The sequence below is a fragment of the Harpia harpyja genome, chromosome 13 (assembly GCF_026419915.1).
Source record: "Harpia harpyja isolate bHarHar1 chromosome 13, bHarHar1 primary haplotype, whole genome shotgun sequence".
Taxonomy (NCBI): Eukaryota; Metazoa; Chordata; class Aves; order Accipitriformes; family Accipitridae; genus Harpia; species Harpia harpyja.
The window spans coordinates 16,485,787-16,557,604 of NC_068952.1; the positions used below are offsets into that span (position 1 = coordinate 16,485,787).

Sequence of the window (71,818 nt, forward strand, 5' to 3'; positions counted from 1 at the left end):
TGGGGAGCAGCTCCACAACTGCAGGTTTCAAGGCTCAAATGGATTTGGAGACCGATGGCCCTTGTTAGTATGCTTGGAGAAGTGGAGAATGGGTACAAAATCTAGTGTTAGGTGACACGGGTCCCCTCGCAGCGTGGTCTGGAAGTCAGGCCGGCTACACAACAGGCAAACAGAAGAGGCACTTAAGAGGGGATATTGACCAGTCTGGCCTGTAACCATGGCAAGTGGATTGCTATTTTTTATGGAAGCTGAAGAAATGAAATTGTGTTTGGGTAGATGACAGAGAGTGAAGGAGGGATTAATTGGTGCTAGAAGAGAAGAGACTAGTTCTTGGTACAAGTGAAGACCATTTTGTTGTAGTATGTTGATCAGAGTTGACGTCTCCTGTGTAATACGCCAGCTGAACCCAATAAAAGATTTGGTTTATTTTGCTCTTGATGCCTAGATTTGATAAACCTGGGGCTCCATCCAAATTCTCTGCAAGTACCCTGCCTACCATCAACATGTCTCTCATTTTTCTAACCTGTGATTTCTGGTTACTCCAGACGGTGTAGGTCTTTGAAGTGAGGGGAGGGGTAGTCATCATACCTCAGACCTCACCCATTACTTTGTGAGCTGTCCAAACTCCCATGCTGACCATTTCATGCTCACCACCTCATGCTTCTCAGACAGTGCTGCCTGTACTTCCAAAGCTAGTGCTTGCGGGCAAGAGGAACAGGTGAGTCCTGCTCTGTCCACTGTCTTTGCCCTCTTTATGTCATGTGGCTAAATGGGGAACACTCCACTCATTACCAATCCAGAACCTTTTGTGCTATTCCAGAGTTTTTTGAGCTCCCCTCTTTCTCGAGAAGGTTGTCCACTTCCCTCCTGTGGGAGGATGACTGGAGGGCTTATCGCAGCCTACTCTAAATTGGACATTAAACAGCCACTTCATTTTGAGATCAGTACATTAAGAGAAAACCACTGATGTTGAGAGGAATGGGGTGAGATCCTCACCACAACAAAAGAAAAATATTTAATACAGATCTCATCAAGAATTTTTTTCCCTTCTGTCTCCAGGAAGTTGACCTTTCTTGATTCGATGATTCTGTATTTTCAGATAGAAAATGATTGTTATTGTGAATTCCTCTTAGTTTTGACCACAGCAGGAGTTTTCCGCCTCTAGGTTGCCTTGCTGACTGTATGCAACCTGCCATGGATGTGTATCCAGCCTTGTCCCAGAAGCTCCAGGGATCCTCTCCCTAATACAACATCAGTCATGTGAGGGGAAAATGCTGAAATCCTCTAGGAAAAACAGTGACCAGGAGTGGTCTGTGGCAAACCAATTCATTCAGTCAACAGGCTGCTCCTTGCTTGGGTTGAAATTGCTCCAGGAAAAAAAAGAAAAATACAAGTGACTGGGAGTGCACTAGATGAATTATCCCACGTAAGAACGTTCCCTCACTGCCATCATCCTTCCTGCCTGCTCCGCACACCTGGGGCTAAAAATGTGTTCTCATTTTATACCGCATATGCAATAAACTCATCACTTCAGGGAAGCATTGGACCTGTTTTGCATGTGCAAACTGATTGCAACAGGGCTGTCAAGAAAGAATCCTGACATGGAAAATTAATAATTCATTTTCCTATGTAATCACAAAACTAGATGATGAAAGAGGAACAGTAACTCTATGTGTATTTTATTAGATTGTTTCATAGTGAAATCTTACCTGGAAATTAATTTTAAATTCCTGAGAGCATGCATGAAGTTGGAAAGGTGCCTGAATGGCTCTGAAAAAAAACCATCAAGTTTAATGGTAGTATATCAAATCAAGAAAGGAGCATTTAGTGAGAGCAGTATTTGACATCATCTTTGACATCTTCATTAAGAATCAGAGGGAATACAATACATATCACTGATGCTTTCAAATGATGCTGGGTTATGAAATGTTTCTAAACTGAGAACGAGGCAAAGGAATCCAGAGCGATTAAAATGTGGGCAGAAATGAACAATATGAGATTTGAGGGAAAAAACCATAAAGGTATTTATGAACAAATACTTAATGGACAGTAAAAATCGGGCAAGCTAGTGAATGCCAGGGTGCATATGCCCCTTCACAACATCGCTGTGCCAGTCCACAGTGTGGTAACTGATCTATGTATTTGTTTATATCATAGAGTAGAGTTATAGTAGTTCTCATCATCTCACTCTGCTGCCGCGTTATGTTAAATTCATGACAGTATTATTTGAACAGTAGGAACAAACTGGAGAAACTTCAGGGACAATCGACAGAAGCAATCTGAGATTTAACAGAAAAGAGATATATAGAGTAAGAGTATATATATAAAACTGCATAAAATGTAAGATGTATTTATGGGGATTTATCCTTTGGCTGGGACAAATCAAGGTATGTGCCTTTTCCCTAGTAAAGGCAGAAAACTGTAAAATATCATCCTATATGCATAGAACAGACACCTAGACAGTTCTCAAGACAGTACCAACAAGACTCATAATCCAAACACTTGACACTGTTTCTCCTATAGCTCATTATGCCTTACCCTTATGGGTGCCTAATGTCTAATTTTTGGAGGTGGACTGTTCTGTCACTGATGACTGTGAAAGGTAAAGTACAAGCTTACAACAGGGGACTTTTAATCTGTCAATTCCATACGATAAAGCAAAAGTGGCAAAACAATATTCCCCTTGAGCCCATATTTATTTCCAGGAGGAATAAGTCTATCAGTAGAAAAAAGGAAATGAGCACTTTTTAGAGATCATGTACATCACCTGCATGATTTTTTCATCACAGAGCAAGTAATTGACTTACTGACAGCATTTTGCCAGTGAAACTCTACCATGACCACCATTTCCTTGGCAACATGATTGGCAATTCTGGGAGAACGGGCTCTGATGAAATGCTTACTGTACACCACATTGTGTCCTATCAGATTACAAAACCTGCACTATTACTGTACTGTGATAGAGAATTCTGATGCTAGTGAAAGATAAAATACAGGTTTATGGCTTTGCAGTGTGAGAAAACAAAACTGTTTAATCAAAAGCAGCATTCTTCAGAGGTCACAGGCGATGCCAGCCTTGATGGAGGAGGCTACACTGCACAGGTGAAGGAGGCTAGACTTGGTCCAGGACATGATAAAATGTGTTGGTGACAGTTCCACCTGTCTTTCTCAGATGGTCAGGAAATATATAAATCTCTTTTCCTTGAGAGTTTTAATCTACCAATGAGTCTTAAAAGGAGTTTCAGTTAGTATTGGGTTATCAATAGTTTGGACTTACAGGCTTATTAGCCAGTTCCCTGTCCCAGATTGCTCAGCTGTAAAATGCTTATGTTGCTTTTGCTTAGCTGCTTGTAGATGTACCAGTATCCTGAAGCACACAGGTCAGACTGGGTGCTCCTCGTGCTGGTGTTCACTCTGTAATGGACAGTCAAATTAGCACTCACCTGTTGTAAAGAGTTGGTTGTGGGATACCGTCCCCCCTTTTTTTTAAAGCATTCTCATTTAGATCCGCAGATCTGGTTAAAAAAAGCACTGCACTGGCAAATCCACCATTTCAGCACAATCACAGATAAAAAGCAGCATTGCCTTCCACCACCTATTTCAACTGAATAAAATTTATTTGTTTGTAAATGACAGAAGAAAATAGATTAGATAAATATGAATGTCAGTGATCTGCTTGTATGCAAATCAGCAATTTTATTTTTGGCTTAAAGTACCCAGAGACTAGATACAGTTGCCACAAAGTTAAAAGGCAAAATTAATTGCTATTATGCTGTAAACACTAGGCTATTTTACAGCTCTGCCTGGCTTCTGTCCTCACTGCTTCCTCTCCAGCCTCCCCCAGCCAGTACTGCTGCTCCAGCTGGAAACAGCAGTGCTGGTGGTTTATACCTGAGTGGGAAGCACTGGGACCAGCAACCACAGGTTTCCAAGTCCGTATTTGGAAAATGTTGCGCAAACTCTTCCAACCCACCCAGGAGTAGGGATTTGCAAGAAACGAGGAAACATTAATTACGCAAATGTCTCTTCTTGACACACACAAACAGAAGCAGATTTCGCAGATGAAATGTCAGTGAGTGCTGGTGGCAGTGGGTCCATGGGCTGGCATGGGGTGGATAAACGCCAGCCACCCATTTGCACCTCCGTGTTGCCCTGTCTCAGCTTCGTACTGGGGGCTGCCCGCTGCAGTGCCGCGGCTCTGCCCGCACGCTTGGTCTGCTCCACCGATTGCTGGGTCACTAACTGTGCTGCAGCGCTGACTCGCTGACACCATTTCGTTTCTGTATGACATAACAGAACAGGCCTCGGAGATTCCTTTATAATGCCACAGATAGACATAAACAGATGCTCCAAACAGATGTAATCAAACACAGATGTGATCTGAAGATTCCCAGGCAGGGTCTGGGGTCCAGCCAAACTACACGTAGTGCAGACTGATGGCAAGCTGGAAATGCAGCAAGGGGCTCTCCTTTCCACCCTGCTGATGCTGGCTGAGCAGAGTGAGATAGGTACGAACGTGCACCAGCTGCTGGGGGGCACCTGGGGGCAGCCAGGCTGTGGGATGGGCCCCATCACTCCCCAGGTAGTGCCTGCCCCAGCCCTGTGCTGGCTGCAGGCACTGTTGTCCTTTGGAGGATCTTGTAGCAGATGATTTGGCCAGAGCCAGCTGTTTTCTTTACCAGAGTCTACCCAAACAGCCTGCTCTTCCACAGAGACTGTGTCCACAGAGACCGTGAACCTTTCCTTCTAGTGGGTGGTGAGCGACAAGGGATGGGTGAGTTCTCTGTAACTAGCAGAGGGCAGTAAAGCTGTTCCTACTCATATAAAAACACTTATCTTGGGGCACGTTTATCAAAGGGAGGTTGAGGAGATTGTGGAGTGAGGAAAGCAGGGGAGCTAGTGCCAGAAACGAAGGGTGAGGAGAATGGCTCTTTCTTTCCATGTCACCCCCGTGTCTGGTGCTGCCATTGGGTTTCCACTGATTCCCCGGGTCTCCTTTTCCAGAATGTCCTGGTTCTCTGTCTCACAAAAGAAGACACTCTGCTGGAGGATTATGGGGAAGACAGGTCAGAAGGTGAATAGGGACAAAAAGAAAAATGGTTTTACGAGAGTAGTAGTGCCACCTAGAGCAAGTCCCAAACTGGAGGTGTCTGCTTGGTGGGGGGCAGGGAGTGTTGGACCCATTTCAAGGAAATTTTGACTAAAGAGTTTCCTCATTTAAGATCCTAGAATATGGGGGTGGAAAAAAAATCCTTGAGACATACTTATCTAAGCAAATGCAATGTGCATTTCTATGAGAGAGAAGTAATCACTTCTTAAATTGACTCATGCTATGGGCTTGATCCAAAGTCCATGGAAAAACTCTGACTGACTTCACGGATCCTTGGGGTGTAGGTGGGAACTTTGCCACTGTCTTCAAAAAGAACAGGGTCAGGCTTTTGCTCTTGGCCAAAATAAATGCAAGGAAAAGACACAAATCCTCTTCAAATGCTTTAGAAATAATTTATGATTTGAATTTCTGTAGCTATACAGTTGTTAACAATATTAAACACCCACGAATCTATGTTTTAAAGCATATTGTACCTAAACAGAAATTTTACACATATCTGCTTACATGTTTGTTGTAAAAAAGTCACTTAATAGAAGAAGTAATCATAGAAAGATTGTAGAGATTGAAAGTAACATGTTAAAGAGCATGTTTGAGTCCTTTAGAATTAAGATCAACTGTTTTCTGGTTCATGCAGATGAACACTTTGCTTTTCAGAATAGCCATTTTATTTAGCTTTTCTTACAGAAGTGAGCTGGGTGACAGTAGCTATGATTTCAACAGACAGGGCAGGTGGGGATTTTTTCCAAAGCTTATACTAATAAATTTGAAGACAATATGAAGAATATTAATAGGAAACATAAAACACCATTTGTCAAAGTCCATACTGCCTGCAGAAAAAGAAAGGAGAATTTTAACAACCTTTCTATGTAAAAACATAGTAAGACATTGAAATTGCTGAAAAGTTTTGGAGACGTCTTTTGAAATGGAGGAATCAGTTTAAATTTATATTTAAATTTATATTAATATACAATATATATACAGTAATATTTTTAGAAAGAGGCTGAGATTGAAAAACATACAATGATGTGAACAAAGAAAAAAAATAGATTGAGATTCACAACACTTTCTGAGATTTTTCGACGTTCCGTTTCTTTAACTTTACTTAGATTTTCCACCTCTATAAACAGGTAACACCAACCTAAACTGATTTTGACCCAAGCTGCCCTTGTCGACAAAGCTGTCCTTGGGAAGTACTAACCTTCACCGACTCCAGATTCATTTAGCAATGATTTGAGCATGTGGTTTGCGTTCAAGAATGCCCTGTAAATATAAACAGCTCTTACGACTCGAGTACATTTAATGACAAAAATGTGCTAATGCTGTGCTGACGACATTCGCCCTTGCATTACATTCCTTATAAGGGCGATGCTGCTCGATGCGGCCAGCCGGGCTGCGGGGCGGCCCAGCCGAGCGGCGGGCCCTCCCGCACTCTCCTCGCTGCCCCTCTCGTCTTCGCTCCGAGCAAAATAACCTAAAGCAAAGGTGTGTTTCCCCCCCCAGAGGTGTACGCAGCTCAGAGCCCGCTGCGGAGACGCTCTCCGACGGCGCCTCACCGTTGGTAACACGAAACGCCGGGAAACCTGAGAGCAAACCCATCTCTCCCCCTAAAACTCTTGCTCCTCTGAGCTGCGAAGAGGACGATTTTGGGGGAAAAAAAAAAAAAAGAGAGAGAAAACCCCAGCCCCCCGCCGCCGCGGGACTGAGAAGGGCAGGTCCGCCGGGGCCCCTGCACCCGCCGTGCAGCGACCGGCGACGGGGAGCGGGGGAGACGCAAGGAGCGGCCACGCGTGTGCTGCCGGCCCGGCCCCGCCGCCAGCACTGCGGGGTTTTGCCTTCCCTCGCCCAGCTCACAGGGCAGAGCGAGGTGCGTGTCTGGGCTCCCCGGGGGCGAGGTGGGGGTTTGGGGGTTAGCGGCCGGGGTCCCGCATGGCACCCGGCCCGGAGGCCCGAGCGGGGGCACGGATGGGCTGGTGGGGGACGGAGTGGGGGGCCAGCCCCCGGGCCCGCTGCAAGGAAAGCACCTGCCCCGGCGAGGAAGTGCTTTTAATTAAGCGCAGTAGTGTCCCCCCCCTCGGCCGGGGGGAGGTGAGTCAAGTGCTTTTGCACTCCCGGCCGAGATCTTTTCCTTCAATGACGGCTTTGCCCGAGCTGCTAGATCCCGGGTGAAGTTACGGCAATGGGAGGGTTAAAAAAGCCCCCGGAGCCCCGGCCGCCTAAGGGGCCCCCGCGCCCCCGCCGCCCCAGCGACCCCCGCGGGCCCCGCCGGCAGCGGGCTGCGACAGCGCGGGGCAGCGGGCTGCCCCCAGCGCCCCCAGTCTCCCCCCAGCGCCCCGGTACCGCTTCTCTCTCCAACACATCCCAAAATGACAGAGAGGGGCAAAGGGTTTGCTCCCCTAATTTCACATTTCGGGGGAAAATGCCACTTTTCCCGGCGTAACAGTTCCTTCCCCCACCTCTGCGCCTTCCCTGCTGAAAAACAAAAAATCCCGGCGAGGCCCCTGGGCCGGCCCAACGCAGACGGGCGGCTTTCGGCAAGGCCGCCGCCGCGGCTCTGGGAGGCTGGTGCCCCCTCGGGGGGAGCCCCCCGCCGCCCCCCCCCCCCCCCGCCACTCCGCCGCAGGCGCGCCTCTGGCCCGGGCACGTCGGCGCTCGCCTGGTTGCGGAGCACCGTGGGGGGAGCTCGTGTCTCTGGTGCTGCACCGCAGAGAAGCCGTTTCAGAAGGTGCCCAGGGCATGAAAAGAGGGGGGGGGGGCCTGCCCCAAGCGGGGGCGGGGAGCACCGCAGGCTGCCGGGACCTGCCCCCGCCAACAACAAAATGACACGCGGGGCTTTGTCGGCTCGGTTGTCCCCTCTGAGGCGGCATCTTTCAAGGACTGCAAAGAAAATACTGTCTTGCAGTCCCTGTAATCCACGGTTTTCATTTACTATTATTCAATCAGGATTTATCTCTGTTTTTTTAGGAGGCTACTTTTCCAGGACTGTTACTCGATACTGATCCATTAAATCATTCCAGCTGAGAGATTAAATGTATGATTTGCAACCAGCTGGATTTCTTAAATGGTGTCTTCGCCTCCCTTCAGAGTATGAGCAGACCCGACGAGAAAACACTTTGCTTTGGCATGGAATCGCGCACATTTGCCCAAAGATTACCACACGGAGTTCATTCAATGCCAACAGTATTCTCTTCCTTTCTCTTCACCGGATTAGATTTCCCCCAGCCATAAAATGCCTCCAAAAGCGAGATACCATCGAAATGGCAACGCAGCCAACCGAACGGGTAGGCAGCAGGCTTAAGCCTTCTCTCGCTCTAACGCCGCAGCCCCTCTCTACCTTTCGCAGGGCCGCCCCGGCTCCACCGAGCCCATGCAAGCGGCGGGGCCCCCACGGAGGGGGAGCCGGTGCGCCGCCGGGCGCTTACCGGGGGGCTGGGGTCCCCGGCACTTCAGCCCTCGGGCCCGACCGCAGGGGCATTTTGTGGCCTCGAAGGGCGGTGAGGGTGAAAAGCAGGCAGGGGAGCCTGTGCCGTCCGGACGCTGCTCGCCGTCGTGCTCCTCGACGTCTGCCCCAGCGGGGCTATGCGGAAGGAGAGACTGGCCTCCGCGGGCCCTTACCAGCCGCCGGGCATGCGGGGAGCGCTTTCGGGCAGGCCCTCGCCCCCCCCCCCCCCCCTCCCGCCCCGGCGTCTCAGGCAGGGCCAGGCTCTCCTCGGGGTACAAGCGGCCGCGCCGCCCGTGCGGGGCCCCCGCCGAGGGCCGGGCGGGCGGCAGGAGGTGGGGACGGGCAGTGAGATAGCCAGGTCCTTCCCTCCCCAGGATCGGGAGTTTGTTTCAAATTAATGGTGGCGGCAGCGGTGCCCGGTGAGTGTCGTCAAGGCGGCTTTATTTGCCGTGGCCCGGCACTAGTCGAGGTAATAAATACACCCGATTTAGGGTAATTATGGGAGAGCGACTGGCCGCCCTCCACCTCCGGAGATCCTTCGCGGGGACGGCATCTGGGAGACTGGCAGAAATAACCATCAGATTTCCCAGTAATAACGTCTAGGTGGGAAACACCGTCGCTTTCGCTGTGCCGGTCTCGCCCGAAGAAAAAAAAGAAAAAAAAAAAAAGCCCCTTCTAAGCTAAAAGGGATCTGGGGCTTTTCTCCGACCGAAACCACCCCGCAGAGCTACGGCACCGTGGGGGATCTGCCGCACCTATGGGGGAGAAAGCCCTGACATTTTCTGGGCACACTCGGGGAGACGGAGCCCGGCTCCACACACACCCGCAGCAGAAGAGCCCGGTGTCAGCATCGTCTCTTGCCTGCGACCGCCTCGTTTTCTGCTAAAATGGCGAGTGAGGTGGGATCGCCCAGCTCCGGCCCTTCTAATTTGGGAAGAAAGCGAGGTTGCTGCTCAGGGACGGAGCCTACTCCCACGCATTCCCTCTACGGCCACCCGTGGGGCCCGCGCAGCCAACAGCTCCCTGCCCCACGGCTGGTTTTGTTTGATTCCAAACCGTCCTGACTTCCCCGTTGTTGATGTTTTTGTTAGGTGTGCGCTCAACGCGCTCTTCAGAGCGATGTCCCAAATTGTTTCTTAACTTTTACATGTCCCCTCCCTTCCTCAGCGCCAGCCGCGGCCTCGCTAGTGCTGCGGAGTGCGGATCCTCGCCCCGAGCAGCTGCTGGGCTCATGTGTAAGTGAATATCTCAGGATAAGGAGAGAAACCCACTTGTCCCTGGCCCCGCAGCAGCTTGGGCGCCCCGTCCCCCCGCTCCAGCAGCCCCCTGTGCCCTCCGCTCCTGCTGCCCCGCGGAGGCCGTGCTCCTGCCCTGCTCCTCCGGCTTCGGCAGCGGGGAGCGGGGAGGGCTAGAAGGAGCGAGCTGCGGGGAGCAGAACCCCCGCCTGCCGCGTGTGCCCCGCCGATGGGGAACAGGCAGTTCCCTACGACGGGGCGGCTCCGGCTGTCGCGGCACGGGCAGCTCCCGGCGGCAGGAGCCGGCGGCCGCTTGGTTTCACGGCGCCGGGGTAAATAGACGAGGGGCCCCGGCTCGGCCGTGCTCGGTGGACTGGTCGGGCCTCTCTCAGGGACGCCATTAACTCAGGCTTTGGTGATGCTTTCCCCCCTCTCGCAGCTCTCCGGTGACAACAGGGCGACCACAGTAGCCTATTTCGATTAAACGCATCCCACTGAACCAGAGAGGTTCAGAGTCTCCCCCCCCCCGAGGGGTGCAGGGGGAGATATCTCACTGATGGGTCACTGCCCATGCACCCACGCCGTCTCTTTGTGAAGCAGTGCGTGTGCCCGCGCGGCGTGGGTGCTCCCCGCAGCCCGCTGCCGAGGCGGCCGCGACCCCGGGGCACCTGCCGCCGGGGTTTCCAAATCACCGGGCGAAAGCCGGGCCCGCAGAGGGGACAACAGATGCCGGGAGGTGGGCGCGGACCTGAGGCCGGGGGGGGAGCCCAGCGGCCGCGGTGGAAGGCGAGGAGGGCGATCGAATGTCCGCTCGCAGCCTACCCGCGCTGCCGGCAGCGGGGTCACTGTGTCCGGCTCCGTGGGCAGGGTGGTCGGGGGGGGGGGGGCGGGGCGGGGAGGAAAGGAGGAACGATGATGCCTTTACTGCTAAAATGTTCACGGATCGAGTCTCTGCTCTCTCCCCCGACCCCCAGCACAACTGCATCTAAACCCGCGCTTTGGAACGGCGGGACTGGGGGTAGCTCTGTCCAGACCCCAACTCCAGCACGATTAGAAATCGCTCTTCCAATATGATTCAGTGAACTTTGCTCAACTTTACAGCAAACCGTAGGCTTTATGAATTCTCGCTTTTTAACACTTCAACCCCCCTGTTTTTTGATTCCTCACTTTGCCAGCCAGTCTCGCCTGTGTTGACACCCAGATGCGCTCCTGACAGTCACTTTTCAGACTCAGATGTCCGGCTCACACGCGGTAGTTTTAACTACTGCCTCGGTTTTCACGCTGCAGCCTACTTTTGGAAAGCAGGGCAGCGCAAATGAATATTCCTGATGAAGGCAGCTTTCATCGGGTTCTTTACAAAATCTATTCCCCTTTCCTCCCTCCCACCCCCTAGATACACACGCACCATACCGAGGTTTGCATTTTTCATGGCGGGACAGGCAAGTCTATAAAAGGCATGTTTGTTTTTCCTCGCTGTTTCAAATATGTATTTCCTGGAGGACTTTGCATCTAATGGGGTCATCAGAAGCACATGTGCGATTTTCATCTTTCCAAGTGATTTCTCCTCTCCCCCCCCTTCTCCTGAGCAGCAGTGTTTGCTGATGTAACATTTTACCTGTCTGTTCACCTTAGCTCCCACTAAACCTCTCCGTTTCCTTCCGAGTCCCAGACTCTTGATGAAGTCCCAGTTTGTTTCCGTATGTCTGTTTTTTTAAAGGAGCCCCCCCTTCTTTTTTTCTCTTCTGTTTTTCCTGTAGGACACGGGTTGGGCTGGAAGCAGGAATAGGTCATCTCTCTGCCGCCCAGCAAGCCCAGCTGCCTCCTCGGCAGCCACCGCCTCCCGGTGGCCCGGGGCGCGGAGCGGGACCGGCTCTGCGGCACACCGGGACTCCGGATAAAAGCGAATTTAATATTTAGAGCTGGAGATTGAGCGTTCTCGCCCAAACACGGGAAAAAGAAAAAACAACCCCACCCTAACCAACAACCAAACACCCCCCCTCCCGTTTATTTAAGTGGGAAGGAGATGGACCTTCTTCCCGAGCAAGGAACCTCCTCCTCGGTGCAGGGAGGGGAAGCTTTGAGCCCCGCTCCCCGCAGCAAAATGGGAAGAGGCTGATCACGCAGCCCAGCTCCTAAGTCTAACTATGTATTTTTCCAAACCTCAGAGCTACTCTCCTTCAGACAAAACCCTCACCTTTTCCTTGTGTGCTGAGGCACTGAAAGTTCCCTTCAGTATATTTTTCTTGGCTGTCTGAGCCGCAGCGTTTTGATTCACTAAGCAGAGGAAGTTAAAGAGCTCTGCAGTAAGGGCCAGTGGCCAGTGTTTTCATCGCCATCCCCCTACATTATTTGTCATGCTCAAGTGAGGGTTTGTTCAAGGCAAGAGCCTGCTCATACGGGGCTGCATTTGTTTCTCCTAAAGAAGGCAATAGATTTTGTTTCCGGGTCTGGTAACAGGAGCCCGAGTGCTTTACACAAACATCGCTGGGCAGGCAGGGACACTTCCAAGGCTTTTCATTCCGGGGCTGGAGCAGGCCCCCTCAAACACACATTGAGACTTCAGTTAGGCCCGAACTGCTGAGTCAGGGGTGGGGAGGAGTAGAGGGGAACGTAGCTTTCTCCGGGGTAGCCCGCAATAAATACCCCAAGCAGGCGAGTTCTCTCGTGTAGATTGTATTGAATGTCTGCAAAATGGCTTATATTATCCAAAGGAAAACACAGCCTTTGGTAGATGAGATGCGACTGTGCTTCCCAAAGGGTCCTGTTTACCCACAAGCTCCTGCAAGGGCTTGCAGAGGGAAGGCGTTTAACCAGCAAGCTCCGGCATACGCTCCCGGACTCATAGAAAAGGCTCTTACGCCAATGATCTTGCTCCCTGTCCCCGGTAAAGTGTCATTCATGCTCCCCTTCGGGGACTGTGCCACATCTTCAGTAGCTTGTCGGGATGCTCTGCCCTCGCTTCCATTAGTATTTCCCCTGCAGGGTGACAAGCTGCGCCCTGGCAGGACAGGCAAAATTGCTTTCTCTCTCAAATGTGCAGTTGCTCTCATAAACCTCTTCAGCGCAGCACCAGGACAGTTAACACTCATGTAATAAAGTACAGGGCTGCTCAGCAGAACAAATCTGCTCTAGTACACCGTGAATATTCAGTGCCCTGCTATCTAAAGGAATTATTCCAGTTACAGTTCTGGGGTCCGTAAATGCTGCATTCATTAGGTAATTTGGTAAGGTAAGGTTTTAGTCTGAGGACAAATACTACTTTTATATATATATACATGCATGTGTATGTATATATGTGTAGGTGCGTGTGCGTATACGAGAGAGACAGCAAGCGTGGTTTTTCCCCCAGGTGCCCAAGCTATCGGGGCTCAGCTGTAGGGTTTGCCTGCCGCATCCCGGCCTCAGTGCGGGGATAGCCAGGGGCACTTTCATGGATAAAGCCTGCCGGGTCCGGACCGTCTCTTTATTTATGCCCCGAAACCTGCGCCTGTACCCCGTGAACAACCAACCGTGAGAAGAGATATGCCCCATGTAACGCAATGCTAGTGAATCATAACTAATCTGTTTAAAACCAAGGATTAGTCACATCGGTTTCGGCATATTCCTCTATTGGGAACTTTTTTTGTGCGTGGAAAATCGGGGGGATTTGGGGTAATTTATCAAACATCATTACTAACGCAAGTATGGTCCGATAAAATGAGTCGTAACACGTACGGGTTTTCAGGTTGCATTACACACGCCCTATCATGTGGACTTTAAGCTGTGTGCGCCCTTAATGCTAGATTAACCTGCAGATTTGTCTTTTTCTTACTGCATGATTTCTGATTGTAGCTGTCTTTAATGGACTTTAGCGACTCGCCCTCTCTTCCTTTCTCCGTATATAAGTGATCCTCGCTGCAAGTTACAGGAGTTTTCATCGCCCCTCGCTTTCAAAGGGCCTTTCTCACCCTGTCAGCCTTTCATTTACTTTCCCCGATCGAATTCTGCCTCCTCTGTGCAATATGACCTTTTATTAGCTATGTACACCCCATCCTGTTTTCATCCTGCCTCTTTAAATGTTCCCCGGCTTGGCTTTACTCTTTCTCTATTTTTTTTGTAAAATTTTTTTTTTTCCTCTTTTTTCCTCCAGCGGGCAAAGCCTTAAGGCTTTATTTTGGTTTCGAGGCCATGTTTTACTAACCCAGTCGTTCTGTTTTCCTTCCCAAACTTACTTCTATGTCTAAAAATACAAAATAATTAACTAGCCAATTAATTAATTGTTTGCAATATTGCACCACCGCATGTGTTATTTTACAGGGAGCGGAGATCTTCTGTAGCCCTAGGAAACGATGGTTCCTCTACTTGCGAAATGTTTATTGTCAAAGGATTAGAATTCATAGCCAAAATTATTAGATGCCCTCGACGGAAATAACGGGATCTGCTATTTAGACCCTAACGCGTGTAGGACCACACTGGTACGCTCCCACAGCAGAGGCAACAGCCACATCAGCTCTGCTGCTGAAAAATCACCCCAAAGAGCAGAAACAGAGAAACATAAACCTGAATATACCACATTGCCTCCTCTATAACATTGTACCCCGCTGCACCCCAGCATAACGAGAACACTAGATTTACAACCACGAGTAAGAGAGAGCTTTTTTTCCGAGGCTGATCCTCCCTGTTACCGATATCTGTACCTTCCCTTCTATAGACTTTAACGGGGCCTCAGAGAAATGTGCTTTTAGCGGACACCCACAAATGCACAGAGGCGCTAATCCAGCCCCAGATTATATCAAATTAGGACACTGCCCGCACAAAACTCCCGTTGATTGAAATTTCAGCCAGCGTCTGAAACCTGGACGCGATCTTTGCTGATCTACACATATTTCTATCCCGCTTGAAGCTGTATCGTTTTCTCGGTTTATTTTTCACAAGAAATTCATTTTAGAGGGAAAAAAAAGTATAAAACCCATTGCAAGGTCTGAGGAACATTTTAAACATGATAATATCACATTTGGCTTCTAGCAAAGAGTTGGTAGCGAGGGTGCAAGCTGTAATGAAATCACCCTGAGCTCTTATCTTTTAATGAAGCAAATTTGCAAGCAACTTGCTTGTCTCTTTTGCCACCCTGTGCTTACAGGGGTAAAAAAAAAAAAAAGAAAGAAAGAAAAAGGAGGGGAATAGAGAAATCCCATTCCCGGAATCACTCCCACAGGAGCTGGAAAGGCATTTGCAGTCCAGCCGTGCCGGACCCCGGAGCAGGGTTTGGCCACTCAGCTTGCGCGCCCGCCCCTGGGGCGGCTTTCTGCCGGAGCCAGCGGACACCGGGGCGGACAAGCCCGCGGCTCGCCCGGCCGTGCCCTCGGGGGAACAGGTGGGCGACTTCCTCGCTCCCCTTAGGGTCCGCACCGCCTGTCCTTCCCCGTCCCCTTGCCTCCTCGCTCCCGCAGGGAGCGAACGCCACTTCCCCGGGCCGGGTGGGAGCGGCCCAAGACGTGCCCGGGCTTTGTTCCGCGGGTCACCCCAGAGAGGGCAGGGGTGCGGGGGTGCCGTCTGATGGCCCGGGGGGTCCGGTGGGGGACGAGACCCGCTCGCTTCTGCGGCGGCACGGGGAGGGCCCCGGGGGGAGACCCCCGGGGGCCCCGACACGGCCCGGGTGTCCACCGTCTCCCCCGGGCGAGCGCTGTCAGCCCCGTCCACCGGGCTGCCAGCTCTGCTCCGCTCAGGGCTGAGCCTGAAAACATCCCGTGGGCGAGCGAAGCAACTGCACGCCGAGTTAGATTTCTAAATTTTATTATAAAATAAAAGCAGAAATATTTTCCAAAGAATGTATTCACATAATATAAACAATAAACAAAACTAAGGTGAGTGACTTGCGCTTCATACTGTCGTTTAGGTCTAACCTTGAGCAGCAATTCCTCTTTTTTTTTTTTAAAGCCCACTCCTGCCCTTGTTGCACACTGAGGGGAGAATCTGCCCCTGCCTTCCTCCGGGGCCGGGGCTGGAGCCGGGCCATCACTTCCTTTCCCACTCAGCAAATGGCAAAAGCACCACATGGACAAGGCCAAAGAAGCTGTCTCTGCATAGCATCAGCTACAAGAAGGTTACAGAGTCTGCTTAGAGCGCATGTTGCTGCTATAACTTGACTACAACTTTTGTATTCTTAGTTGAAATTGTACATCGTACACCTGCCACAGATACATAGCTACAATAGAATAACGGGAGCGATATGTAACTTCCAAACAGGCATGGCAAGAGCGGCCTTGCGCTCCCCTTTCTTCCCCACCCCCCGGAAAAAAAAAGATTACAATGTGTCTCTTCCCACACAGACCGGCGGATCAAGTGACACCACGGAAAGATTTGTGAAGTTAAGGCTGGAAAGAGCTGCTACACCGAACCACCTTACAGCCTGCCGTGAAAATCACAGCTCCTGTCCAACAGTCCTTACGTGCCTGAGACCACCTTTAAGCAACCCTTAAGGCTTTTCACAACATCACTGCCCACAGCCGAGTCCAATACCTTCCAAACTGCAGCCAGCCTGCTGCCAAAGGGCACAACACATCCACTAAGGAGTTTGTCATCGCTTTCAAAGTCTCTGGTAAGATTAAGGAAAAAAAAAAGAAAAAAAAAAAAGAGTAAAGGAGGGCTGATGGGAAGAAGGGAGCATGTACACTGTTTTAAGAGCCCAGATCGACCAAGTTGGATGACATAGGGTTGAGGATGGAGTCCTGCAAGCTGTGGTGGTGCATGGGGTCGGCGCTGGGCACGGGGATGGCACTAGGGCCCTGGGGGTGACCCAGACCATGCAGGGGCTGCAGCCCAGGGTTGGAGCTGAGCAGTAGCGCGGGGCTGGAGGAGGTGTGATCCGGGGTCCCTGATGGTGTCTTCTCGTCCTCCGAGCTCCCCAAAACTGTCTTATTCCCGTTCATTGACGCCGAGAGCGGGTTGTGGCTGTTGGAGTTGGAATTCTCGTTGTTTTCCCTATAGGAAACACAAAAGAGGGAGGGAAATCACCGTGTGGTCCCCGCTCTGGGGTGCGCACCGCGGGACCAGGGACAGCAGGGACAGCGGGCGGCGGGGAGCTGGGTCCCAGGGGCGGCGAGCGGAGGGGAATGCAGAAACAGTAGGTTTACAAACTCTGCAAACCTCCAAGGCCCCTTCATCCGGCACAAAGGTCTAAGGTCTGCCGAGCTTGTAAACAGGGTCTCCCACTAGCCCGGCGGAAAGTGTCAGTTTGCCAAAATGTCATTTTCTGCGCCCAAAGCGTTTGCACAGCGTGGGGAGGGAGAGGAGGGAGGATGGGAAGGGAAGGGAGGGAGGAAGGCATTAAAAAAACAAAGGACTTTTTAACTTTAAAACTAGTCCTGGAGCTGAAGAGTAGTTGGGCCGTGATTTCTCCTGGGGAGGACAAAGCACGGCGAGTTGTAGGCAGGATCGCCCTGCACAGCAGCAGCACAGCCTCCCAAGGCTCGCATCAGGCGGGAAGGGCTCTTGCTTAAGTAACTGGATGGGTTTTTTTCCCCTGACCCTGAGCTTAAAGCTCAAAACATAGCCCAATATGGAAGGCAAGGCAAGCAAACAGAGTTAACTTGCTTATTTCCCTGGCCCTCTTGGGAAATGCTCCGCACGCCCGCTGCTACCCCTCTGTCCCTCCTTGGCCCGGGCAGCGGAGGGCGCAGCCTGGGTGGCCCCTCACCCGGCTCTGCGGCAGGGGTAGCTGGCACCACCGGTGCGCCTACCGATAGAGGCAGCCGGCTCGGAAAGGCAGGACATAATTTCAAAATTCATCACTGAATTCAACACCATAAATACCAAGAAATCGCTGGAGGCTGGCCAAGGCCTTGCAGATACATATATATGTTTTGGTTTTTTTTTTGAAAGGTGAGGGGCAAGATGGGGTGGGGGCGGCCGTCCCATCAACACTAACGTGGCTTTTAGACATAGCCCTCGCAGAAATACTTTATAGACACAGCTCTGCCTGTAATACCGAAGGCATTGCAAGTCTAAAAGCTTCTGTGGAAGCTTTGAAACATACTGTCTGGCAGAGGGGGCCCTATCCTGCAGGATTTGGTCGAGAGAAGCGAAGCCATTGCGCTGACGGTTTTTCCTCAATAAGGGCTGCAGGATGTGGCTGGAGACACTTTGTGCCAAAAAAATAAAAATAGACAAGAAAGCTCTGTTTGAGCAAGTTTGCTTGAGCGAATGGCAATCCCATGAACGGTCTGTTTTCCAATGCCTGGAGTGTAATATTAGGTTAAGTGTATTTTTCAATGTCAAAAACCTTATTTGTCTCTGGAGAACTTTAAAATTTGATTCTTTGGGAAAAAAAAAAAGGAATAAGTGTAACCTTCATTTCCTTTGGATATTTGAAGGCGAGTCCCCGCTATCAGCAATAAAAAGGATCTCTAACATCTCATAAAACCAACACTTGCGGGGATTTGAAGGAAAATTAAAGTTCTAGCACCGTTTTGGGAAATGTATGGAGCAAATCCGTGCAGAGCCCGAACCTGCCAGGCTGCACAGCTGCGCGGCCGCGGCACTGGCCATTTCCAAAACACGTTAGGCAGAAACGAAGAAAAGGAGTCTCCTCAGAGGGACGGATCTACGGGAGATTTCTAATTTGTTAATTAACCGTGCAGGCCCTGCGATCAGATCCGTATGGACCCAGCAATTCAGCGAGCTAGTGAGGAGCCACTGTGCAATTAGAGGACGCATTTTGCTTCTTCAAGCCATCTTCCTAAGGCACAGGGACTGCTGACGAAAAAGTCATCCCGAATACCCAAGGGTGTAGGCATTAACCTCTGTCCGGCAGTTAATGGTCCCTTCACCTCATTTAAGGAGAAAAAACACGGTTTCGGAGTCACGCTCGGTGTATGAATATAGGTCTATTAAGGTGCATTCATGAGCACCTTGCTGGGTAGTGAACACGAACCGCAATTTAATGGGGGAGGTATGAGGTTGCTCGCGTCAGTCCCTGTCCGGTTCTCTCTGCCTCGCGCCAGGAGCCGACGTTAGAGGCAATTTTTGCAAACAGCCTTCAGACCCACTCGTTCCCGCTTACCCCCGTCGCCCCACGCCCCGGCTTTCCCTCTCTGCACCGGGGTAACCCCCAAGAACATGCTCCGAGCTGTGCGGGGCGCGGAGCCCTCGACCTCAGCCCCGCCGCCGCCGGCCTCTCCCGGCGGGCCGCGATCCCCGCGAGGCCGGCAGCGGCGGGGACTCCACGCCGGGTTGCGGCGGGGAGGAGGCGGCCGCGCTGCTTAAGCGGGAGTCTCCGCCGGCCGTGGGAAGCGCCTCCGGCCGAAGGGGTTGCCCCGGGGCCGCCGAGGCGGCTGTGCGGGGAGCGGGGTCTCGGCGGGGAAGGGGTCCCGTCCGCCTCTCCCGGGGCTGCTTTTGGCGGACAGACGCCCTCGCCGAGCCCGGGAGCCTCAGGCGCCGGGGGGAGCCGTACCTTTCCTTGGCCTCGGCGGCGCGGTCCCGCTGCCGGCGGTTCTTGAACCAGTTGCTGACCTGGGTGGTGGTGAGGCCGGTGGCCTCGGCCAGCTCCCGCTTCTCGCGTGGGGACGGGTAGGGGTTGTGGGCGTACCACTCGCGGAGGACGCTGCGGCTCTTCTCCTTGAAGCAGTAGCTGGTCTCCTCGCCGTCCCAGATGGAGCGGGGCAGCGGGAACTTGCGGCGCACCCGGTACTTGCCCACCGCCCCTAGGGGTCGCCCCCGCAGCTTCTCCGCCTCGATGTAGTGCGCCTTCAGCCAGAGCTGCTGCAGCTTGGGGTGGTTGTGCGCCGAAAACTGGTGGCTCTCCAGGATCTTGTAGAGCTCGCGGAAGTTGCCCCGGTGGAAGGCCACCACCGCCTTGGCCTTCAGGACGCTCTCGTTCTTGTGGAGGTGCTCGCAGGCAGGGAGGGACCAGAGGAACCGCCCCAGCCGCTCGATGTTGCCGCCTTGCTGGAGCACCTCGCAGACGCAGGCCACTTGCTCTTGGGTGAAGCCAAAAGTCGGGAGCATCGACATGGTGAGCCCTGCCCCGCCGCGCACCCTACGGCCGCATAGAGGGGAGCGGCGCGGGGCGGCGGGCAGCGCCCGGCATGCAGGGCCGGCCCCGGGGCGGCGGCGCCCGGCGGGGCCCGGTCGGGCGTCACGGCCGGGCGCGGGGGGCCGCGGCCATCGGCGGCGCCCGGCCCCGGAGCGGCCGCGGGAGCCGGGCAAAAAAGGCGAAGAGCGAAGAAAAAAAGTCTCGGGAGCCCGAGCGCGGGCGGCTTTCCCCCCCCGGCCGCCTCCTTTTTGTAAGTCCAAGTTGCGAGAGTAACTTCGTGCCTCTTTTGTCTCCTATCTGCAGCGCTCGCAGCGGCCGCGGCTCTCCCACCCCCACCCCCCTCGGCCGCCGGTTTGGGATCTCCCTGCCTCCCCCCCAACCCCCGCCGCCGCAAGATCCCACATAATATAGTGGTAAAGCCCTGCTGCCTCGCTCCTCTCCTTCTCGGAGTTTCCCCCCCCCCCCTTTCTTTCTCTCTCTGTCCCCCCCTTTTTTTAAATAATATTATTCTAAGCTGGCATGAAAAGTGATTATCCGCGCTGTGATTGGTCCGGTTATCTGACCCGGGGACTGCCAGGAGAAGACAATAGTTTTAGTCAAATTATTTGCCATGGTGACGCTGTCAATCAGGGGTAACCCGATCTGTTTTGAGGTGGCTCCCCGGCTGGGTTGACAGATTGCTCAGATCCACTCAGAGGCGGCCCTGCGAGCTGAGATATTAGCTAGCGAGGGAGAAATTTCCGCCGTGATTGACGCTGCAGGCGCCCGTCGGGGGAGAGGGGGAGCGCCGGAGCACGGAGCCCGGGCCCCGGCCTCTCGCCGCAGGGCGTTGCGGCGCGGCGGGACGGAGCCGCCGCCCCGTCCGGGCCCCGCCGCCCCGTCTGGATCCCGCGGCCCCATCCCGGCCCCGCCGCCCCGGACCGCGGGCTCTGCCGTCCCCGGCACCCGCGGCTGCGGTGGGGAGAAAAAACCCGCCTCCGGCCCTTGCAGAAAGTTTCTTTCTAAATGCGTTAGCTTACCCCTCCTCCCCAGCGCCCCGTAACAACTGTTGGAGAGTTTTATAGGGAAGCGGCCTCTCATATACAATAGAGACCCTGTTCCTGACCTGGGATCCCATTACACGCTGATCGTACCTGCCCGGGAGCTAGGTGGAGGCATGGTGATACAGGACTGGGGAAAGATTGCCTCTCCATTAATCGCCGGCCGTGCCCCACCACGCTCCGGTGCGCAGGGCGCTGGCGTTTGTGATGACTGGACGCCGGGCATTTATTTCTACTTGATTTCCTGGAGCGTGTCGGGGTGTTTCATCCAGGAGAGGAAAACGTGTAAAAGTCAGAGACACTTCGCGTGATTAAGCGGACGCTTATCACCCACGCGTGCCCATTACACACCGCGTTAAGTTTACTGACCCTGCGGGGTAGGAACCCGTATCGTTTCCCTTCCTTTTCGGTCTACACTTTTTTTCTGTAGACCGAAAGGCGAGGGAGACAGATTGTGCAAGCTGGAAGGTCGGGGGAGGATGAGCGGGTGAGACGAGCGAGCGGAGGGCGATGCGGTGCCTCCGCGGGAGCGGTCCGCAGGCTGCGCGGGCGGACAGGACCGCCGGAGCGGCGGCGGGCACTGGGGATCGCCCAGGTGAAGGCACTAGGGAGGAGCCTCCCGGCCCCAAACTCAGGGCCGTTTCCATGGCCTTTAATGTTCCCCTTTTGCGCAGAAATAATAATTAATCCCACACGTTCCTTCTACGCCATTTGCAGCCCTGACAGGAGAGATGTCTGCAATTGTGGGCTCCTGCCGCGGTTCCGTTTTAGCCGCCCAGGCGCGTCAGGGATTTAGCGAAGCCACAAGTGACCGGGCTGCGGCTCTCCGCCTCGCAGCCTGACCCTCCGCGGCCGATGGACGGAGCCTCCGTGCCGGCCCGGGCAGGCGTAGCGGCCGCCCAAGGGGACGGCGAAGCCAGGGCGGCGGCGCGCAGCGCGGCGGCTCCCGGCGGCGGCGGCGGCTCCCGGCGAGGAGCCGCGCCAGGACTGTGGCCGGGCGAAATGCGGCGGGGGAGGGAGGCAGGAGGAGGAGGAGGAGGAGGGTGGGGGCAGCGGATCAGCCCGCGTCCAGCTCCCAGCATGTCCGGACGCCCGTGCGTATCCGCCGCGTATGTCCGTATTTTCTCGAGTGCGCTCCGCTTTGGAGCTCTGCTTGTCCTCCTACCTGTCCGGGCTTTTCCCGAGTGCTGCCATAAAGAAGCAGTGGAAAGCAGGCGGCTCCCGCCCTGGATCCCCCGGGGACGCAAAATAGAGGCTTCCTTTCCAGGGCAAGAGAGACACGGCTCAAATTCGTTTAAAACAAATTCTGCGATGTTGGTGACGGGTCCCTAAAGCCCCCTTGCATGATTCTCCTTCCCTCCCTCCCTTTACAAAACGAGCCCTCGGCCGCTTAGTGCCTCGATGCCGGCCGACTTCTGCAGGATTCAAACTGTGCTTGTTTGTAAACGAAAGCATCTCCATCTCAGGGCTTCCTAGCCAACCTAAGCGGCTGGATAGTTCGCAGCCGCAGCTGTAGCGGACGTTCACGGGACGGGAGAACCTATCCACTGCAAACGTTACTCTGAGCAGAAACGGCGAGAGAAGCACAAATCCCCTCTCCCACCCCCGACCTCTGCGCACACACCGTGTGCCTTTCGCGGAGGAGAATATAGCGTCGTTCCGCTCCCTCCCGCGATGGGGACCATGGCAATGGAGAAAAGCGCTAGCGAGGTCTGAGCTGCAACCTCCCCCCCCCCCCCCAACCTCCCCGCTACCGCGCTCGGTCGCCGCACGTTTATTAGGGATATACCTGACTCCGCTTCCTTTCCTTCCATCTCATAACCACAACGGTTGAATCTGAACGGGAGCAGCTGTTCGCCCTAGCAGGAAAGGAGATGTCAAAACCTGTTGCATGGACTTAGATCTGAGAAAGTGTCTTCTTAGCACCCTAAAATGTGAGTATAGAATCTACACGCCAGCCCCTCCGTAGGCGCTTTCACTTTAGGCTGCCTTAGCCAGGCTGCAGCTTGCGTGTAAAGCTAGTTCACTTCCCAGAGCGCTGGGCAGAGGCAGGGCTAGCCCCTTCCCGAGCACCCTATATCAGCTTGCATCCCAGAGCAATTGCAAATTAGTGACATCTGGTTCCAAATTCTGTATAACTGCTTTTAACTTTCGGGAAAGAAAAAAATCTTCCCGTACATGCTAGAAGAGAGAGCAGATACTGGCTGCAAAGCCACGGCACGGGGCGAGTCAAGTTGTAGTGACTTGCGAGGCAATCAGGCGATCGGGCAAGGAGCTTTTTTTGGCATTTGCGAAAGAGCTCATTCCTTGCAATTATATTTCGGAGCAGGAGGCGCGAATCGCCTGCTAACGTTTGCCCCCAGTCCGACGGGAACATTTTGCCTGGCCGCTGCCGGGTCTCTCCGCTCAGTCGCGGTGAAAGGTTTTATCTGGGCCGACCGAAACTTGTGCACGGCCCCGCTGCCGCCCGGCGGAGAAGCCCGGGGCTTCATCCCGGCCCCGGCCCCGGGAGTGACTTTGCCGAGGCCCCACTCGGGAAGCGCCTCACCCCTCCGCGCAGTCATTGCCGCGCGCGAAGCAGCATGCGAGACCGTCAGTGTCAACACAATCATTGTGAAATAGGAGTGAAATAAAAAGTCGTTTTAATCGTAATGCACCTTTTATTAACCGGGGCACAGACTGTCTGAGGGATGGGGCGGAGGTCGGGGTGGGGGGGAAGGCGGGCATGTCGCTTCCAGGAGCCTTTCATTGCCCGTAACTGATTCGTGTCCACGAGTGAGTGCCAAGATCGCGCTGCAGTTACCTGAAAATCTCCTTCTCGGCTGTGCCGTGACCGTCTCCTTGCAGGCAGCAGCCTGTGTGGGAGGCTGCACGCCCGCACCGTTCCCATTAAAGACACGAACCGATTCACCCGCACTCCTGCCCCGCATCTTTCCGCAAGCCCCTACGACCACTGCCTCTGCGGCCCCCCTCACCCGTTCTACAGCGGCGCAAATGCCGCTCGCCGGACTGGGGCGAACCCCCGGCCGGAGAGGCGGGAGGCAGAGGGATTGCTACCCACCTCCCTTCGCCCACTCGCGCAAGGCTGAGGACACGCACGCTCCTGCCAGCCGGCCTCGGCTCCACGCGTGGGAAGGGCAGGGAGACGGAGCCTCTCCGAGGGGCGCTTTTATCGGCAGGAATAGCGAACGAATGATAAACCCGCAATCTTCACTTGCCAGAATGAAACACATCTTCCCCGCAGATGTCCACTACCGTGGCAAGGACTGTAGGGAGAGCAAGCGAATGACAAACAACTCCAAGTTTTCGTTTCTTTCCTTTTTAATTTTTTTTTTTCTTTCTGGGGGGTGGGTGCAGTATGCTTTCCCACTTAAAATCGGTGGGCTTCAACGTGGCCGAAAGCCTGCCACAATTAACCTGCTACTTCCGCTAGCTTTTTAAAATGAATCACAGCGACCTTTGCCAGGATCCTGGGCCTACCTGGCCCCCACCCCCGAACCCGGGGGGCTCAGCGAGTTTCCCGGGGCACCCCGGGCGCACACGTTTCTCCCTGGCGGCACCCGACCCCTTCAGTCGGTTAAAGCTCGCCCGGGATTCACGGAGGCAGTTTGCAACCCGGAACCGGGGGTTGTTCCCCCCGCCCTCCCGTTATTTATTCACGCTTTTATTTATTTTTGCGTTTTGTTTAAAACCCGGGTCCATCCCATCACAGATGGCACTAAGATCCTGCCCCGACTGAAAAAGAAAACACGACGGAGGAAAACACTGCGCGTAACTAAATTAAGGCAAAAAACAATAGCTTGTTGTTCCGTGATTTGGGGCGAAAGGAATAATTCAAAGCTTTTCCTGCGCGCAATGCGCTTTTCCTCAAGGGGACCGGCAAAGGATTTCAGATATGTAGCGGGTAACTCGATTATGCTAACAAACTCCGCTTGAAAGAAAACGTTGTTGGGCTGCGGGGCGGGGAGCGGGGTGCTGTGGGCCGGGGGGGGGCCGAGCCGGGGCGCCGGCGGGAGCGGAGCCTCTGCCCCAAGGAGCGGCCGCGCTCCCCGAGCCCGCAGCTCCGCCTGTCCCCTCCAGCCCGGAGCCGTTTCCCGGCCGGCTGGACCCGAGATGCTCGAGTAATATTTTCGAAGGAGGTGTATTAATTAGGAGATCGGGGGCTGATGCGGCGTGACTGTCTGAGCTGGCCCCGGTGAACTTTTCCGCCCCCCTCCTCCCGGCCGCCCCCCGGTGAAGTGGGACCCCGGGCGCGGCACTGTGTCCCCAGCTCAAGGCGCTGTAACCTCCCGCGCTCCCCACGTAACCCGATAGCCCCCCAACCGGCTAATGCGGCCTGTCATGATTACTTTTCTATTACCCCTTCTCAATCTCGGGCGCGAGATTGAGAGTTTTCACTCACTTCTACGATCAGCACCCTCCCGACCGTCACCCCCAGTATCGATATTTATTTGGGGCGTCCCCTCTCCGCGGCCCACAGCCAGGCTCAGATCCCGCGGAGGGGACAGCCGGCAGGGGGGCGGCTCGGCGGGTTGGGTGGCGAGGGGGGCCCGGGCCGGTACCCACCCGGCCCCCGCGCCGCTGCCGGCTGCGGGGACCGCCTCAGATGCTCCGCGGCACAAGGGGACTCTTTCAGCAGACAGCGTACAGTTTACAGACAAGACAACAACAACAACAAAAGGCACATATGGTTAAAATAAGGAAAGAGCGAGCTTTCTGCCTTAGGGGATTGGCAACAACTAGCCAGAAATGCAGGGCATTGAATCTAAACTTCTGGTGGGCTTCTGCGGGATTGACAACTTAAATCACACTACAAGCATCAATTTGACAATATTTGTAAACTTCTTGTTTCCAAGGATCTTCTTGATCAGAGATAGACCAGGTTGGTATGAGCTTGAGCCACGGAGGTCTTTTTTTTTTCCTCCTCCTTTCCCCTCTTCCGAGTTGATGAATAGCGATCAGGTTTCTTTTAATGGCTGCCCCCTATTCTCACAGCCTCCCACAACTAACCCAAGAGCCTGTTTCCTCGACCTCAGTTAATTCCGCTGATTATTCCAAGATGATGAGGAAAGCACGAAGATTGTCCACTCTTCCTACCGATTCAAGGCATTTTTGTTACCGTCTCCATCCCTGGCTCACGGGGATTTGACGGGGGGAGTATTTTTAGGAACAGGCTGCCCTCCCTTCCCCCCTGCCCTCCCTCCCCAGGCAGCTGACAGCTTCGGGGTCTCAGCCATGGTCTTGCCGCTCCGTGGGTACTCCATCCTCGCCTCGGGGGCGGTGGGGGGGTAAATACAGGCACCCTTCGCGCAGCGGCCCGGGGTGTCTCAGGGCGGGGGCACCCCCGGCATTTCGGGGGCCGCCCAGGTGCCGGTGGCGCAGGTGAGGCCCGCGCGCCCCGCGGCCCCGAGACCCCACGCTCTCGCGGGGGCCGTGGGGGGGGCATCCCTAAGGGGGGGGCGGGCGGGGGTAGACCTCCGGCCGCCTCCTGCAGCGCCAGCGGGAATTTGGACTTCCCCCCCGCCCCGGGAAGGAAAGCGGCTCCCCCGGCCGCGGGTTGGGCTGAGGCCGGCCCCACGGGGCCGGAGGGGGAGATCGTCTCCGAGAAATCTCACTAGAGGGCTCTAATACTCAGCTCCGACGGCTGCGGAGGGAAAACAAGGCTCCGTCCTTAATATCCTTCAGTCTTCCAGATAGACTCGGCCTGGTAAAGTCTCCCCCAGTACTGTCAAAGGTGGTTCGCGGAGGCCATCACCATGACAAAGAAATCCTTTGTGTTCTTAAGAATAGCAACCTCCGACCCTGCCCTACCTGCAAGTCAGCAGAGCTCAGGTCCCCGTCCTGGTGCATAATGGTACAAGAGGGTTTTGGGGGGTCCCACCCTCTTCTCTTTCCATCCCATGGGCAAGAGAAGGAAGCGCAGTCCCTAAAACAACCAAAGCTCCCATTTTACCGTGGGCCCCAGACACAGGTATCCTTGTCAAGAATCAGGGAGCAAGCACTATTTACGCATATGCAGATCCCCCCCCCCCCCCCATAGAAAGAGATTGCATAAGTTCTTCCATGCTCTATGGAGTGTAGCCGGCCCATAAACACATCCATCGTTTAAATTCTGCAAGACTGAGGCAAGCTGAAATGTAATGTGTTAGCAAGTAATACACACAGAGATATTGTCAGACAACACTCACTGATTTAACTGGAATCTGTTCCGGTTGGGGAGTTTTTTCCTTTTAAATAATTGCTATTATTTGCTGTTGGGAGTTAAAAAACCCAAACAAACCAGTATCAATTAAAACCAAAACAATTATTGGTTATAAGGGAAACTTCATAATATTTCAGAATGCATTCAGTTTGGTTTAACTCCCAATAATTTTTGTAATAGATAGGTAAATTGCCTTATTTGCAGAAATTAGGAAGTGCAATTTAGTTTACTTGTCATGTCTTGCAATTCTCTCAGAAGCTTTGCATACAGATCAAAACTACAGGAAAAGCTTTGTGGAAAGCTAGATAGTTTAGATAATTTAACATCAGTTTAAAGCTGATCGACATTCCAGTGGAAAATTTGCTGCTTCTGAACTTGTGACAATGTTCTGTATTTTCCTGTGTGGATTGTTTCAACCTCCTTTTTCCTGGGTTAATTCTTTTTCTGTCCTTTGATGTCTTCTTCCCTTTATTTCATAGGTTCTTGAATCAGCTCAAATAACACAGCGGACCTTTTACTTCCCAGAAAAAACCCTGTAATTTAAACAGACCTGGTATCCCATTTAATTCTTTTTTTTTTTTTAATTTTTGTCATCAGTTTTATCTTCCTTATAAACAAGGACTTTATGACTAGACTAAGATTGACTTTGTTGCTCATTTAAGATGTGGAAAAGGCCAGTCCAGTGAACAATGAATTGGTTTCAGTTAGTTAAGCCACTTCAGCAGGCAAGACTGAGGCTCTATACCTTACTGGTTAAGAAACAATCTGCTACTGGGGTACCATACCCCACATCCTATTTCCTCCAATAGCCTAGTCACTTGTGCATGGTAAGGTGCATGAAGGGCACATCATCTCCACTAGAAGTAGATGCTAATGGCAGCAAACACTGCTGCTTTGTAGTGTAAGGAGAGGGCGTGAACTCAAGCACTAGCATGCTCCCAGGCACAGCTTTGGCTGTGATCCCTCTAAGGCAGTGCTTGGGGGTGCCACGCACACCAGGGATCACATCCAGGGTGCAGTCTGCACTAGATGGCACCTGGTTTGACTCCCTCCATCCTGCACTATTCCAGTCCTCCAACACTCTCCCAGAAGTTTTTGCAGTCCCTGGAATGCTTCCATGCTCTCAGTCCATACCCTCATTCGGCTTCATGCTATGAAAATATCACCTGTACAGTTTACAATGCATCCCTTATATTATCTCTGATACTCAGAACTAAAACCCCACAGGAAATAAGTGTTTTTGTGAACCACAGAGGCACCACTTGGGACCCAAAGACCTAGTGACAAATGTCACTTAGCTTCAGGGCCAGAGAAGGGTTCCCAGACCTGTTGTTCTTAGCAATAGGGACATAGTTCAAACATCTTTGCAAGACGGGACTTAACTTCCCACCTTCTTGAGACTCACTACTTTGTCCTTCTTCTAACAGGGTTTAATCAGTGCTTAAGTAATTTTTAGGTGTTTCATTCTCCCCATAAGCTGCAGAGGAAGCCCAGGTACTAGGCATAGGGCTGAAGATTTCACTGAGTGACAGTGATCTGCAAAGCATGGGATTCTTGTGTAACTACCTCTCAATTTTTCTATATCTGCTACCTGCTACAGCCAGAAAACCATCAGGAAATTGCTCATTAAAGTGTATGTGTACACACAGACACACGCACACGCATATATTTACGTGTATTTGTATATGTCTAGCTGTTTTAATTAACATTTGTTTAATTTTACTTCATGGAAAAACAGACTGTCATTTCTTTAAATCTAAACCTTTTCTTAAACAGTAGGATAACCACATCGGAGTAATATAATCTGATAAATATTTCCTTAATTTTGAGGTCTTCACTTCAGTCACATAAGAGAGATTGTGGGAGAAAGGAATAGAGCATGAGAGAAACTGGACAAAGCTCAGGAAGAATTTTACAGAACAAAAGGGTTTTTTTTCTTTCTTTCTGATCAACATTCTGAAACAAATACAGTTGTGGGTGGGGGTGATATGTTCATGTTTATTTTCAAGTGGAAGCAGGTTGGCAGCAGCATTTGGCGTGCATTGAAGAAGTCTGGGAACTGGGCCTTACAGTCATCATAAAGAAGTGATTTTCAGCTTCCAAGAAGAGAAGAAAGTAAAGAGGTATAACTGGGTGAGTTACATGAGTTATGATGTGGAAGCTGTAGTGTAATGAGCGTGTTTAATGCACATAAGGGAAGGAAAAGTACCCAGTGCCAAACTGGATGCCAAACGTGGCTGGCAGAGGTGAGTGAGTGGTATGAATTCAGCAAGGAGAGGGCCGTGCCTGAAGATGGTTCTCTTAATCCATCAAACTGTTCTTTGAGACATTTGAATACAGAGGATAGAGATGGGGCCATTAGTTTAGAGGATCAGGGCAAAAAGAATGAACAAAACCTGCAAAACAAAAGAACCAAACATGGTCTGGGCAACATCCCAGAGGAGGTTGTAGATACACAAATGATCCTGGGATTGCCGGAGGCCAGCCCAGGATGACTGCAGTGATCTCTGGTCTTAAATAAGATGAAGTCCTCAGCTAGATGAGAGACTCCTGGAGGGATGGGAGAGTATGAATTTCATCAATAAGACATCTCTTTTCTCCACAGCTGCAGAATGTATGAGGACACTGCATCATGGGGGAAGGTTTCAGCTAGGGAGAGTTCAAGGAGTCAGAGGGTGTCTGTGGTCGCCTCACAATCCTCTGTGGCCTGGTGCTACAGATAAGGAGTAAGGAGTCAGGAGCTCTTTTTATTTTCACACACTCATTTTCAAAGGCAATAGCTGTATTTTCTTCCTCCAGCTGAAGAAGGTGCAGAAAATCCCTCTTGGATAAATAAGCCATGGCCAACTCTAAGGTAGATGTATGCAATATAAATCTAAAGCACATCAACTACATTCAGGTAATTAGAGGGCTCGTAGTTTGCCTGACATTAGTGAGTAATTTGGCTGAGTGTTTCAACCTCACATGACAAACACCTTTATGTTGATGAGTGATGCACCTCTGACAGAATTTTGAGAACATCTATGGACCTCGTTCCCATCCTGTCAAAGATGCTTTGTATTTACCATCATTAATTATGTAATCTGTTCAGCCTTGTAACGTGTGTCCAGAGAGTAGGAAAGACTTCTGCTAGCTGCCTACCCTAGCTGTGTAATAGGGGAAATACCCCGAGCACAAAGAAGTTAATGGAGTGTGACAATGTTAATCTCTGTGTGTGGCTCCCAGAAGGTCTGAACTCTGGGTCAGGGTTCTGAAGAAGCTGAAAGAGTAGGGGGAAAAGAGGATTTGACATGAAATAAGAAGTAGAAGGAGGTTTATGAAAGTCAAAGTCTGAAATCTTTCAATGGTGTTGATGAACTTCCCTCAGGCATCTTCCAATTAGGCATCTGGCACACAGAGTAGCAGACCATCTAGGATGGCACAGATTTTGGCAGTATTATGGGACTAATATTTTCACAAGGAGGAACTGTTCCTGAACAATGCAAAAACCTTTTGTCTTCAATGTCAGGCAGGCATTTTAGGAAGAAAAGTCACATTACTATTAATTATGACTCTTTTAAATTGATTCTGTATTCCTTGGAGACAAGAAGATGAACATTTATGTCTCTGGTTATGTCTCTTAGAGTATTCTAAAAGCACCAAAGAAGTGCAAGATCTTGTTCCTGGTGTATATTTCCTTTGGGCTAGTCTTTCAAGACTCCAAAGGTGTTGAGATATGGTCGATATTATGTAACCTTCAACACTAAAGCAGATGTACATCATTCTTCTTTTGAGAAGTCTTATTTGATCTCTGGAGACCCATAATCTGATCCTCGCTCAATCATTCTGAGCATAAAGGGAACTTTTCCAAGGCATTATAGAAGCAGCAAAGTTTAAATGATCATTATATGTAGAGTTTGATGAAGCAGCCACTTTTCCTGCCATATGTTAAATAAACAACTAGTTACTGTGTACTATGTGGTGATGCAGGCTGATAATCTGCTGCTGAATAATATGATGTTATGTCAAGACTTGAACTATTTCCTTATATAGTCCTCAAGAAATAGGATTTTTTTTTCCCACATCTGAAAATTCACCAGCAAATATGCAACCAATCAAATCTTGTACAGATGCTAACATCCAGATGTGTGTGTTTCTGTGTGGAAGTAATCTGTAGCTAGCAGAACTCTTGGATAGAGAAATCCTCTAAAAATACAGATTAGGCACACATAAGTTAAATATGTCTAACTAGCATGCCAAGAATTTATAGTTTTATGAAATCTGTATTAGGTACAGAACTCTCAATATTTTCTTCTAAAACCTTTTCATTAGTGTACAAAAGGGAGAATGTAGATTTCTTTAATAATCAGCAGAACCTTCCTATTTCATGTACAACAAATCAAAAAAACCACATGACCTTACTTCCAAGGGCTAACCCTTGCCCTCTAAACTCCCATTAGAAGTTAACACTTGAGTAATCCTATCTTTTAATGATAAACTCTACAATAAACCCGTGCAATTAGCAATAATAATGAATAGTAAGTTTGCATGTTGGGTGAAACTTTTTGAATAAGACTGTCCAATATTTGCTATGCTAAAAATCCAGCAGTACTGGATTTGACCATTTAGATTGACAACTTAGATTCATAACAGAGACGGGAAAGAGTGCAAATGTAGATTTGAGGTTTTTTTTTTAAATGAGAAAATACCTATATCTGAGGAGTCTTGTGTCTTGTTCAGCTTGCTATACCTTATATCCTCAGTAAATTAGGAGGGGCTATTTTAAAATCAGAGAGCCACAGGGGGTCAAAATCAGATAAAAACTCAGAGCTGAAACCCAGGGTAAATACTTGCAGGAGTTCAAGCCTTCATTCCTTACAAAAATTCCATTTAAGTCAATAACTTATCAGCCAGGGAAAAAAAGGGAAGATTTCTCTCTGTGTGCCTCTGTTCTACATGTACATATATTACATAGATGTACGCATGGACACATACACACACATATGTAGACTTAATCTTTTTATAAATACGGGCTTCTTTGCGTCTTCTCATTAAATCGATGGGAATTTTGCTGAAACAAAGAGTTCCGAATATTGCTGCATCAGATCTATTTCTTTGACAAATGATGAAACATGCAGTAGAGTTGACAAGCACATCCTGTTGTGGTGAAGCTACTAACCATTTGGAGACTGCAAACAGAATACACTCTTTATTGATGTCTATGTTAAATTCTTTCATTGCCACCTGGTTTGTTGAAAAATTTGGTAGAAAGGTAAGTATTAATTAGATTTTCTGTCATACCTTTACCGATGACTCGGATGATTTTACACAATTGGTGTAAAACCAACTTGAGTGAAGAAGGCCAGTGAAGAAGGAGGAAAGTCAGCAGGAAATAATACATGTTGCAATATCCATTTCCACAGAAGTGGATATATAACATAGGAGTTTTTTGCACTTCTCTTAATGCTCCCCACTGCCATGCCTTACATTAATCTAGTGTCTGCTTAGTAGAGATAATGAGTAGCTTTTCATTAGTTAAAATCTATGACAACATAGACAGGGGAGAGGAGTGATCTCTTCCCAAATGCAAAGTACTAAGCATTCATATTCACCTACAACAGAAAGGTGAATCCCCTTTTTCCTGTTGAAATAATATGCCCCAACAAATGGGAGAACCACCACCAAATCCCATGAGAGCCAGTGGGAACTGGTTTTCTCTGTTCCTTTGTGGCTGTGTTTGAGTTACTTGCAGAAATGGGCCCAACTTAGATATTAACTTCATATTGAGAAGATTCACCCTTTTGGACATGTCAAAACATAGATTAATCTGAATTTAGATACTGGGTTCAGAACCAAGCAAAGCTGCAGGAGATCAAATCCAGTTCTAAACTCTGGAGTTCAAGGGCAGATTAATTTAATTCTAACAATATGGCCATTCAGTATGCTGTTGGTGCTCTCCTTATCTGTTTCCAGTTCAGAGACCCAACATGATTACCCGAACTGGTCTCTTATTTGAGAAAGGCTGAACAACCTTGCCCATGAAATCCCCCTTTCCTTGCCTCACTCCAACACTATGTATTTTTCATGGACAGATGGTCATTGATGGATCACATTACTTTCTGGGTATCTTCTGACAGCTGTTCAACCTCAGAAACAAAAAGGAGCAAGGGAAAACTGCCAAGTCCATTTGCTTTATGTGACTCCCCACTTCAGTCACACAAGAAAAGGCCTTGCCTCTTTAACCTGGGCAGTTGATGCCTGGATTTTCTCTTCATATGTATCCTCTAAAACTGAATCATGGACTTGAGAGTAAACAAACTTAATATGCCATGTGCTTCCTATTTGTTGAAGGTATCAATGCTGAAGCTCCGTTGGCATGCTAAAATGTGAACATTTTTACAGTGTAGCAGGTTATGGAAGCTGCTCTTGATAAATTCCAGTAACGGCATTTTACACTCCATGTGCTCCTTTCTGTGAATGACAGATTGCCGTATTAGGTCCCTAAAGAAGCTCCTGACAGGGGTGATTCAGCACACGAAGAAAGTGGAACACGTGTCTAATTCATTTTTTCTGCATTCCATAGCACATGTACATGGGACTGCGATCTCGTTCTCTCTGATGTAGCAGAGCAAGAAAAAACTCTGTTCAGTGTAAGTTAGACACTTCTTAATAGCATCAGAACCTCTGCTGATGTAAACTTAGAAACAAACATATGGACATGTTTACCTCTCCTCCGCTCTCAATTGATTCTGAAGGTATATGAAGAAGTTGTTCACCAGAATTTTTTCCTCTTCGCTGCGCAGTAGGAAAAGGGACCATGGCAGACAGACTAGAGGTAGATGATGTGGCTTGCTGGATAGTAGGGATTAGAGATTAAACAACCTCCCTCAGTAACTACTAGAAGTCTTTGTGTTGAAAATAGAGTTACCAGGCAAAAATACCAACACATATTCTGTATTCTGAAGGTGCTTTTTACAAGAAGACAGTTTAAAACCTTGCCCAGTAGGACTCTTCCAGGCATAGAAATCTCTGCTGGGTTTATCCGTTCGGTGGAACCAATGGGAACAAATTTCAAAGATATAAATGTATAATTGTTTGTGATTGACTAAATACCTAAAACCAGCACATAGATCCAGTTGTAAATACTAGAAACACTGTGCCTGATTTAGAAACATAAGAATAACCCAAACATTTCTCAAATGCACAGTTTTAACTTTGCTCAGATCTCTGTTTTGTGCTTTATTCTTCAGCGTTCAAGTTGGATGTATGAGATTTCATTTCAAGTTTTAACTTAATGGCTTCACTTAAGAAACAGGAGAAAAGGAAAATTATATGAATTAAACATTACATATGATTTGGCGAAGTACTTTCAGGAATTCCATAAGCAAGGGTAAAAAAACTCCCAACCCCCCCACAATTGCACAGAGTTAGTAGCAACAACGAATAGTGCAGTTACCATCTAAAAGTACACACTTTTCAGTCAGTCTTGGCTGGTGAAATGTAGAAGCTTAATGTGGATTACACTTTTTAAATCTTTCAACATCAAAAAACAGAAGAGATGTAGTGTGTTTTTATTTCAGAGTACTTTGCATGCAATCTCAAGATAAATGGGAGAGACTGATTGTGTTTGTACCTGTGCCAGACGTTGTCGTTAGATATTGCTGTTTTGTTTCATCAGCCAGATGAACTTACCCAGGGACATCGATCAGATACCTACATTTAAAAGAACACACTGTCAAATTAGTGGATAGAAAGAGCACATTATGAGAGACAAATTATCTGGCGAAAGATTTAAAGACTGACTCACTTGTGTTTTGTTTCATTAAATGTGGGGTAGTCCCCTTTCATTTTCCATTCAGCACGAACATTCATGGGCTCCATTACAGTATCAGCCTTATAGCAAACTAACTGGCTTGGGATACACATGAGCCTCCTTGGAAAAAATACAGCTCCCCTTCTTACAGATGCTAGATTACCTTAAAATGTGGGGCCTGGGCTAGGCAACCCCACTGGCCTTCGTGGAGAGACTTCTGTCTACTCCAGTAGCTCTCATGGCTGCAAAGTCGCCTGATGCACTGCAGGAGTCTTCCCAGGTGGTCAGGCTGGTGGCTGCTTCTCCAAAGGGGAGGGCTTGGGATGGGGAGGGCATGCATCCACCTCTCCAAAGGACACAGAATATATTCTAAAGAGGAAAACACAAAAAGCTCTAGAAAAACTATCCAGACATTGTCTTTCCCCTCCTCCCTCTTAGATACTCTTGGAAGATAATCTTGATTCTTGCACTTAGGGCCAAGGGAGAAGTTCATGGTGAAGGGGCGAGGATCAGGCTGGAAAGTGAGCACACATGAATTAGGGAGATCCAGAGGAGCAGAAAAAAGAAGAAAATGGGTTAGAAAAAGCTTCAGGAGTTACAACTGTCAGTATTTAATCTTTACTTTGGTAACACCGGGTAATGTTATTATTCAGCTTGGTTAAAAGCCCTTGCTCTTCAAGAGTTTGTCAAAGATTACTTTTATAAAAAATGTAAACAAAATACACTCTAAACACCTTGTGCTTTGTGTCTTTTAAATCTTTGTCTTAGAGGTAATTTCTTGCTGTCTTAATTATTATACACTAAGCGTTTCTAGACAGAAAATACTTCTGCTTTCTACTTGATACCTATATGATATCCATCTATGTCTCTCTATGTATGTATTCATATATATGTACAGAACCCAGCAGACCCTGGAGCCCACTTCCATCCTGCACAGCAAGAGTGGGCCATTGCAGGCCCAGGCAAGAATTACACAACTCGGGCACCTCTGTGCATTTTCATCTCAGTGGCAAGTGCTGAAAGGCACTTGCCTGATGTTGTGAGGAAGTCCCAAGGTGGGGTGCCTTGGGAGAACCATCTGGCTGTAACTGAGGTTTTTCCCCACATGTGGTTGCCTGCTTGCTGCCCTCTAAGTAGCAAAACATTACTACTTTGGTGTAATATCATGGTCAAAGAGCACAACAGGTCATTAAGTGCTTCAGTTGCATGTTGAGGCCATGCTTACTTTCAAGCCCCACACCTTATGTCTCTTGAAGCTAAGCAAGCAGGCATGGAGAGGGTTCACAGCAGGCTTTCACCCAGTAGAGACCCAGTGTTACTAGTCTTATTCTTAGCCTTATTAGCCCTCTTGGTCATCCGTATACTAGAGCACTAGTGTGTGCTCCTTGCTGTCCTGGCAAACAGGTCACTCATCATGCTGAGTAGGAGCACCCCAAATCTTGGCAGTACCCAGACAGCTGCCATTCCAAAGCCAGACTTCATGGCTCAAACTCACACTTTGTAGAGAAAGTGCTCCCTATAAACTGTCAGCTTTGAAACCAAACACTTCCACACCTAGCCTACACCGTAAATCAAGCTTTGGTGCTACTTTCCAGTCAGCTCCATTACACAAGTAGTCTGATTTAGTTTTGCAGCAGAGATGTATTTCAGCTAAAATGGTATTTTTATGTGGAGTGGGGGATAAACATGACTATTTTATTCATGAACTGAAAGGCTATGAGATGGTAAGAGACAGGCATAGGGAGTTGCGGGTGCAGTACCAAATCCCCACCTGGCTGTCTCAGTACCCGGGCTTGGTGCCTGGATTCACTTATGTTCAGATCTGCAGCAGCACCACAACATATCAGAACCTCCCATGAAAGCTTTCACTCCTCATATCCAAAAAAGACATTTCCATTAATGCATGTGAAATTTTGCCCTAGGTCTTTTGAAAGTGAAAAGAGCCAGCCCCCAAAACTACTGTACCATCCTTGGTCCCCAGAAATGTTAATTTATCATTAAAATTATTGAATGGCTGAGATGTATTATTACAAACTTGAAGTATTTCCTTTGATTGTTTAAAAATCTCTGTTTTAATTTAAGTCATCTATTATTTTTCCCTTTACAGTTTTGAATGCTGCATCTTACCATATGTGAAACATTTCTTAAAGGTGTCAAAGTGACTTGTCATGGGTTTGGAATGAGAACTAAATTAAATGTCCATACTGTAACATACTTATATAAATAATGAGATATTCCAGTATAAACCATTCATTTGGCAGTCATTTCTACATCAGCAAGTACTAAGTGCTATAGAATTCCTGCCTAACTTTGACACATGCAGAGAAAATCAGGAAGGAAAATGTGTGTGTTTAGAATTTTATAGAAAAAGACAGCCCCTTGTAGTCCATTGCCATGAAAGTATTTCTAGCTTTTTTGGAAATAGTGCAAGAGGTTTAACAAAATACTCTGGATTCACAGCAGAATGCTGGAGCATTCAGCTGCCTCCCACTGCACTCCCAAACTTGTTTCTGTAACTTAGAAACAGAGAGGGTGGAAATGGATAACAAAGTCATTAACAAGCGCAAAGAATGATTTATTATGGGTGATATAGTGTCACTGCTTTTAAGAAAAAATACATTAAATAAAAATTCTTCATAAAATAAAAAATCTTTCCTATTGAACATTGCGCAGAATTTGCTTTATTAGTGTTTTATATCACCACATTGCGAGGTCTGGCATTTCTCGTCCAAACAATGTTTCAGAGTGCTAGCAAGGCTTGTGGGCTGCAGTACAAACCATGTTAGGAATATTGCTTTTAAAGAAACACAACAGTAGCAAAGCCCCTTTTGCTAGGCCTCTGGAAATATTTAGCACTGGAGGACCCTTTTATCTTGCATCAGCTTCACAAACTTGCATCGCACCAGGCTAACAACAATCAAAAATCGATAATAGAAATTTAGTTCCAAACTGTCTTTCCAACTGCCTAACTGCTTTAAGCCAGTTTTTATGTTACAGGTCTTTCTCACTCAAAGATCCATGCACACATACTTTGAGGGCTTGAGAGGTAAATAAACCTTGTCTTCTAGATGAATTTTATCTCCAGAGAAAGGGCATCAGGTATCTGTTAAAATGGCATCCCGATTTGTTGGCAGTAGGCCTAGGAACTGATCCTGCACCTACTGAAGAGCATGTCCCAGACCTCCAGGCTGACAGAGGTGTAATATCTGGCCCAAAGCGACCACAGACCTTTCTCACTAGTAAAGACACTGGACATGCTGGCTGGGACGTGAGAGCAAGCTTTTGCTGGCATCAGGCATAGAGTAGCTGTCTGTCTATCTGTGTTTATATTTGCACATGATTCATATCCAAAAACTTTAACCAATGCCTAGAATGATCTCTGAAATCTGTCTGGATTACAAAATAAATAAATAACCCATTCCAATATTTGTCTATGCCTCAGTGACTTAAAAGATTAAAATAATTTGGCATATGATGTAATCAAAGTTCATAAATGTAGCTAATAGCTTGTAGCTTTTCAGATTGCTTCATGTAAATGCAGAAGTGTTTCCAAGTAATTTACAGGTGCATTGCAGTTGCTTCAAAACCATGGTTAGTTTTTGAAATCACAAGCTTTCAACCAATAATTTGATCTAGTGTCAATCTTCATTTAATCATGCAACATAAGATCATTTTATGTTCTTATTGCAACCGATAGCTGAAGTTTATGGGCAGGAAGCACAAGCCTTCTACTGCACTCTTCACAACTGTGTCCTCAGCCTGTCATGAAGAGAAAAAATCTCCCTGTAGTGGAATTTGGGGAGCAGCAGAGCCCCAGCAAGGGTAGTGGTGTGCCCATGCCACCCACCTGTGGTCTGGGTTGCACCTGTAGCACATAGGAGTGCACGATGCCACCAGGTACCCCAGATGACTCAAGAGTGCAATAAAGAGGAATTTCACTAGTTGTTAAATTGGACTCAAGAGGTACTTTGGGATAGGAGATATTAGCTTCTTACATTCTCTTTGGCGTCCTTAACGCACCCTTGCAATAACACAGCAGGATTTTTTCCCCTCCATCTGCTAGGGATAATTTACTGACAGTTCATTGCTCACTTGGCCATGGGTTGTATAGATTTCATTAATTAAACATCTATTTCTGTAAGGATTATAGACCTGTATGAAGCAACAAAGTTGCTATGAGCTTTTTGCTTAAAATCCTCACAGGCAATCTCACTAAGTTTTCCCTGATCTGAATGAACTCTGTTCCTATGGCTTAAGAATATGTATCAATAACTCTAGGGTACAAATGTGTGAAGGGGTTGCAATTATCCTCAAAACAAACATTGCAAAAAAAAGACACAAACTAAACCATAGAAAAACATGGTTAAGGCACTCCAATTTACCTTGTCCAATAGTGACTCCATTGCATAATGATATATTTATGATGAGTGCATAGCAGAGTTTGAAGTCTTATTTTTTTAAAACTGCTTAGCTTTCACCTTTCTTTTTTTTTTTTTCCCCCTTAATAGTGTCATGACTCAGGGTGGAATTAAAACACAACTGGAGCCATATTGCACAAGCAGGTTTTAAGCAGATTTGTCACAGAACATGGTACATCCTACAGCCTCATGGAAAAAACCCTCTGAGCTCCTGCTGCCCACTCCACACTAAACTGCATGAACACACCAAGTGGTACAGCTGTGGAAAGGGATTTCAGTGGGTACCGAAGCACTTAGGACCGCTGCTCCACCGTCACTTCAATGTTGGCCAGGAGGTTCCTGTTTCAGAGGCTGTTGAGATGTAAGGGATGAATAGGGGAAAGCTGATTATGTATTGGCTACTGATTCCAGGACTGCAGGGAGGTAAAAGTCAAGTAAATTTCATTATTTTATTACAGTATGATAGTCTTTTTAATATATTACACTCTGAAGACTTTTGCAAGTCCCAGAGCAATATTGTGGTATGTTAATTTGAAAAAAATGCATTGTAAGAGATTTCATGGAAATCTAATATTTTCTAGTGTTAGCATTTCTATTTTTGTGCTGCCCTGCTTTCCCCCAACATTTTATTTCTCCATTAATTTTAATTAGGCTCTCACTGGATTTCAAGTACAGTTGAAGTACAGAAATGGGAAAGGTTCCTTGCCAAGATTGACCAAGATGTGGCAGAGATACACAGTCCCACATCCTCCCACCCTTCATGTCTAAAGGTTTGTGTTTTCAATCCAACACATACACACACACACACACAGATTCAAACACTCATGGAATCTGTAGTGTGCTGACAAGTTCTTATATTAATAAGATAGTTATTTATCAAACAGCAACACAGACACCCAAATTTCCCCTTGGCTCTTAATACGTTGCATCATGCTATTTAAAAAATACCAGTGGTGTCAGATTCGCAGCGCCAGGAGAACGACACAAAGGGGCACTAAATCAGCGTCACTGGCCCCTGGCAACAGCTGGCAGAGGGAGCAGTGCTCTCCAAGCCAATGAATACAGCCTCCCAAGCCAAAGTGACTTCCTGGGGCCATGGGCATCCCAGTCGGCCAGGGAAGCTCTGAGGTGGCTCTTCTAGTGTTGTGGTCAGTTTGACTTCCAGCAGGTCACAGCGTTTGGGAAGAATGAAGGTGGTATTGTATTACCCATGCTCCATGGACCTGGCTTTGGACTAAGCAGGGTCATGCTGGTCAACATGTATGAGCCCTTCATGCATTTGGTATTCTCACCATAGCTAGACAAACCACTGGCCATGTCCAAATGGAAAATGCATAAGACATTTGTAAGAGAGATACTGTTTCTATCAGAGATGTGGAATATGAGTGGATCCTTAAAATTATATATTTGTTCTAATTACTAAAAATACATTCTTCTGCATAAAGTGTTGGAAAGAGGTGTTTGCTGCAGCCCCATTCAAGGCCATGTTTGACTGTCATTTTAAAGGGACAAGGCACACTGTTTCTGCCTGAAGCTACGGGGAACTGGCGCAATGCCACTTTCACAAGGCTGAACAGGACAGTTTCTGGGCTGTCCCGGGTAGCACTTCAAATTGCTTTTCAGTTCAACCCTGAGGGATATGTGTGTGGGAGGGTGTTACAGGGAGGGGACTCCTCCTGGCTATGTACCTACCCCTTACCCACCTCTTGTGGGACTGCCCCCTTCTTATTTCCTCAGCTATCCAACAGCACACTTTCTGCAATGTAAATCCCACTCAGAGCACTTCTCTCCTCTTTGCTGGCTAGGGGTAAGCAATGTGGTATTTCCCTCCCCACCACCCTTTCTGTAACACCTGGCCAAGGAAGAGAGAGGAGGCAAAAAGCCCCAGAGCCATGTCCTCTCCCTCCTCTTCTCCCACCACCTGGATGAGGGAGAAGGGGAAACGCTCACAGCCCTGCTCCTCAGCCACATCCTTCCCCAGCAAGCCTGGGGCAGAGGCTCAGAGTAAGAAGTGTGGCTGGGGCTGTAGAGCTGACTTGGCCACTGGGACAAAACTTCTTGCTGTACAAGCTGCTATATGGGGATGATAGCTCTTTTGGGTGAAGTTGTTTTGGTTTTAATACTATAGAAGTACTGTATGTCCTTGTCTCAGGTGCTGAGAACTTTCCAAATTCTCTCAGGATCACCCCCTACCTCTTAGGTAGACCTTAGAGAAGAAGTTTACCATATAGAAATGCAAACTTACACAATTCCCCACTACTCAAAAGTCCTTGAATGGGATCCAGATGATGCAGGATCATGAGAAAGAGAGACCAAGCCATGGTTACAGTCAGGGTGTGCTCCAAGGTCACTTCTACTCACACAAATATTTACTTCCAAGAGACGCAGAGATATACATTCTGCAAGACATCGCATTACTTTCCAGTATTTGTAATCGCCTGATCAGTGTTTGGTTGATCTGATAGCTGCCTGAAGTATAGGTTACAATGAGTTATCACACTTTTCTGGCACACTGAGTAGAAGGAAAAAGCTGTGAGAGAAATTATCTATAGTCCTCAATTGCATGAACTTGGAATGGCAGACAAGTAGATCCATCATTTCCATCTGCAGAAGGCAGCCATCTTATATCTCTATGATCTTTACTGCGGATAAAGGTGAAGTAAACCTCTTGCCTTACAGGAAGCCCTCTGTCCCCTTGGTTCTGAGGATAAGCTCCCCTGGCAGTGTAACAGGTATAACAGTGAAAAAGCAGACTTTTATTAATGCCTCCCAAAGAGAATATGCATTTAATCATATGCTTCATTTTAAGCTTGTGCTTGAACTTCGATCACTTTTTAATATTGGATGTTGACAAAAATGCTTTGTGGGATCAAGCCAGTAATTCATAAATGTATTTATAGCTATTATTTCCCAATTCACTCAATTTCCAACTAATTCTTATAGGCAAAGAGAAGCACAGGGTTTTCTGTCACTGCTAGGTTTCCACAACAACAAAGGTCTCCCTTCAGTCTCTTTCCAACAAGATTGGATTGATTAACTACGCTACTGTTTATTTTGCTGTACTTGCCAAGTATATGGCAATGCAGAAATAGGAAAAATTAGCCTAATGTGAATATGTGGACAACAGAGAATGCCAGAACAAATATCATCCCTGAACATGCAACAATTCTCATTTCATTTCATTTCAGGACACCAGTGTTTAAGATGCACCTCCCAGACAAAAAAAGAAAATGTCAGTTTCTAATTCAAGTTGGCCATTTTGTAACAAAATATGTTGAGAACATTTATCAGCAAATAGTTTTGCTTGAAAAGTAGATTACACTTTTTTTTTTTTCCTCAGCAGAGCCAGATTTTCCCAACAGGAATTCTGATGGGAAATGGAAAGATGTGTGTTCAGAAAAGTAAGTATGGAAAGCTGGAGATGCAGGATACTTTTGGGACCTTAGGATCTTGTCTTAGGATTAGGATCCCAAAACAAACATTCAAACTTATACTTGTGTAAAGAACGTAACAGATTTAGGGAAGACAGGCAACTGCAAGACAAGGAAAAGAAATGTTTCTTTCTGCTTCTTCTTTTCAACTTGATGTTGCATGTGGAGAAATACTGAAGAGTGCCAATGAGGGAGGGCAAAGGTGGTGATCTTCCATGCTGGAAAGCCAACTCTCTTCTCACTTTTCCCTTTCTCACTTCCCTCACTGTAATTTTATATACCCATCAGTAATACTCTAGATATGCACCTGGACACTTTGGCCATGAACCTATCATCATATATGGATGTCCTTCAATTTCAGTGAAGCTTTTCTATGGATGCACACAAGGAATTGAGGCAAGCAATGACAGAAAATAGAAATTTCTGCAGCCATTTGCTTTCAAATTGAACAGTGATCCTTTAAATAACAATTAAATCTCTTTTTCTGCTGTAATACCAGTAGCATCCTCAGAAAGTGGGACTGAGATCAGAGCTGAGATTCAGGATGTGTACTGCATAGGCAACATGATTACCTATTTGCTATATATCCCAACCTCACACACACAAAAAATTCTGAACACAGCTATTACTGACGAAGTTGTAGGTAAGAGTTCAGATCAAATCCTAAGAGCCACCACTGGACTTTGAATGGTTTGGAGCAGAGCTTGCAGCAGTATTTCATACTCAGTTCTTATAGCAACAGTGGATCAAATCAAAAGCCTGTTTCACATTTTCTTTGAATTATGAGAGTTCAAAATCCAGATCATAACTTTGCTGTTCAGTGGATATACATTCATTGGCATTAGTGTTTCTGAATGGATTAACTCAGCCATTGTGGAATACAGAGCCTGCAGTTTACTTCAAGGTAAGCATGAGCAGTGTCAGAGCAAATATTTTGGAAATTTTCCCACAGAAAAGGCTCACTCATGGAAACTAAGTGTTCTGTAGAAAAGCTATGAATTTGATAAGTCTATTGAAAGAAATCCAGTAGGCATCTGACCAAAACCTGGCGATTTTGCAGTCAGTTCACCTATCTTCCTTTTCCCTCCTAGACTCTACCAGCCTTCATGGGCTCACACAGCTCCACAGAAGGACTGGGAAAAAGCAAAGGCAGTTTTGGGTTTCTGGGGAGCACGTTTTGGACTATAACTCAGAAACTTTCACACTGACAGTACTTGACTCTCCCTCAGTTGAAGTACTGTAGAATTTTTGGATGCATTTTCAACAACAAAGATGAAAATTTCCTCTCAAAATGTCTCTGTTCTCCCATAGAGGAAATTCATTCTTGACAGGTAACTTTGTGTCATTGTGCCAATCCACCACAGCTCTGCCTGAGCGGTCACTCAGTGATGCAGAAGCTCAGTTTCCAGGTCACTGAGGTCTGTGACTGTACCACCAGGATCAGATTCACTGGGGAAGGTGAGCTCAGCGTGTGCTCCGGCTTCCCACGACACACTGGTGGGAAGGGAGTTGTTCAGGTCCTTGGGCTGGGACCAACTCCTCTCCTGATTTATCCTAAGACCAAAGAGGCTTCAAGGGCAGTATCATAGGGGTTTTTTTTGTGTACCAGATAGAACTGCTCAACAGAGGCTACCAACTGTGTCACAGACCTCCAGACAGCTATTAGATGGAAATAAACATCAGTGGTTACTGAGACATACTAGATATAACCTCATGACCTAGAAATGGAAGGCTTTCTATAGAAACCATTTACTCAAGCAAAATTATGCCACAAGAAGGAATAGGCTTACTTTTCACCATGTCTATTTATTAAAACCATTGCTAACTTGTTCCTTGATATCTTGATTTATGAAGTTTGTGACAAATTGCTTGCTTAATTGAAATATGTCAGGTTTCTAAATACTGAAGTTAATTATCCCTCCTTTTCTAGTGGAGACTGACCTTTAATTGTACAATATTAATCCACATATTGTATGAATTATGTGAAATATCCATTTTGTATGTAGAGAGAGAGACATGCATGTGTTATTGTAGTAGAGTACAGTTACATAATTATTTTTAATTTAGGATATCAGTTTAATTAAATACTTGCAGAAACCAAGCTTTTTCAGGAAATTTGCAATTACAATCAATTTGAATGTACAGCTACATTAATATGGTGACAAGCCCAATAATAAAAACTAAGTAATTATGGGCAGGTGCTGAACAGATGTGTAAATAGAAGGTCTCTGCATGGAAAATTGTTATATATCATTTTGAAAAGCAAAAGAAACCTGTTATCCATAGCCATTCATATATGCAGTTAAAATCAGTCACAAAAAAGTTAGTTCTTTGAATTTAGATAAATCATTTAAAAATGTGTATGGCACTTACGCTTTCATTTTCTGTTTCTGGAAAGAAAGTCTAGTTGATTGAAGACTGCTGCTCTACTGTACTCAAAGAGTCTGCCGCACTATTGAAATATATTCTTCTTTCAACACATTTATGATGAGTGGGTTTTGAGTTTGGAATGATTTAAGAGTTAAAACAATTCACATTCCATATTACAAATTGAGCTTTATTTAAAGAAGAGGAGATGCTAAGAGTGGTTTAGAGTTGTTTGCTCAAGTTATCAGATTGCCAAAAGCCCAATTTAGCCTCCAAATAGTTGGAAAACAATGAAGTTGCATTACTACTATGAATTGCTTTTAGATAGATTTACAGTGGGTGGTTTTGTTTTTTTTTTTTGCAAACCAGTATATTAAAATACACTTTTTCAAGTCTTCTATTTTTGTGTGAGATGTCTTCTTCTGTAATGTGTTAGAAACAATCATATCTGTGTTGTAAGCAATTAAGTTAAACTGAAATGGTTTCTGTAACAATCATATAGAAATCCCAAGGAGAAACTAGCATCTAAGGAAACATGCACGTGAGTCAGCCCCCTGGGTGGAATGGGATCCCCTAAGCTGTCTATGGAAGATCACAATGTCTAAAGCAGCCATGTCTGAATGAGGGGCATGTCTAAACTAGACTCTTTCAGGAACTTAGAGGCTTTATTCCAGACTGCAGAGATCTGCCTTCCTCTCCTCAAGGTTCACAGCCCTAAAATGGATCACAGTGGCCAAGCCAGGCCCTTCTCAAGCAATACTCGAGGAGAAGTAAGGTGCTTTTTCTCATTCTCAGGAATAGTCACTGCAGCTGTTGGCACTATGGAAAGCTGTGAGAGGCAGCTGGAGTTGTGCACTATTCTCTTCCTTATTCCACCATGTGCAGGGCCACCATCTTATCTGGAAAGGGAGCAATAATTGCCATGTCTGGAGTGAGATTGATAATAAAGCAGTACTAGTGCTGCTGCAATAAAAACTGTCTGGACAGCTTCCACTCATCTATTTCATTTGTAAAGGGTCAAACTTTAAAAGTACAAACTTGTATTCCAAATGCTCTATGAAATATTTCAGGTGGGGAGGGAGAAGTGGGAAACGTAGCCTTGCACCCTGCAGATATCTGCAGCTGAATAGTCCCCATGGATCACATAAATGGCAATAACTTCTATACTGTGTGCTGGTATAGTATTCTTCTATACTACCACAAGGCAATAGTCAGCCTGCAGCCAGTATTAGAGCAGAAAGATGACACCATTAGGTGTAACAACATTTACCTTTCCCTCAAGTCCAGACTGCAAGATACTCCAGGCATTGTCTGTAGAAAATGAAAAATGAAGCAGTATTTGTTTCCTAAGAAGAATGAACTAATCCAAATCAGCAGGGAGGACAAACCAGTCTCAGTTTTACAGTGGAAATCCTCAGGAAACTTACTGCCACCACGTGCTAACCTTGCTACAGGAGCATGGCTGAAAGTATGGGCAGCCTCTTTATGCTAAACATGCCTCAGCTACTGCACAGAGGAGGTTTATTTTAATGGAAGACTTTGTGTCTCCAATCAGAAAGATTGGAACACAAAGATTTTGTCTTTGTCAGGGGAGCATCTAATGGTTAGTCAGATTTTAAATAGGAGTTGTGAGAAAGAGACGAGTGCAGGATTTGGCCCTGTATGAAGTCTGGATTTTCTTTCTTTATTACATGGGGCACAGTAAGGCAGCATATAAAACAAACCTCAGACATTCTGGTATGGAGAGATTTTGCTTGTCCTTTCAAAAAAAGTGGCCTGGATTCCCTGCATCTGTATAGCCAGCACACGTGCCTCCTCCAACTTCTGCTTGCACTCCCTTTCCAACTGCTCCCATCGTCTCCCAGTTCATCCATGTTTGGTGTCTGAAGAGGCAAAAGGGAGATTTCAGAAGAATTTAGGGAAGATCCACAGCACAGGTGCAGAGAAACACAAGCCAGCTCACCTGCAAGGGCAGTGCAGAGATAGTCCTCATGACCCACATGAGTTAGCATCAGAAGCAAGATTGCTGCTTCAGCACCATGCTGAGCCGACCTGGCAATGTCCCCTTCCAACTGCACCAGCAACTGTGCATGACTCCACAGCACACTGGGTTAGTGTTAGGGCAGGAATCTTTACAACACAGCCCTTGCCACACAGAGAAGCATACCTCTAGGAGTAGATGTTTAAGTTGCTTTGGCCCCTCCAAAAATCTTTGAGTGATCAGAGTACTTGTGGCCTCTGTCCCCTCTGCAGAGAACCCAGTGCCTTCAGCTGTGTTTTAGTTGTGTGGGAATTGTTTGAGCTCACTACTGTTGCCACAGCTGCTAAAGGAAAACATTTAGTTAAAGATGAGGGTAAGCACACATTATAGATGTAAGCATATGGCTGTCAAGCTGCTGCCCAACAGCTTCCATAGTTATGTGGCACCTTATGTTATCCGAAGCACTTGGAATTTTTCAGATAACAAAAGCTAACGAAGATAGCTATTATAGCTTTATGCTGCACTTGCTTCCTGATAGAGTTGCCAATCCAGTGCTTTGAATTCTGTGCCAACAGCTTTGACACAAGTGAAAGAGCAAGCTGTGCTTTTAACAGATGCAAATGCTTTGGTTGCAGTGATTGCTGCTTTTTCAAAATCATTATCACATATGTGGGATTTCAGATGCGTACTTTTTCTGAAGCAACAACATTCAGGCAATCGAAGCAACTTTTTCGTACCACTGGCAAGCTTGTAAGGGGCAAAAGCAACTGGCATTATCTAGCAACTATTTTACTGTCCTGCAAGTTCTTGTATTGAACAGACTCATGACACGTTGTTGGAAATGTCCTGTATTGCAGCCACAGTGTTACACCAACGATGAGCCATGCTGCTGAATTTTGGGGAATTTGCAGTCCTTTCACTAATGACTGTGGAATGAAGACAAACACAACAACATTATACATTAAATTACTGATTAGATATTCTAGATTTGAGAACAGTTCATCATCTAGTCTTAGCCTTTCTCACTCTATTTTTCCATGTCTCAGCTTCTGAAATAGTGTGAAATTTCTTGCTTTGCTTGAACAAGGTTGTCACAATACCCCAAGAATTTGATACCATATATTTTGTTCTTTTAATGGCTATTTTAGCAGCAGGAGGTGCAAGGAAAATTCATTATGTCTGTGAAGCTGATGAATAGAACCTAGAGATACTGTAGTGCATAAGACTCTCTTCCACCAGAAGACCACATCAGCTTTTCTTTTGTCATTAAACATGTACAATATTAATTCTAAAGCTTTGTTTCACACAGACAGGATCTGGCAAATCTTGGCACCATATGCTATTCATCAAAGAAAGAAATAATCCAGACTTTGTAAAGCCTTGACTCTACAAGTGTGTATGTTGGGCTTTAAATGGTACATGGTGTCTAGTCCAATGCAAGTGAAGGTTGCTCTGAGGAACAAGTGAGGCTCTGCTTTGAGTCATCTACTGAACAGGAGTAGGTCCCAACATAATTCCTTACTTAAACAAATCCATGGTTAAAGCAAAGCATCATCTAATTGGGAAAAGCTATGCCAAAAATTGTCATTTTTTGGTTGAACTGGGAAAAGTCATTTTCCTGTCATCTTTTTGAAGCTTTGTTAAAAATGAAAAAAACCCCATATTTTGCAAAATGACACCTTATTTTAAGGTTAAAAAACCCAAGTTGTTTTATTTTTAATTAACTATTCTTCAACCTTCCACCTTCCCACAAGCTTTGCCATCTTTCCTACAGTAAAAACAGTGTAATGAAGTCAGCACAGATTCTCCAGAACTTACTTACATTTTAGTAAGAAAAGAAAAAGGGGGTTCAGGAAAGTTTTACTCTACTGACAAAGAAAAACCATGTCTTAGAGTTCAAAGACTGAATCTTCAGGTAGAGACAGTTCAGTGTCTGTTTGCCCTTTGCAGAGTAACTCACCAAGGAGTTGTGTTCTCATCAGCTCCTGCTCCCCTTCTCTTTTTCTCTCTTTTCTTCCCTCTTTCTTTTCCTTTTTCCATTAATGGATTTCTTCACATTCAAGCCGTCACTTCCAAATGTGTGGCTTGCAGATTAATGCATAAAGAAATAAAAATGTTCCCCATAATCAAATTGTCTCTGATCAGGACAGTGTCAGTTTCTTAGTGACTGTTCTGGCCCAAGTTGCAAGCAAAGTACAGAAATAGTTCCCTCTCCTTTTTTGTTAAAAACATTTACAAAAGTTAGTTTGCATGTACAAGGTGCAAAGTAAGTCTGACAGAGCTGGAGGGTTTGTCCCAAGAAAAAAGACATCCTTTCTGGGCATAAATTCTCTCTGAGCCTTGTACTTTTATGCTATCCATTTAATAGAAGCAGATGACTGTCTTTACAAGCTTCTCTTATTCAACTAAATTGCCAGGTAATTTAATGTCTTTTCTGTAATTTTCTTACTTCTGTCATTTTCTTACTGGAAAGACCAGTGACTAATCTGTTATCATAATCTGTAGCAGTATCATATGGGCAGCTGCTATAATGCACTCTGATGTTGTGGACCAGAGCTTCATCCTTCCCTAGCTGCACCTTGTGTCACTCCTGTATCAGGTGGGACATCTCGGAGGAGGTGACAGCATGCTGAGTGTAGGTGGCAGGGAGGAAGTTGGCTCAGGAGCCACTGTGCTCATCCTCTGCCAGCAGAGGTTATCTATAGGTACACACTAGCCAGAATAGCCTCACATTTTAAGCCACACAAAGCCCAAAGCAAGCTTGTAATCAGGGCACTCACATTTCACTTAAAGGGAATGTGTCCTATCACATCTCAGCTGATGAAAAATAAAAAGACTTTCTCTTACAGTCCCTATTTTCAGTGGACATGGTCTCTTTTCTCTGACAAATGCAAGGAGATGCAGGAAGAGTCTGATTACAGTTTTACTTACACTAGGTTTCTGCATATACATCCATCTGTCCTGATTTCAGAGACACACACTCCTCACTCGTTCGTGTCCATATATGATACTGCCTACTCACACAGGCTACTTTAGACTTTAATATAAGGTAACACTCAGAGTGCCTAAGACACCTGGATACCTAAGGTACTCAGAATATCCCTCCTAGGATATCCCCTATTAGGGCTCTCCCTGCTAGGGCTCCAGATCTTGCTCCCAAACTTTCTCCTAGGGTATTTAGCTGTAAGCCAAGATAACCCATTAAACCAACTTGTGAACCACTAAAATGTTCAATATGTATTGCAACATGGAGATATCTGGCTGACAAAAAATGTTATGCAGGGCTTTCAAGCTCCAGAGGATAAGCAAAGTCCATTATTAGATTATTTCTATCATTAGACCAACATCTGGCTCTCAGCTTCTCTCATGATAGTGCTGTGGTTGGGGTGCTACCTCAACTTGCATTTTCATAAGCTACACTGTTCAGTGATTTATATCAGTCTGCTTTTAATCAGATTGTGCCAAAATTAACCAACTGTAATTGCCACCCAGGGTAGGCTGTCTTCTGGAAAGGACATAAATGAGATTAGCTATCAGGGCAGGATGCAGCTGCGTGGCTATGAAGTGGAAGAGCGATCTGTGCACTAGTTCAGCCTTTCGCTCATTATGTAAGTGAAAGAGCACGGCACTAATGGGGAGAAAGGGAAACTGACGTATCCGTGACTTCATCCTTTCCCCCCTCCTCCCCTCAATTTTCATTCTGTATATTTTTCAGCTGCAGAGAAATGAAAACATCTTTATTTTTGTTTAATTTCTCAAGCACTCTATTTACAAGATCAATTAAAAATTGTAACTTCAAATCTCAAACAAAGTACTTCCCCTCTCTTCCTCCCATAATTTCAGTTTGTCAGCAAAAATACACCCATAAACCCATCATGTTCGCATATGTGTGTACAGCATCCAAACCGCATTGTGCTCTGCAACGTGGTGAGAGCTTTTGCATAGCTGGAGGGAGCAGAGGAATGGGATCTGAAAGGTGGGAAACCTCCCGAGCATACCATTTCCGTTTTTGTGCTTCAGATCCAACACTGACTGAAGTCAGAAAGCGACTTTCTAGCAGCTTCAGTAGGCTTTGCAACAGACTGTAATGGTGGAGCTAGCAGAAGATACTTAGTTACAACATCAGCTTCATGATAGTTGCCAATATTTTTTTAACTAGGAAATATTAGCAAATGCGATAACACAGTGAAATGTGGTGACAATACGAATACTGTTCATATCTTGTTCATTCAAGTTATGACACAAAGTAGAAAATACTATTAAAACCATGTGGTGATCTTTAAAGTATCTGGCTTTGTTTAAAGCTACCCTTGTTTTGCAAGATCAAAGGTAAAACAAAGTCTTTACAAATCATTTTGTAAATCAGACAATGGTGATACAAAGATCACTGTAAGCATAAGGGCGAGAGGGAGCCTGGCTTTCGTTCTGCTGCTGCAGAAGTGGAGGAAAAGGCGATTGGGATGGGGAAAAGGGCAGAAGAAGAGCCTTCCTCCCCAATTCAGCACTCTTTCTGCATAAACCAGTCGTAGGAGTGGACACTTGGAGGTCTTCCCTGGAGGGAAGGAATGAGGTTATCACACAGTTAGTTGGCTTCAGAGCTAAAAAGAAAACTGCCACATGAGCCCAGCCTTGAAATACAACCAACGTAGCCAGTAATCAGTAACAGCTTTTCCCTTCAGTGGAAGATGCAAGAAACCCACAGCACGTTCTCAGTAATAGTTTTGATGCATGCCTTGCTATCAAGCTGTTCAAAGAGAAACTTAGGGCTCAAAACTGTTACAGTTATACTCTATACCCTACAGAGCTAGATCCTATAATCCCATTGATGTATCTTCCTTTTTCTTATGGTCAAAGGTTTGCCAGATAAAGACTGATTTATTGTTTATACTTCTATAATTACCTCATGGAATTTAAGCCCTTAGATCTAGCAAACACCTCCTCTTTTAACATCACACCTATTCTCTCCTCCTTCTCTTTTTCTCTCTGCTCACATCTTTGCTTCTTGTATCTCCATCCTTTGATGTTCAAACTACCATCGTAATTAACATGTGCCAACTGGTGCCCATCCCCATCCCTGTTTCACTCTTCCACCCCCATGAGCAGGAAGGCAGGGAAGCATCGCCCCCTCACCATGCTTCCCCCACTTGTGCCTTTTCTCCTCGGCATGCAGAAGGGGACCCAGTGGCAACCAGCCGGGGTTCTGTTTGTACATGTCTGTGGATGAACGGGAATAATCAGCAAAAGTCAGATGGAATAAAGAGCCCCAAACAAACCCAATGTAGCCTGACAGAGTGTCTACTAATGTCAGATGAGACACCAAAAGCCACCAGCAGAAAAGGTGTGTCTACAATCTTCCCCGAGGCATTAATGGCTCTTCAGGATACAACAATAGCAAAAGAGATTGCTGAAGTTGATGCTAATAATATGCCTGCTATCTTGGAAGTATCCTTCATGCTTATTATCTAAGACAGCTTTAAATGTTATTTTACTAAGACCAACAAATGAAACTTTGAAGGAGCTTCCTCTTGTAGGTGGGAGGATAGACTCAGTGCAGTGACATTTGGCAGATAAATGTGTAAGCTGAAGCTCTGCCCAAGCAGAATTGAAAAATAATCTCCAGAACAAAGAGCAAATTTCATTTAGGCCTAAACCAGCTATGACCAATCTGCAGATAGTATGACCTAATACTTGCCAAAAATGTGATTACTAATTTTGTAGGCAGGATGTTGGACCTTGTTTAGAAAAGTACGCTATAAGCTAAGACATCATACCCATACACGGGAAAAAGGTCTGTCACCGAAGCTCTCAGCACAGTCATACACTATTGCTAATGGCCGTAAAGGGTGAATTTTCAAGGACACTCAGCACTAGATTAGCTCTGGTTCCTCGGTGCAATTCCTGTTGACCGACTTCTGCTGGAGTAGAAATAGACCAATGCCAATCAATACTTAGAAGACTTCAGACACACTCAAAGAATCATTCTGGCTTTACCCAGTGAAAACGGCCAATGGGACAAATCCTGCAACACAGAAGCTGAGACGTTCTGGAAAGTACAGCAATTTCATGCAAGAATAAGCTGCCATATATAAATTAAGAAGTGGATTTTTAAGCCTGAAGCAACTGAGGTGTCCTTATAACTAGACAGCCTATGTAGAGCTCGGCTCAGGAGATACCCATCCTCAGAGCTCAGCCATATGGCTGAGTTGTTTCAGATTAACAAGTCACTGAATCATAATAGATGAGTCTCTATTTCAAGCCACAGAAAGTAAGAGGTGCTTTGCCTTAATTTAGTCAGTAAAGATGACACACAGAGACATAATTACTGAAGCTTTTCTAAGGTGTTTTTTCTTAATCTAGTCCATAGTGAAAGGTGGCGCACACACAATTACTGAAGCTTTTCTGACCCAGAAAGCCTCTTAAGCAGTGTGTATTTGGCATATATTTGACAAACATCTTATATGATCCCATCAAAATACCTTTTGAAATAGATCTTAATTCCAAGTGCATGGGCTGGAGTCCTTACACCACATGAAAAGCACATTTTGCCACATGGCAATCAGGACTTCACTCAGCCAGTATTGCATTTTGACACCATTTCATGCATATAGCTGCAGAGGAAAGCACATCACAATTTAGTCCATTTCTTTCAATAAGACTATCCTTCATAGGTAACTAACTCATATTGGAAAGCCCTTATTTCCTGACACTTTGCTGATATTTTTCAGTTAGAGCATTTAAAATACTTATACAAAGTCCTCATCTTTACTATAGACTCAGCTATTGATTGAGAAGCTTCCTTTTGCATAGGAAAGTTCTGCTAATTATGACGCACTGGAAATCTACCACAGAGTTTATCTGAGAGGCTCAAGAATTGGTACAAATTGGTACAGAGCAGCTGGATGTAAATCAACTACAAGTCCTCTGAGTTCTGGCACAGCTCTTCAGGTAGGCTAATTTTCTCAGCTGAGAATTGCTCCCACAACAAAAATCCAGGATTCAGAGCAAGCACAGCAAAAATATTACTAGCAGAGAGATAACATCTAAATCAATGATGAGTGCCCAGCATACATGACCACCTTATAGTTAAAATATGAAAGAAGGGCTTTTATTAGTTTTACAGTCGTGACTAATATTTTCAAGTAATGCCAAATGTGTTACAGATGTTGATAGGAACAACTTGCTGACTACAGCGTGCTCCAACACAGAACTGAACCAAACACTTTGGAGAAATCCAGATCAGAACTTTGCAGCCAGCCTCCCTGTAAACCTAATCACAAACAGCAAAACACTGTAAATAATACTGAGCCAATCAAAAATCCTACATCCAATTCAAGGTTTTGGGGAATTTGCTAACTTTGCTGCTGGCTTCTTGTGAAGGGCTGAAGCAATGTTCTGCATCTTAAAGCAACACAACTCAGTGAAAGTCCTGTCCTGGAGCCGCATACAGAAAAGAGAATCTTGTTAAAGTGCTGGCAGGGTATCGATGTGATGTAATAGGTGTTATGTGCTGCATTAAACTATTTTGCACATCAAACATCGACTTTGTGGAAAAGAAGACACATAGCATCCCAGCGTCTGATGAAGATGATGTCTTAAATGCAAGGAAGCAAAAGCTGAACACTCGTTTAAAATTCACCATGTCTTCTTGAGCTAAACTGAGAGGCCAACTGGTACTGCTTCAAGAAAGGACATTTTGCCAGCTAAGAATAGTAAATGTGACCATTATGACGGAAGGCAGACTGTCACTCTGTCAGTATCTATAAACAAGACATAAGCAGGAGATATTTTCAAGTGTTCTGAGCAGTCTTACTCTGTCCTGTCTAGGATGTATCTCACCAGTTCCACTTGGTACAAGACTCCAGAGACCAGCAGAGATTATTGCAAGGAAATTATTTTAAATACAAAGTCCAAACTTTCCATCTTTCCTTCTTCAAAACTGACCTCTTAAAGTTCGTTGTAGCATTATGTCACATGCATAAATTTTTAAGCAATATCTTGAGGTAATACATTTCTGGTTATCGAAATAACTTGTGAAGTATATAGGAGAAACATGATAAAACAAAAAACTAATGCATCTTCCATGTTGCATTCTTCTAATGCCATTTAGATGTCTGCTTTCATACCTCTGTAGTTCCATTCTGATTTTCAGCTTATGTAAAAGACTGGAAATATTTTGCCTCAGGTTGGAAGAACTGTAATGCACAGTGGAAGTTCTTGCTTAAAATGGCACATACACATCTCTGATCCAGATTTTGGGGTGTAGAAGGTTTCTTCAGAATCACTGTTTTAAACTCTCAACAATATATTGTACAGTATGATTTCTATGCATCTTGACTTTGCCACTAATAATATTTAGGACAATTTTCATGTGAGCCAGCCCTAATATCAGATGCATTCATGTTTTCCATTACACAAGGGAAATATCAGGTGATAATTGGAAAAACCTAGATAAATGTCTTGCTAGTAAGTCAAACTGCGATAATTACCAATTTTCCAGGCGAGTTCAGGAATGATCAAGAGCATAGCAGGATTCAAAAAGGATTAGAAATGTATAAGGATAATAACACAATTATGGCAGATCAGAAGAGAAAATAGATAGAGAAGCAGTCACGTATAAACCCACAAACTGTTTTGGCCTGCAGTCCCTCTTAGGCTCAGTGGTTTATTGGTGCTCCAAGCATCACTGGTTGGCTCATGCCATGCAGAACACACTACAGGGCTAAGACTTTGGTCTGGGAAGAACCTCCTATCTGGAATGATTTTTCTATAACTATTCATTATGTGTGTTTCTTGGGGTTACAACATCTGGTCACCCCCAAAACCAAGGTAGTTGAGGCAGCACCACACCAGGTCATGAACAAAAATTAGCCACGCTGAAGGCAACAGCCTGTAACAAGAAGCAACAAATCACCTATTCACCTGTGCCTGGGGAGGACAAGATTAGCTGTTAGCTTGCCTAGCTAACTCTGCAATTCTGGACAAAGGACAAGATTTCAAGGACAAAAGAAGCTAGATAGGGCTGGGGGAGCCAGCTTCTTCAGGCTTGCTCTCTGCAAAGTGATCTTATGTTACAGAAACCATTATGTTCAAAACAGAATTTCCCTCTGGGACTGGTGAAATTCTGCTTTGCCGACAGGGCTGAGAAGCTTTAAACTAGCTCTGCTGGGACAAGACAAAATCACAGATTTGGCCCTAAATTTGTGTGCTGCATGTATGTAAGCAAACTGAGGATGACATCTGCACTTGTTAACCTGAGGGAGGTCTTTCTTTTCTCAGAGAAACTGCAGGATTCATTTATGTGATGTATAAGTACATTTACAATAAAAAAGAAATACTACAGCCATCTTCAATGAAGGGGGAGTCCTCTTTTCCCAGTTCTCTTACAGTTCTGCAATGAGAAAGCCAAGAGTCCTTGCAGAAAAGGAATGTTTTGTTGTTGCTGTTGCTTTTTATGGGAACTCTGAGTGATTCAGTGAAATTCTGCTGCTGGATAAAAGCAGTTTAAAAGTCTGAAATGTGAAGTCCTAAAAACCTCCTATTTATGACAATGAAAAGCAGCTGCATAAATGGGTATTTTATCCCATATTCACATAATTAATATTTATGTACATTAAACAGAATAAGAGGAGCTAATGGCATGGGAGACAATATGGAATTACATAGCAATTTGGAACGCTATAACACTGTATCTTATTATGCTCTAAAGAATATGTGGGGTTTGTTGATCCTGCTGAAGATGACAGGCTTTATTTATCTCAGGAGAAGTACAGTATATCCTGGTAACATCTGCTAGGTCATCTTGTTCACTTCACGCTACTCCATTAACATGGCCTCATCCTGTTTGGGGAGGCACAGGAGACAGGAAGGGGCGTTTAAGACTCTGTGCCCTTATTCTCATTTTTGAAGGTTGCTAGCTGTCATAGAAACACCTGTCTTCTAAAAACAAGAATGAGAATAGGTCTTCATGTGTATACAATTGAGTGCACAGCCACGAGTTTAATTTATCAAATGCACATCCTACTGCCATCTCCTCAGTTCAATATTACAGGCAAACTCAAATCATTCTGCTGGGTAACAGAACCACTATGCTGCCAGTGATCTAACCAGTGTGTGGTGATCTAACCAGTGTGTGTGTGTGTGTGTACAAATATACGTGCATATGTGTGTGTGTGTGTATATATATATATGTATCAGAGAGAAGAGAACCTTGAATGTAAGACTCTGTCATACAAGATGAGCTGTAAGCAGGTTGCTCTGTGGACTCTCAAAATAGTGGGATACTTTGCAGACATACAAACAACTTTGATTCTCATGGAAAGAGAGCAAGTAAATGCTAAGAATAGTTTCCACAGTGTGGAAATTCACTCTCCTGTTTGCTCTGGGCACTTCTCGGTGATCCTGTGTATTGGGTCTGGCTGAGATGGAGTTAATACTCCCCATAGCAGCCCTCATAGCACTGTGCTCTGCATCAGTAGCTAGAAAGGTGTTGATAACACACCAGTGTTTTGGCTACTGCTGAGCAGTGCTGGCACAGCATCAAGGCTGTCTCTCCAACATTTTTGCCCCCCCCTCAACGGCAGGCTGGGGCAGGGCAAGATCTCGGGAGGGGACATAACCAGGACAGCTGACCTAAACTAACCAAACAGATATTCCATACCATATGACGTCAGCTCAGATATAAAAGCTAAGTAAAGGGAGACGGAAGGGGGGCATTTTTGTCTTCCGGAGCAACCACTACGCGTTCTGAAGCCCTGCTTCCCAGGAAGTGGCTAGACATCGCCTGCTGATGGGAAGTAGAGAATAATATCATTTGTTTTTCTTTGCTTTCGCGCGCGACCTTGGCTTTCAGTTTATTAAACTGTCCTTATCTTGACCCACGAGCCTTTTGTTATATTTTCTCCCCCCTGTCCAGTTAAGAAGGGGGAGTGATAGAGCGGCTTTGGTGGGCACCTGGCATCCAGCCAGGGTCAACCCACTACATCCTGTCATACCTGTTCATTTCAATGATATTTTGGTGGCTGCCAATACTGAAAAGATAATGAGATAGATGAGGATCTGGTAGAAAAAGTGGCACAGATGCATTTACATAATTTGCTTTCCTTCTGGAAATATTTATTTCTAAACAAGATGCAAAAAGCCTCACTGGGATTATCATGCGGCCATTTCTATAGTATTATGTGTCACACGTACACTGTCTTTCCAAACAAACAGTAAGATGCAATATTGTAACTTTAAAGTTATCCTTGATATTTTATTCCTTAGTCAAAATTTTAAATGTGTTTTTTTCCACTGTTCAGTCTCACTGTAGCTTTACACAGCTACAATAATCTCTTAATATCATTTAATAAGTATACGAAAGAAATAGGCCTGAGAGCCTCAGGAAGATTTACTTACTGTAAAGTCTTGAATTACTATATTGTCACAAGCAATGCCAGCAGATGGTAGTCCATATGGAGTTATCCTGTCTTGGACTCAGAAAGCATAGTCCTCTCCCTCTCTCCCTTGAGCTCCTTGGCGTTATCTCCAGGGGATATTCACCTGTGCCGCTCTTCCCCCCCCGTTTTGTTCAGTGCTCTGCCCCCACCCACATTTATCCTTCTCTTAATATCCTTCAGGCAAAAGGCCAGATAAGGGAGCATGATGGATATTGTTACTGTGGTTGGTCATTGTCATTGCGCACGAGTGACTGCCCATAACTGTATTTGCAGCCTCATGGTATATTTACTCTTCCTTTCGCAGGCATTTTTGGCCTCTTTCCCCTCAAACCCTATGTAGTAATAACTGCAGTTTTCATTCAACAGTCCTGTGCTGGTCAGGAAATTTTACAAACTGATAATGACTGCAGTTATTCCCTAAATACAACTGTCTTTGATGTGGAAGGCAATAACCTTTAAGAGGACCAGAAGAGAGCCTGCTGCATGAAGCAAGTCCTTGCAGCAAGCAGAGAAAGTATGGCAGAGTTTTAGGTAAGTGGGATATAATTAGCCATGTTGGAATTTGACCAGGATATCAGGGTTAACACCCCTGCTCCTGTGAGAAGTGCCTTGGGAGTTCCTCAGCAGCAGGCAGCCAGGACCTCTTGTCTTCATCACATTCCAGGCACTACATGACAGCTACCCAAATACGCTTTGCCTTAATGAAACAGAAATGCACATACGATACCTAAAATTTGGAACTGAGGCATGGACCTAATCCCAGAATGGATGAATTTAGATTTGTGAAATATTCAGAGTGAAAGAGGACTTCTGAATTTTGGTTCTGGACCTTAGCTATTGGGAAATAGTAACGACAAAGTCAGTCACTGGAAACTCTGTGGAGCCTATAGGTTTCCTGAACAGCTCAAACTGCTTGTAGTTAGCTGACAAGTCTAGAGGTGGACACTTCTTGTGTATGGCTTTTATGCATCACCTGCACAACTCCATTTGGAAAGAGCTCTGGTCATAGGCATTACACAGCACTCCAGACTGCGCGTGGAGATAGCTGCGTAGGCAGGCGTCCCAGCACTTACAGCATGCAAGAAAACTCCCCCAGCCACTTGCGCTGCATGTTTCTTCCAACTACTTATGTTTTTATCTTACATGGACTGCTCTAGCTCTTCCACTATCAGCTGGTTGCCTTCCTGAGGTCTCTTCTAGCCCCAGGTTTTTATTACATTCCTATGAGTCATGCATACCACAGATCGATGCAGCTCTGCCCTACCCAGGAAGACTGCAGGGCCAAACAGCTGCTGATAGTGGGAGGAATGAAGCTTCTTTAATTCCTCCAGTAAATCTCTGCTTGCTACCAGCAACTACCAGAGGGTTATGGAAAAGTGGCCAAGAATTTTGCACTGATTAGTACATGGACAGAGAGATTTGTTTTATACCCATGTTTTCTGTAACCCAAAATTATTAAATTGGGTGAACCGTATTCACCTAAGTCCAAATTAGTATATTTGTCAACAGAAATTTCCAAACAATTCCAGTATTCCTCCACTGACAAGAGATTGTGAGCACTAGTAGAATTTAGACCTTCCTATTTTACACGTTTTCATATGTTGACCATGGAAGAGAAACGTATAATTTCCCAAACGTCTTCCCTCCTGTGTAATGTGAATGTATTGCGTGTAATCATATTCTAAGGCAATACAATTAGACAAATTACTGCACTCTAAAAAGTGACATTAAAAATTGTGTCTCCATTTTTATTAGCTCACTTTTTCTCAGTAAAATATGTTTGGCTTACAAGAACAATGCCTTTCATTCTGACAGGCTTCCCAAATTCTAACAGAGCTGTGGGTCAAGAGCTGAATGAGAAAAGGATTGACAGAATGATTCAGATCCTTCTTGACACTTCAGCATCTTCAAATTATTGCTTACGTCAGGCACTGGTTATGCCTGACAGTAAAAGGCTGGGAACAAGCACATGGTTCAGACAATGATCCATGTGCAGCAATTCAGATAACTTTCTGGTAGCTCTGCTCCACTCCATGTGCAATGAAAAAGGAACATAACTTTTTTTACCACTGAAGTTAAAGCAGGAAAGTAAGACAAAAGTCAGCCGATGTAATGAGTCAGAAAAGTTTTATATTTACTTTACATAGCAGAGTGAATGTGAAACTTTTTTTTGGTGTTTTGTGCCAAAAAGTGTTTTGGAGACTAAGCATAGGCAATACATGCCAAGGCAATTGATTTTGCTACATGGTTATTAAAAAACAATACTACTGCAACTACCTGGCTAGAAAAGGCTACGCAGAAGCTGTCTTCTCTCTGGTGGCTTTGGGCAGCAACAGAAGTCAGGGACACCACATGGGCTTCTGTGTCACCACAAACTTGTCATGTCCCCCTCCAGCTGGCAGGAGCCCAGGAGCAAAACTGCAGCTTCCCAGGTCTGCCCAGGCCCTGCGGGAGGATGTGCGTTTGGCAGAAAAAGGAAATTCTCTTCTTTTCAGCTCCATGGCACTTTTTATAAACTGTTTATAGAGCTGAGCAGATAGGTTTTGGTCTTAAAATCACTGTTGACCACAAAGATGAAGAGCAAAAAAATAAGATATCTATAAAATTGCACCTCCGAGACACGACTCATAACAATCCGCAGCCACAGCTCAGTTCCCTTTAGAGATAGCCCCTGACGTGCCTGAGCTAGCCCCCCATTTCTGGGCACAGAGGGGTATGTGTGGCTGCTGCAGGGGCTGGGGGCCCTTCATGAAAGCTGCAGGAAGGGGACTTCCTGCTCTGTCCTCTAACTGTGGGGCATCAGGAGCTGAAACAGTGACTACAGGGAGAGATGCTTGCACTGGAGTTAGAGATAGAGCAATTAAGAAGAAGTAATATTAAATCAATAGAGCAGCCAAAATACAGCAATGCCTGGTGAGGTGGAGGAGGCAGTGGCCAGCCCTACACTGCTGGCTCAGTGTTGCTTTACATCGTGGACGGGCTGCTTGTGCTCCTTCAGGCTCAGTGGCTTTGAACAAGGGGCACAAGAACACGGACTGTTGCTGCCAGGCTTTGCCTGTGGCTGGAGGCAGATGTCCAGGCTGGTTGAAGACATCTGGTGGGTCCAGAGCAGTGGAGCAGTGATGTGTGGGTATGGTGACCGCCACTCACCTGGGGGGTCTGCTGAGCAAACATACAGCCTGGCCACCATTACTGCTGCTGGTGGGGTGCCACAGCTACCCCTCCTAGCACTGGCAAATTAAACTGTCACACAGGCAACCAGGGGATGGCAAAGCTCTCCAGCCTGGCTGGAAACAGCTGGGTGGCAACCCTTGAAGTAGACCATATAAATGTTGCGGCATAGGGACCATGTTTTCTTTTCTGTTTGCATAGCAACCAGCACATTGCTGGCACTCAATAAATATTAACTAACATGAACTGTTTTGTGTCTCCCATCAGGGCTCTTTGTGTACGCTTTAATTCCTGCATTCTCCATCTTCTTAAGGGCATTTGACAGGAAGCAAATAGGAGGGCCTGGGCTCAGCGCTGGGCAGGAGAGCAGGAGCTCCACAACACTGGTCCATGCTCTCTGTCGTGGCCTGAGGCAACTCGCTCAGTGTGACTCCATATCAACTTCCACTTGTGTAAAATGGGGATAATACTTACTTTCCCCTTCCCATAATCGGTCTGTTTGCATTGTGTTAGGAAAATCTAAAAATGCTTCTTGAGCTTAATGACATTTCTTCCCTGGAAATCCCCAGAATGATACATTTAAAAATGACAGCACGTCAGTAAAAAAATATTGACTTAGTCTGCGCCCCCCTAGATGTGCTGTAACAGGAGGCCTCACTGTTGACGATACTCTCACAGCCCAGGTAACTGGCATGGCAAAGGCAAATGGATAAAATACACAGGGTGGGGTTTTTTTGGTTCCTGAGTAAAGTGGAGTACCTCAGTACACAGGACTTCTTTTCTCTCCATGAAGAATATTGTGACATGGAATTTTGCTCCCTGATTTTTCTCTGTAAAACATTTGTTGAAAATTTAAGCAACTAATCTGAAATTGGTGCAAATAAGTGAACTGTATTTTAACAAAGTATAATTACATCTACTTACAGATGGTATTCTGAATTTTGGAAAGCTAGTTCTGCTTTAAGGTTTAGCGCTTGGGATTAAAGACAGTACTGTATAACTTAAAAGATTTAAGAATTATACTGTAGGAAGTCATGCTATAATAAGCTTTAGATCAACAGTTCATATAGCATCATGGGATTCTCAGCCGCCCAAGAGAAAGAGTCCTAATATACTGTAACCTACAACTCTCCCCTTGAAAAGTCTTAGGTCTACAAAGCAATAAACCAGTCTGGACTAAGTTACTGAAGGTCTTTGAAGTACTGGAAGACCCATAAATAAGGTGAGTACTTTGGAAGGGGGGGCTCGTTTTGTGGTGTACATGTACAACTATTTCATAGTCAAGTTGATTTGTAGCTGCCTGTAAGTCAGTTTCCTGGGAGCAATAAATCTTCATTCAAGCAAAACTAAAATGTCACCAGTATTTATTTCATGCATTTTTTACCCCATCAGGAAAAAAACAGTCAGCATTCATGTAAACTGGTCTATGCCCAACTTACAGCTCTGTGCTAAAATTATAGTTCATAGTATGAAATTTTTATAAATCTAGATTGTAAACATTGAGTAACAGATGTACCATTGCATGGCCAAAAAAGAGTGGTAACTGTCACTGGAGAAATAAAACTGAGCTATTGTTTCCAGTTTCAAAAGAACAGCAACAAGTCTAAAAAACTATATGTGATCTTTGTCCTTTTTTCCCCTCAGACACCTGCACTCATCTAATGTTTCACTGAGCCCTGAAAAATAAATGCATAGCTTCAGTCTCCTAATCCATGTGGCTCCAGAGACCACTGTTACATGAGAACTTAAACTGATGATGCTGAGCGTCCTAGGGGCAGCTTAATCTTTTTTAATTCAAATCAACTGAGTCCCATGTGGCGCTAGGATGATACTCTATATGCTGCAATCAGACTGACCTAGACTTCTTGTGCTCTAAATGATTAATGAAACTGCCTCCTAGTTTGTTTCTATGGTGATCTGAAACTTGACACGATGTAGGAATCTGCCATTCACGCTGAATGAATCGAGGAGGAGGTAGCCCAGGAACAAAACTCCATCAGTTGTACAGAGAAGGCTGAATTTTAAGTAATTAGTCTCCTTGTACTTGGGTTGTTGACTCTTGAAAATAAGAGTGAGATAAAATATCCTAGTTAATATAGCTTTAATTGGGTAGTTTACTAGTGAATTGTTTCAATATTAGCAAAATGAGTTACTCTGAAAACAGATTTCTATGTTTTCTTTTCATGGGCAAATGTGGGATAATGCCATAGCAGTAGTTACAGAGGGTTTGCAGCTCCGTATAAAGGAGTTAATTCAACTGTGAAAGCTCTGCAATGCCTTTAAATACTGTAAATAATGCTCTAAGAAAAAAAAAAAACACCTTAGGAAAAAAATCTATGTTCAGGTTTTATTGAGTCCATGAAGAAGACTTTAGGATTCTTGTATCTTTGCATTTTGATACTGTCATTTCAAATAAGGAGTGATTTAATTCACTACAGTGTTTTGAGGCTTTCAAAGCCAATAAATGCCTTTTACTTCTATTTCCAGAGGGAGCACGTTACCAAACTTCTAAATATTTTAGACAGTCCCTGAACCACTGATGAGTATCTGCAGTCATGCTTAGGTCTATCTATAGTGCTAAGGTAAAAAACACTTGAGAGCGCATCAGTAAATTAGCTTAGCTACCTCACCAGCCACAACACCATGAAGCCCAGCTCAAACCAGCTGTCTGAATTTTTACTCAGTGTCTAGACCCAGTGTTGCAGCCAATGCTGGATGCCAAGCGACCGTTGCTAAACTGTAGGCAGTGCGGGCTTTAGCTAGTTACTAGAGTTGACTTGGCTGTGCTACTGCTGTAGCTAGACTGCCTTTAGAGCAAGCCTCATCTTTGCTCCTTCCTGTTCCCAGGCAAACGCGTTTGAGCCCTTGTAGTGTCAAACCTCAATGACCATCTAAAGATGGTAAAAGCAAGTATACACCAGGGTTTTCTGAAGATGGTGAAAGCAGTGGAGCGCTGTAAGTTTTAGGATAGTTTGGTGGTGCTCTTTCTGCCTCCATCACTTAACATTGCCTTTATTGGCTCCCTTCCAAACTCCTGACCACTGAGCACACCACGTTTTTTTGTCCTTTCACCAAAGTCTGTCTCTCCACCAGCACATGGAGAGATGCTCCTGCTTTTTTTCTTTCCAAGTCTGTCTAAAGGGAACAGTATTGTGCCACGTATTTGCCTCTGGTGAGGCTATCCTCATACTGCGCTCTCTGCATCTCTCAACAGCTCTTCAGGAGGGCACAGCACACCCGAATCATCTCATCACTTCATCTGGAATCAATCACTGTAGGTCCACCGATGTCAAGAAAACTATGCTCATTTGCATCAGCACGTGACCTGGTCCTATCTCTTTGTGATCTTCAGATCAACAGTGCTCCCATTGGGATTCACGAAATCAGAGGAGTCTAAACCCACTTTCTAACGTATTTAACCAGTGTCTGCCATTTTTCTTTCCTATCATAAACCACGTTGTGGCTACTGACCTAAATTCATAACAACTCAAATTCTTTTGATATGGATCTGGGGCATTTTTCTTAATATTGCACCCTGCATTCAGAGAGTTTTAAGAATCCAGACTTAGCAGATAGTGTAAGTGATATTATATTGCTTAGTAAATCAGTTAACTTTGCAGGTGTAAAATACCTCGTGTCTAGGATTTTGAAAGGAATCTGAAGTACTTAGTATTTTCAAATGTGACTTGATAGACATTGTCCCCTGTATTTCTTCAACTCTGTTTGGAAATCCTAGTTTATGTTATTGCCAAATGAAGATATTATGGCACAATGGTTTGCATTTTTCCCAAGCCTTGTTCCTTGGGATCACACAATACTGTAAGTACTTCAACTTTCATTTTATAAGAAAAGGCAGAGAGAAACATAAATCCTTTAGGATTTCCTAAACAACAAAATCTAATGTGCTGTACTCAGATTCCATTTTTAAGGCAATCCCTTATTTGAGGGAAGAGTTTGAACTAGTTTTGAATACCTTTGATTAGCAATACCAACTCTATAAGTACATGTCTCACTAAGGTTCTCAGAAGGATTATTGGAAAATTAAGTAATTTTCCTTGGAAAAAAAAAGGTTTTGTGTATTTCTGCATAAGAACTAGGGAGAAAAGGAGTTCAAACAGAATAAAAATGTCTCACTGGCTATACAGCTCTCCTTGGAAGTGTGTGAGACCATGTTCCTGTGATGCCTGTTTGGGAGAAGGCTCCCTTTCTGGGTTTCCACATCCTAGGCCTGTAGGTTCAGTTTATTTTGTTGGAGCTGATTCACTTTTATAGAAATAATTAAGTATTTATCAGACCAGTGGGAGAGGGACAATAACAGCCTTCTTTTCAGGGCACTCACCTGGGGTGCAGGAGACCCAAGTTCAAGTCATTAATTCAAACCATAAGGGCCAAATTGCTGCAATCCACACCTGCAGATCAGCCCTTTTCAGGTGAAGGTACAGTGACCAGAGTGACCACAGGCCCTCTTTCTTTTGTGGATAAAGCCACCCAGGCAGGAGGTGAGAAGCTGGGCAACATGGAGACCAATTATTTCGGCTCATCTCATTTTTGGAGGTGAGCCCGCATGACAGACCTTAGCATCCCTCTACAACCACCACCTCCAGGGAAGCAGCACCCTTCCTGGGAGGGTGAACAAAGCACAATCCTAATTTCTGTGTGTATACGTCCTTTTCAAGCAATGAAATTAAACATGAGCCTTTAGGGCAAAAATGAAAAACATGTTTATATGGGTGAGCGGCAGTCACCTTGCCAAGGATCCTGCCAGGGCAACCGGGTGGATTTCATGCCACCTGTCAAAAGCCACACAGACACAAACTTTTCATTCTCTGAACTCGAGAGCCAGGCTCGTTTTGGAAGAAAACTGTGCATTGATCAATGTATCTGTGGGACTATTCTTCTTACATGTGATGCATTCTCGGGAAGCAAAAGCTTTCCAGCCTCTCAGGCAGGAGGATGCTCTCTCTCCTGAGGAATGCTTCACAACACAGTGAGAGCCATGAGCTCCTGGGTACCATTTAAAGGCTTTTCTAGGAGACTTATAGCAGACTTACGTACCCGTGGTTGAAGAAAATCATGTTGTGTGACCCACTTAGGAACAGAAAAAATACCTGTTTCCAGTTCAGGGGGAGAGTGCCAGAATGCAGGCATGAAGAATGAGGTCCAAACAGAGCTATAGCGATGATGCCGATGACCCCAAGAGTCTTCATGAGAGAGATCTCTCTTGAGACATCTCTTAAATAACCAGTATTACCACAGTCCTTGCATTCGTGTTTTTTGCATTGGCACAGTTCATGGCCTTGATTAGGGCTCTGGGACACTAATGGAACAAAAGTAGAAATAAATATTTTTTTAATGATTATTGTTACAATGGCTCCAGTAATATTTGTCTTGGGACAAGGACAGTTTCTAGTGCTTCTTCCTACATCTTCTGGAGACTACATATGAGGAAAGGAAGGATGAATCTTCATTTTTGGAAGAGAGACATGACAAGTGATGAGACATCAGTTTGAAATCACATGCAACTGGGATATACTTAAAATACAGTAAATCTTCCAAGAAACCAGTAATCATATATGAGTACAGAAGCTGGCAGACTGGTTAGGAAGAGGCATTTGCATACCTCTTTTTTGTGCAGTGCCCAGCACGCTGGTTGCAACTCCTACCTGTTCCCGTTGGCAGCTGAGGGTCAGCCCATGCTAGCACATGGACTTACAGTGTGTGGATTTGACTAGTTATTTGAATATGAATCAACAATGCAACACTGTGGCAAAACAAGGCAAATGTTCTGCATTGAGTCACATTAATAAGAATGTCACGCGTAAAAGAAATGAGGTAATTATTCTGCTCTACTTCACTTGATAAGCCTCAGTTGGAGCACTGCATGCTGTTGTGAACACCACATTAAAAAAAGAAATACATACTAATTGGAGAACTCAGAAAAGAACAACAAAAATGATAAATTATTTGGAAAATAACCCTTATGTGTATGATTGTTCATAAACACATGAAGTGTTATTAAAAAAGGAGCAATTATTCTTATTATCTTAATTCTATACTAATAGAGTGATTGAGTACAGAAGAAATTGAAGTGGGCAATGCCAGGGGCAACATAGGTTACAGGCTGAAGTGCAATATAGAAACAATACTTTCAGAGCAAGAGGCCAGAGAACTTGTGGAAATGGTCCAGTCTAGCCTGGACAGTAAAACTGGCTGGAGGATAATTGATTTCATTCCCCAAATGTTTCTGAGGTTTCCAGATTTAGCTTCATGTCAAATCAGAAAATGTCTACATTCTCTGTAAAGGAAAATGCTAAGAAAGTGGCACATTAACTAAAATTTTTCAGTTTGACATAATGTATTTAAAATGTAATTATTTTCTATTTCATGCTATAATTAAAATGAAAAGTGATTTGGAAAGAAAAAGTCGAAGCACTTTATCCCAAAGGTGACAAAATGGAATATATCAACAATATCCTCAAACTTGAAAAGAAGATTTAAAAATTAATCAAAAGCATGATATTGTAAAATAATTTTAACTTCCAGTAGAACTTTATTTTTAAATTAAATGTATAATTTATTTTATTTTATTTTATTTTATTTTATTTTATTTTATTTTTTCAGCCAACTTTGTGATGCATATGTTCAGCAGGGAAGATATAGGAAAGGTGCCTCCCATTTTGAGACTTGTAAAGTTATAGTACAGCAAGGGAAACAAAGGAAGGTCTCCGAGGGCTGCTTTTGAAATTAGAAGGTACTTTTGGAGAAGGTACCGTTTACCTCTTTCAGTTTTTAACAATTTCTAGTATGTGTAAAATACCTGAGAAAGCATGCGGATTTAAAATTTGTGCGGTGCTATTGATCAAACAAGAGTAATTTTACATATGACAGTGTTAGTTTTCAGTAGTAAAACTTCCTGATTTAAAATCTCATTATGGATTTTTGCATTTGTGTAGAAAAAACTCCTGATTTTTAGAAATATCCACTCTAAGCTACTAGAACAAACAATGAGAGGGACAATATAGCTGTATAATACATATACTGGGTGTTGCTTTTTGGCCCTCACGTTTATGCTGCCTCTTCTTGTTTTCAGATTGCTGCATTAGCAAATTGCCCGTTGGTTCTCCAAGCGTGGCACTCAGCTTTTGCAGCCATGGGGATATCAGTAACACAAAGATTGCCCCTTGCAAGCTGCAATGACCTGCACCCTACAGCTCTATCTATCACATAAAAATGTACTGCTTCACGATTGTCACTTTTCACAGCTCCGTCTCAATATCTCTTTTCAGGTTTCCTGCTGACTGACAATGTCAGTTACAACTTTTCACACAATTTTTCTTCTCTATGTGTGAAATTACATATCCAAGCACTGTGAAAAGAGAAGCAGCAGGTTCCCAGTGCTGTTTCTCTGTGAGGAAGGAGAGTTAATCACCACCTAGGAAAGCAGGATAGGGCAATTGCTCCAGAAAAAAAAAAAAAATTCTATGAAAATTTGTTCACATTTTTAAACACATCTGCTATGATTCTCTTCAAATCATTTGTTCTCAGACAAGAAAGCTCACAGAAACTACTTATGTTAAGCAAATTTTAAAAGATATTACCAGAGATTAATTCCTGAATTCTTAATTTTAAGCATTTTTACCAGAAAGATGATTTTAAGAATAGTGCTTATCCAGTCAATTTCAAATTTTGATTACTGCTTACTGACAACCTACAGACTAAAAATTATTTGCCTGATAATTTCACAGGAGTACTTAAGAAAATATGGCAGGTTTATAAACAACTCACAAAACAAAAAGGAGGAGAAATGTATTTGCAGACAACTATTTTCTTATTTCTTCTGCTCAGCAAGAGTAAAGTGGGGTACATGTTACAGCCTCAGGTCCATGGCTTTTTGTTCTAAATATCACTGACTTAGGAAAAAGACAATAATTTATTCACCAAAATACAACCAACCCATTTTCAGTAAGTTCAGTGAACACCTTGCACAGTTATTTGTCCTGACGTGAGAGAGAGGTCAGATGAGTGCACTGAGCACAGTGAAGGTACGTGGAATCCCTTGTCATGTCCTACACCTCCCTGTTTTCTTTTTTCTTTGCTTTCAAATGGGAAAGTGATCAGGGAAACCAGGAGTCAACTGGTGCTGCTCTGAAGAGGCAAAAGTGGAGTCCGTGAGGTTCTGCCCTCCCATAGCAATGGAGCTATGTAGGCATATGTAGGTTGAGACATGCAGTCCATGCATACATTGTCTCTCATACTTCCCCTTTACAAAAAAAACTCCGACCAAACCAACAAAGAAAAGGAAAATCAACATAGGCAAATCCAATTTACAGTGAAGCAGAGAGGTAAAGCAAGGAGTCACTCAAAAAACTTCCTTTCTGCTTGTAAAGTAACAACTGAATGCCCACTTATGAGGCCATTCTCAGGGCATCTACCTCAAATGCTTACACAGAAATAGTAATAGCAAGAAGGCATTTTGTATATTCTTTTTCTCCTGTTAATGTAACTGAACAATCGGGAAACAAGGACAAGAGGCAGCTTCTTACTGGCGGCAAGCACTTGTTCTGGGGCTGTTTGTCTGAATATCTGAAGAAAGAGAACATTTGCCCACAAAGGAGTACAGTGGAAAGGGGAATGCCTGTGCCCTGCTGAAACCCCATCCATGCTGTACCAAGCAAGTGAGGCCACTGAGAAAAGCTATTGCCACATGGTGAAATTTTTCCTCATACCTTGAATAATTTTACAATAATTAATTCCTGTTAATGCACATTTGATTTTGTAAGTATTTTAAAATTGTATTTCTTGCTAGTGTTTGTTCTTTTCTTGGCCCATTTCCTTAGCATTCACTGTCTGGTTATCACAACTGGTCACTAAAACAATGTTTACATGGCTAAACTATGCTTCAGGCAGTTTTTAATTATGAAAAATTGGATATGTAACTTATAGCTTCCCCAAGCTACTCTTTGCGTATGTTACCAGGACTTACGCACCAGATCAAAATAGGTCTTGCTGTCCTTGGAAGTGATCTGCAGGCTATATTTTTACACGGATAAACTGTTCCTGTACAGTTTCTCCAGTCCATAAACATGATCAGTCTCTCCTTTAATATTAGACACAAATGATGATGATTCTATCAGATCACCAGCAAAAGTATTGTGGTTATGGATTTAACATATCATGTGCTTCGTAATGTCCATGTCCTAGAAAGTGGTCAAGAGGGGTTTTATTTTAATTAGCTATTTTTTACATGCTAACAAGCACACTCAGTGGAGGTTTCATATCATACTGTGGGTTTTTTTTTTCCCTGCAGGCAACTGAGGAGTAAAGCAGAACTGCAGGATGATGGCTCCCCTTCCTGAACGTACATAAGGTGAACAAGAACGGTGTAAGTTACTGCCCGATGACCTTAAGTGTTGTAATACCACAGGCAGCACTTGAATATCTCTAAAAACAAAGAGATATTTTAAACTCCAAGAGCCCATTCAGGTTACAGACCACCTGCCACACTGTGGTGGTAGATTTTCATGATGGGTCCCAAGATTTGGACTTTCAAACCCCATTTAGCCAGGGCTTGTATCTAAAATTCAGTCCAAGAAGAAAAGGTGTATGTCAGTCCTATTTTCTGGCACATTCTGGTCACTGACGTGTTTTTCTTTCATCCACTGAAAATGATGAGACAACTGTAAATTTTAATTTTGTATCTATTCACCTTTACACATGACTGTCCAGCATTGAAGGGCCATTCTGTATAACTACTGATGTTTCATCTTTTAAATGTGAGCTTTTGCTTGCAGACTACCTTGCTTCTGTGCTGTGTAGGATCAAACTACTTGGCAGGGCAGCAAATTTGATTTGCATTAGGAAGGGATATTAGGCATATAGGATTTCACAGTTCATTTTATATCCTAATCATCAGAAGCCTTTATTTGGGGTCTGAACCAGAGGGATTTGCTGCTCCCAAAATCAGCATATCCAATATCAAAATATTTCAAAAAGTTCATTTTATTTCATCTCTCCAAAGTCAGTTAATGAAAGGTGAAGTTCTAGAGAACAGCCTTTGGTCACAAAACTCTCTGAGCCCTCTTTAGTTTCATTAGGAGTGAATTAATGTAATGTTAGATGCTGACATTTAAGGGTCACTGCACTCCTATACATTGCAATAGAATGGATACCCATTAAAAATATTAT

General features: G+C 45.5%; 1 protein-coding gene and 1 long non-coding RNA gene across 4 annotated transcripts; one reads left to right on the forward strand and one right to left on the reverse strand.

Annotated features, from left to right (window-relative positions):
- Positions 1–15,539: 15,539 nt before the first annotated feature.
- On the reverse strand, positions 15,540–20,085 carry SIX2 (SIX homeobox 2). The gene is made up of 2 exons (XM_052806381.1): positions 19,215–20,085; positions 15,540–16,744 (listed from the first exon to the last, which is right to left on the reverse strand). Exons 1-2 carry the CDS (start codon positions 19,772–19,774, stop codon positions 16,441–16,443), a joined length of 864 nt encoding a protein of 287 aa, XP_052662341.1. The 5' UTR covers positions 19,775–20,085; the 3' UTR covers positions 15,540–16,440.
- A 2,502-nt stretch (positions 20,086–22,587) lies between these two features.
- On the forward strand, positions 22,588–45,340 carry LOC128150290 (uncharacterized). 3 transcript variants are annotated; one of them, XR_008238012.1, is made up of 5 exons: positions 22,588–22,770; positions 29,048–29,171; positions 39,339–40,018; positions 42,592–42,649; positions 43,771–45,340. It is a non-coding gene; the product is annotated as an uncharacterized LOC128150290 (long non-coding RNA). The 3 variants fall into 3 exon arrangements; XR_008238011.1 differs by lacking the exon at positions 22,588–22,770 and adding an exon at positions 25,387–26,218; XR_008238013.1 differs by lacking the exons at positions 22,588–22,770; positions 39,339–40,018; positions 42,592–42,649; positions 43,771–45,340 and adding exons at positions 25,387–26,218; positions 37,899–38,254.
- The last annotated feature ends 26,478 nt before the right edge of the window (positions 45,341–71,818 follow it).

Bases quoted from the DNA above. Each gene is read 5' to 3' on its own strand.
- SIX2 (XM_052806381.1), bottom strand. From the start codon at position 19,774: ATGTCGATGCTCCCGACTTTTGGCTTCACCCAAGAGCAAGTGGCCTGC. The intron at 16,745-19,214 runs GTACGGCTCCCC...TGTTTCCTATAG, and splicing joins GCCGCCGAGGCCAAGGAAAG to GGAAAACAACGAGAATTCCA.